This window comes from Thermobia domestica, chromosome 1, assembly GCF_964235325.1.
Source record: "Thermobia domestica chromosome 1, izTheDome1.hap1.1, whole genome shotgun sequence".
NCBI classification, from domain to species: domain Eukaryota; kingdom Metazoa; phylum Arthropoda; class Insecta; order Zygentoma; family Lepismatidae; genus Thermobia; species Thermobia domestica.
This window is the reverse complement of record NC_137454.1, coordinates 13,870,436-13,942,524: the sequence shown is the minus strand read 5'-3', so window position 1 is coordinate 13,942,524 and position 72,089 is coordinate 13,870,436.

The window sequence follows — 72,089 nt, the reverse complement described above, 5'->3', positions numbered from 1 at the left end:
TCTTTATAAACATTTATCGCTGTTCACGTCATTACGTCCGCCTATCACAGATATCGTGCGCGTTAATAACTTAGTAATCGTAATCTCGCCGCATAAGGGCCTAGTTACATAATCAATCCTTTGAAAATATTAGTGTTGTTTTATATCATATGTGATTCATGTAGTGAAAGTGAATATCAATACAATGTTTTCCTATGATTCTTGTTATTTTCCTCGAAAGTGAAAATAATGATGTTAAGATGCGTTTCATAAGTTATGTTTTCTTTTAGTGATTAAAGCATATGTGACATAAAGTGCACGTCATAAGGTGAGGTATCTATAAGCAGTAAGCCTCAAACGTTTACTTTCATCTCCCACTACTCATCTGGTGTTAACTACGCATGTCTGTCCCACCTTGTATTCTTTTGCAGGCAGTGAGCAGCATATCTTTAAGCTGACGTAACAGCGACGGTGGGTATACGGCAAATGCCTCTAGTTTGTTATAACGCCCGAATCCTAGGGCCGTGGAAGTGGTATTATTTGTTTGGTTGCCAGTTCCTTATTGAATTTATTAGTCTTTTATAAATGAATGATGTTTTAAAGAAGACTCCTAAAGAGATCCAAGGTTCGGATCCCGATGACATTATAAGTTTGTCTTCTCAAACTGGAATAAGCAAATATACAACCCAATACTCTTATATCTGTCGCTCTAAACAGGAACAGTACTCTTATAAAATGGCGCCCGAACAGGGACAGGTAACGAACGAACCCAACTTCCATTATATCTGGCGCTTCGAACACGAACATCCGAAACTCGAACCAAACTTCCATTAAAAATGACGCACCGAACTAAAACAGATGTTTTAGTGGAGAGAAAGTGGATTTTTGAACTTCACTGCTTCGTATTCAATGCCATTTTAGTAGTTTGCATGTTGTATTTTCTCGCATAATATTCTATAATGTCAACTACTAGTGAAATGGAAACACTGCTTGAAGCGGTGAAAAGTTGTCCGCAGACTTGGCTGCAATTAACCAAATATTAAAATCAAATCAAAAAGAGTTGACCAAACAATTTGAGAATTTAAGAGCATATATGGTTGAATTACGCGAAAAGTATGAAATGCACAAAAAGGTTGAAATTAATTCTCAGGAGCTGTTAAACCAGCCAAACACTGCTGTACAAAGGCAGGTAGGTCCTAGTTTATGCATACAAGGATGCGAAACAATGACTCGAAACGCGAATGCGAAACAATTGCGAAATAATTCATAAATCCACGTACAAATTGTTAGCATTAAATTTAATGAATGTAAGAGCACAGATAGAGTTAGACTACGCTAACATCATAAATAAATATAAATATAGTACTGTTCCATTTTGCCTAGAAGAGTTTAAAAATGCTTTAGGTCTCAATGTAGAAACTCATAGTTTCAATAGAGTAGCGAAACTTGCAATTTGTGAATCTGTGTTCAATTTTAACTGTGAATATAGGAGAAACATCCAGAAAGAAATTAATCTCCGTGTACGTGGTATTAGGAAATCAATTCAGTACGAGAAACTGAAAGAGAAGTGTGCTCGCGGGAAAAATATAGATTTTAGCTATGTAGCCAGAAAGTTGAAACTTCAGTGCGATGACGTTAATGTCAAGAATAAAGTCATTGAAATAATAGTTGAGCGGTTACAGAAAAAGTATTGTAATGATGTTATTTCTTTTAGCGATCATGATAGTACCTTAAATGGAGAGGAGAAAGAATTATTTTCAAGTAATGTTGAAAATTCTCCTGAAATTGTTGTTAGTGGTATCAAATCTATCCTCAAAAAACGTAGCAAGGATGTCAGTTTACATACTATGTCAGGTAATGTGGGTCAAACCGAAAAGGAAAATAAAATTCCGAAAAAGGTTAAATTTGCAGATTAATTTAATGTGGACCCGTTAGCATATGTTCGTCATAGTTGTCCTTCTGAGGTTAGAACTAAAAGTTGTAAGAGGAAATTGGAAAATGTTGCCGATGATACTGATTTTTATCCAAATCCTGTTAAAAAAGGTAGGTTATCTGAAGTCCAGGAATCGCATTTTGTTCAAATTAATGAAAGTGAAAATGTTAGGTGGAATGAGTTGTTTCAGTTGTTGGATAATAATACTGTACAATTACAAAGCATTAAAACCCAACTGGAAAACGTATCTGTTCTACAGAGTAATGATATATTTTCTCAGGGGAATGAAATAAGTAATAAATCAGCCAGTGTAGATACAAACACCGTGCAGGTTGACTTCATGGGGGCTACCTCCAATAGTAGTACGAGTATGGTTAGCATAACCAACACTAGGGAGATAAAAAGTGATACTGTTGTAGTATTTTTAGACGAAATTAAAGTCTGCACTTGTCCCTTATGTGAAAGGAAGTGGGTGGATCAGCTTTTCCCCCTTCCGGCTCAATACTACTTGTTCATAAGAAATGTTTGTCTATAAGTTCTGTATTTTTGTGGTGTATACACGGCATGTTCAAAGTCACCCTAGAGTAAAATTCATTAGGCAATCGGTTCAAATTGATGAGTTGCGTTATTTTTCCATTGGTAATGTATCTTTAGTGTTGCTAGAAGGTACAGTATGTACACTTGTAATTGTTTGTTTTAGTAGAAATGAAACCATTCCATGTTCGACTGGCATACATCGTGCAACTTGTAAATCCATGAAATTTAAATTCAAGAAAGGTAAGGAAAAGTATATTGAACCAAATCAGAATGTTCAGATTGACTATCCACCAACCAATACTTTGTACTCAATTCGAAATGTTATTGAGAAATTTAGAAACAGAAATTTTTGTTTGGAAAGCAAAAAAGGAAAGCAAAGGTTTTTCCACCGTGCGAAAATGAAAAATAACCTGAAACTCTGGAAAGAAATGCGTAAATTAGGTAAGGTATTACGCTTACGCAGAAAGCATAAATTCTTCGCTGCCAATATTTGCAATGACATTCAATTGGTAAATATTCTGAGCGTACAAACCAATTACGAGGTATCAACTGGTTTTCATGGTAAGGTAGTACAAAAATCTGGTGCTTACAGAACATTACGTTCTTATACTAAGAAAAACCAATGGAGGCCTAGTATGGAAGTTAAAATTAAAGTCTTTGAATGCATGAGACTTTTACTCTACGATGTTGTACTAAATCCAATACGAAAAGGAATCGGGTAAACGACATTAACACATAGCCGGATTTCCCATTTTCCATAATGTTGACCTTGCAATGAACACGAATCTTGGATACATTGCAGAAATTTTTGTACAAAATTCCTTTTGTTGTTAGTAATTATTTTTCATGCTATGAATATTTTTCAACACTGTTAGTATTTTACAAAATTTTGAATGTTACAATAAAATTAATAATATTTTATTGCGTGTATCACGTTAATGGTTATAGCCGATAGATTCAGGAAAATTGTGAATATTAATTTTTTTGCTTCATATATTGTTGCATCTCATAAGATATTGAAAATGTTGGATGAGAGATACTATTTTTAAAATTTTGACATTTCGAATATACGTGATACGAAAGTATTTTTAATAACATATTTTTTCGTTAATGTATTCACAACGAAATTTAATTTTTCGAATCATGGAAAATATAGTGTTCCTTTTCGAAGTGCAAGAGTGAATCTGCGCAGTGAAAATTTTTAAATATAGTGAAATGAAATAAATTTAAAATGTGAAGATGTGGAAAATTTATATGGAATATTCCATCACAGTGTTTTAATTTTACAAAATTAAAAATGTTTTGAATCACAAATTTAAACATGTTGGTGAGAAACCGTTCGGTAATAAACCCGAATAATCATATTTTAAATTAATGAATTAAATTTCTCAATTTATAAATAACAACTATGCATCAAGTAATAGTAGTAGTAATAGTAATAGTAATCAAGTATACTTACGATGTGTTTCGTCAAGTTATTAGTTTTACTCAAGAAGTATGCCTCTGGGGTTATTAATGAGCTGAGGATACTTGAATTTTGGTATGGTAAGTTATTGTAGTATTGTTTTACATCTGTACCCACCTTCATGGCGCGTTGTTTAGTTGAAAAGAAAATACAATGAGATGTCCTACCATACATAAGTACTAAGTAAGTTGCGTATCTGCTATTTATTAGGAATTGTTATTGTACTTACCTTGAGTTAATCTTTTCGTTGAATACGAAAATATTTCAAGTAGAACTTGAAGACATTGAAGCAAAGGTCCCTCTAATTTTATGGGTTATTCATATTATGTAATGCCCGGAGTAGGCAATTTTCTTATTAATCCCCCCAACATTATTTTTAAATTTTTCCCAAATATCCTATTTCTTCACTTTGCTTCGGGGATGGAAACATATTAATAAATAATTGGGGTAGGGTCTTGCAAATTTACTGCAGGCAGTATATTTTTATATATTTCGAGCGTGACGAGCTCGCATACGCCCAGTTTATTTCATTTTATATAAATGAAATATTTTTAGTGTTATATTTACATATGTGTTTTTAATATGCCATTTTGATAAAAATGAATCAATTGTGTGCATTATATCGTATGTTTTAGTTGTGTTGAATTATTTCGAATATTCTTGATAAATGTCTTGTGTTGATATGTCAATGAACATACATTTTTGAACTTTATGAATAATGTTGATGTTTCAAATATAATAAATTTATGCATTTAGCAGTAAGGAATATTTTATTTTCATGAAAAATAGAATCATGATTAGTTGAATTACTTAGCGATATATGCTATTCTTGAGTGATATTGTGTGTTTTATTTTAGAAATTAAGAAGCATTACTGCAAAATATTAAATCGCTTTTACTATTTTAAATTTTTTGGTATATAGTTAGTTTGTACTATTCATAATTTGTTGTGTATTCTTAAATATGGCATTGAATACAATATCTCATTGAATACGATACCTTACCAAATATAATATTTTATTGAATACATTATTGCAATGATTATATTGATATGTTTGTATAATTTGGTTTGAATTTTGAAAGACATTATGAAATACGATGTTGAATAGTATTTTGAGTTACTAGTAACTATTGATTTATATTCAAACATTGAAATTATTTTTGTGTTTATATTCCAAAGGATGATTAAAATAAAAGGAAAGTATAAACCAATAATTAAAATAAAAGGACTTAAAAGACATTTACGAAATGGCCCTCGTGTTATCGTAAATGGCTCTCGCGTTCGTTATCGTTCGAATTTCGCGATTATAGGTGTCCGAGTGAACTTACGAATTGTTCTTCTTCAGTGTGAACGAACTTAAAATGACATTAACCCTCTATGGACAAATCGAGTGCTGTGATTGCGGTTGTGTTGCAGTGTGGTCATGAAGATTTGGATTCCAGGGTTCTTGCAAACTTCTGCGTTACCATTAGTGGACAGTCCGTTCGCCGCCATTTGTAACAAGATGGATTAGCATTAATTTTTAAATCAAACCTCGTATTTCCTCAGCGTCAATTCTTAGAAACATAACGCAATCAGCTAACAGTTGGAGGAGAACAATGCTCAGGAATTTGTTACCCAAAAGGTGCCTCACTTTTCCAGACAGTCTCGCTTCCTCCCACTAGCCTATATTAGGAAGAGGAATTTAGCTACACTCGTGCTGAAGGCCCACGCAGCGAACTCTCATGACGATGACAGATTTTTACGTGACAATGTAAAATCTATCAATAATCGTCAATCATACGACTTATTGGAACTATCAGTGTTTTAATGTGATTTCTATTAACCTATGGATCATCTATTATATATTATTAGCAATAGAATAAAGCAAAAACTTAATGTTTTCTATGAACTATATTTTAGTCTGCTAGTGTATTCTTACGCCGTTTAACTGGCAACTAAGTGACGCGGGAAGAGACGCGTCAGAGCATATCCAGAACTCCGTAAAGCAAAAGGTTGAGGAGTCTTGCTCTCATATGAATTTAGTCAATTCAATGGAATACTCTTTCTAACAGTGCTACACCAAATTCGTATATTTAACAGTTGTGATATTGTGAAATCAATAATGTCTTTTATCGTATCATTGTAATGAACATCTTTACATTTGAAATGAATGAAGAAACTCCTCATTGAGGTTTCGTGCATTCCAGAAATGAAACCATCTAACAAAGTCATCTTCAGTCAGCAGTGGAAATGAAATCTTCTTTATAAACATTTATCGCTGTTCACGTCATTACGTCCGCCTATCACAGATATCGTGCGCGTTAATAACTTAGTAATCGTAATCTCGCCGCATAAGGGCCTAGTTACATAATCAATCCTTTGAAAATATTAGTGTTGTTTTATATCATATGTGATTCATGTAGTGAAAGTGAATATCAATACAATGTTTTCCTATGATTCTTGTTATTTTCCTCGAAAGTGAAAATAATGATGTTAAGATGCGTTTCATAAGTTATGTTTTCTTTTAGTGATTAAAGCATATGTGACATAAAGTGCACGTCATAAGGTGAGGTATCTATAAGCAGTAAGCCTCAAACGTTTACTTTCATCTCCCACTACTCATCTGGTGTTAACTACGCATGTCTGTCCCACCTTGTATTCTTTTGCAGGCAGTGAGCAGCATATCTTTAAGCTGACGTAACAGCGACGGTGGGTATACGGCAAATGCCTCTAGTTTGTTATAACGCCCGAATCCTAGGGCCGTGGAAGTGGTATTATTTGTTTGGTTGCCAGTTCCTTATTGAATTTATTAGTCTTTTATAAATGAATGATGTTTTAAAGAAGACTCCTAAAGAGATCCAAGGTTCGGATCCCGATGACATTATAAGTTTGTCTTCTCAAACTGGAATAAGCAAATATACAACCTAATACTCTTATATCTGTCGCTCTAAACAGGAACAGTACTCTTATACATTACAATATCATACAATTAATCTACGCAATATGGCACTTCGTTCTGTTCTTTACATCTTTTTTTACATTGCCATAGCAACGACATCAAAAAGATAATTAAGTCGTCATAGCAACCAAATTAACAAAATATTTTTTAATAAGATACCAACATTTAAATTATTTCTTTATATCTGTCTTCTTCTTCTTCTTAAGTGCTTGTACCTTATAAACAATACTTAGAAAGTATTTGCAAAGATAGACAATATCGTATAATGGCTCCTGAACTATGGGACTCCTTTAAATTGATCACAATTAAAGGAAGAATCCTGGACTGTTAGACATTTTATATACAACAGTTGCTGTACTTTTTGAATAGCCTTCGTATATACAAAATTACAAATCATAAAAAAATATATATATTATTTTCATTTCATCTGAACTTCATTCTTACATTTATTCAATAATCAATTTTATTTTAATTCAATAAAATTACCGACGAGAAGGAGGACATATTCAAAATGTGGTAAATTTATTGGTTATTTTTAGGTCCTAATTAGATTCTTTAACTCAATACCATTTATACATATTAACAATAAAGTTGGTATAAGCTGAAACACAACATAATCTATTTTATTTACTCGGGCATAGTTAACATAAATTTGATAGACAATATTTGTATTGATGCACAGATGTAATTGCATAGAATGTGAACGAAGTAAAAATTACAATGAAATCATAAAAAATATTCAAAGTGAAACAAAGCAAAAACTAATTAATATCACAGAGCTAATAATCACACTATATTATTTATTGCTATCATTTGAAGGATTTGAAGCATTGTCATTTAAGTTCAAATCACTGTTTTTATATTCTTATGAATAAATTGCTAACGTGGCTTTAACCCATTCCACGTCGTCAACCACATTTAAGTTAAGTTGACATTTCAAAAGATTCGATTAGGTTGCATTGAACGGCACAATCTTGAGTACAGCCCGGTATGTTATTTACTCCACCATCTCTTTGGTTTCTATTTAGAAAATTTCTGCCACCTATGTAATTATTACGAAATCTGGCATTTCGTGAGAGATAGGAGAAATTAGCTTGATTATTTACATTATTCCTGAAAACGATATGATTATTATTTAAGTTTCTTCTGAAATTAGCTTCGGTCGTATTGCCATTACGAGAAAATCTAACTTTACCTCTCGTTTTATGATTACAGTCTTCTCTAACATTGATATTTTGGAACAGGAACATACTTAGCTTGATTTTTGTTATTATTACCTTGCAATTTAGTGTGAGCTTCATAATTTTGAACTATCATTATTAAATGATTGAAATTAATACAATGCGAAGAGATCAACACTTGCTGTAGCCTCAACGGTAATAATATTCTTATTGATACGATAATGCGTGATTCCTGCTGAAATGGATTGATCGGTTTCAAGTTATTATACGTAGAGGTTACATAATCTGTAAGGCTTTTGTCTACTTCAGGATCAAAACATCGGTTTCTAATTTGGGCATCTCGATCTGCTAACAAAAAATCGTTCTCGAAATTTGCTAACAACGCATTTTTAAAATCAGAATAATTACTCAGGCTACCTCTTATTGCTTTGTACCATACCGAACAAGGTGGTAGCAAAATATGCGGTAAGATTAGCTTTATCTATTCCAATTAATTCACACTCTTCCTCAAATTTCTCTAAAAATGTACTCGCTTGGAAGTCCTCAGATCTGCTGCTGAATTTAGTTAATGATCTTATATTACTGAATATCACACGACTGTTATTATTATTAAAATACCTTAGATGTCGAGGTTTTTCATGTGTTCGGTTCCTGCGACGTGGTCTCCTTTCTTCGTCGTCAGTATTTGAGATGGTATCTCCGCTTTCAGAGTAGACTTCTGATGAGTTGTTGTCTTCATCACGAGGTCTTGACTCATTTCTCCTATGTTCTTCATACACAACGTTGAGGGCTGGATACAAACCCGCAGTAGCGTAGCCAGGATGTGTGTTTGGGGGGGGGGCCAAGTGCTGTTATAGGTACATATAGAAAAATTACAAACAAAAAATATATAAACATAAAAATACATAAAAATTACAAACATCAAAGTACCAAAGTACATTGTTGGACCGCTTTGGGGAGGGCCCGGCCCCTCTGCCCCCCCTTCCCTACGCCACTGCAAACCCGCAACCAGCCACAGAGGTTTGGGGGTCCATGAATATGTTTGGGGGGCCAAGTCATTAAAAATTCTCTTACATATAGCTAAATTGTTTTTTTTTGTATTAATAATAGCATTTTGTGTTAAGGTCTGGAGGAGCCACGAAAAGTTTAGGGGAAGCCAGGCCCCCTAACCCCCCTCTAGTTGCGGGCCTGGCTGGATCAGGATTACACTGGGCCGTACTGATTTTCTCTTTGATGGAATGAATCTCTTTTTATAGTGTTCGAATTGGGTTTGTATGTTTGTTTACTTGCGTTTCAACTACATCAACAGTACTTTTCACTACTGCAAAGTTATGAATAATTTGTTCCATGCTATTGTCAGTTATTTCCAATTTAGTATTTATCTGCTGTGTTACATGTTTCAATCTTGAATCCATTTGTTGTCCTATTTGTTGTGTCATTTGTTCCAATCTGGTATCCAACTTGGAATCCATTTGCTGTGTCATGGAATTCATCTGTTGCCCTAGCTGACGTAAAAGATTAATGATGTCTGTTGAAGTCTCAATTGCTGGAATATGGACATCTTCAACTCTTGTATTGGTATCCATTTTAGTTTTTCTATAAATCTTTCTTTCATTACGCAGTAGAATGACGACCCGCTCGGGAGAGTAACGCTCCCGGAAGTACGTTTTTTCGCGCGCTACTCTAGCCAGCCGTTTTACGCGCTATCCTAGCCAGTTGTTTTAAGTTGGTTACAAAATTTATATCATGAAGTACAAGGGGAACAAAAGGAGCCCTGCGGTGCTTCTAACCCGTTCCTACTACTACTACTACTTATCCGCACAAAAGTAAGTAAATCAATTTTTTGAATATTATTTTCATATTATTTTAATGTAAAATGTAAAAAAATGTAAAAAATTTCCTCGGCCCTGGTTTGAACTCACGAAAAAAGAAATTTTTGTTGCTAGCATATAGCGCTAGCCCACTCGGCTACTCGTTTGATTTCTGCTACTTGAATGCTACGTGGCAAGAAATGGATAACGCCAACCAATCAGAACTGTGTTTTTCGTTCCTACTTCCGGGAGCATTACTCTTCTGAGCTAGTCCTGTAGAATGTAATCCGTGATGAGATAGTTTACTAAATTTTGACTAATCTGAAAGTTCCAAGGTTCCGGCACCATAAAAATATGTAACGTTAATTATTTTTGCTTACGTTACTTTCCCTGATTCTAATATATATTTATACGGATTAGGAAATTATTCTGGATTGCATGACACAATTATTCACTTCAGAACATATACATTTTCAAAATGTATCGTATGGTTACATTACAATATCATACAATCAATCTATACAATATGACATTTCGTTCTGTTCTTTATATTTTTTTACATTACCATAGCAACGACATCAAAAAGATAAACAAGTCGTCATAGCAAACAAATTAACACCAACCAAGGATCTTATAAAATAGAGGATCTGCCCTTACTACAAAATCTTGAAGCCATACGTCACAGTTTCGCCACCCCTACTCTGCCCACTCCGCCCAATAGGATCGCAATGTTTTGAGCCAACAATAATTGCGGAAACGAAAGTAGCCCATCAGACGATGGCAGAAACGAGAGTAGCCAATCAAACGTGCCGATGTTTTTTGGCCAATCAAACGTTGCTTTTTGGCTTCACCGATTTAATAGGATGAAGACACATATGGGCAGATCCTCTATTTATAAATCCTTGATACCAACATTTAAATTATTTCTTTATATCTGTCTTCTTCTTCTTCTTCTTCTTAAGTACTTGTGCCTTCAAAATAACACTTTTGACCGTAACTATAAACAATACTCAGAAAGTATTTATAAGGATAGACAATATCGTTGTATACAAATCACTTACTATTATAGTGACATACGTCAGCAGTTGAAAGCAGCAATTACTTGCTGACCGTTGTCTGACGGTGTGAGCACATCGTCCTACAAAGCCGAACTCTAGTGTTGGGATGATGTCCCCACCAGAAAACTGGTTATCCAAGAATTCTGTATAACCCTGATTTTTTTTCTCGATGAACACACTCTATAAACCAACGCTAAAGTTCCTAGGAGAATTATCTGCGAATTTTAGAAGAAATTAAGAAATGATAACTTCTACGATATAAGTTAGTTCTTAAAATGCCTCTCAGAGTTGGAATTTTTCATCGTAGTAATTTTTCAGGATTTTCATCGAGAGATGTTTACTACTCTGGCAAACAGCTGCAATTTCGCATGTTTCAATACTCCATGTATCACTTAATTGACTGCAAGGGCGCCGATCCTGGGGGGCCCAAAGCTCATGTGGGCCCCCCTATTGTATTTACGAATTTACTATATTTGGCATAATTTGAATGCAATTTGTCTTAAAATCTTCATATGTAAACCTTCTGCATCTGAATGGGTACCCCCAAATTTACAGAGAAATCGGCGCTCTTGGTTGACTGTTTAAATTGTCAATAGATTTCTGAAGTTGTAGCATGTGCACATTTTTGAAGTCTTATTACTACATATAATATTAACTTTCTGTTTTGTTTTCAGAATGAAAATATGAATTGCTCATTTTAAATAGAAGTCTGAGAGTGGTTTCACACAGAACAATGAATGTCATTGACAGCTTCGTGAAAAGTACAAGTTTACATGGCTTGCACCATGCAGCCAAAAAAGGTTCAGGTTTAGTAGAAAGGTAAGAATGTCATTTCTTTTTTTTCCGTTTTTTTTCAATACTTAAGATCATGAAGGTAAATTGTCCATATAAATACTTCATACTCCTCAGATTGTGTAGGATTGACCTTCCGTTTGGTTACTGTGGTGATGATAATAATAAACACCCTTTACTGAAGTATGTGTATATAGACTCCTTGATTGCAAATATACAATAAAATATATACATCGTTATAATGCAATAAAACAGTATTGACCACTAAGATATCTAGAATTGAAATAGCGGTTTTATTTCCAGATTGTTTGTTAAATGTAACTCCTTCAGCATCAGGGACCATCTATTAAAGGACCAGGGCCCAGCTGTAAAAGGACACAATTAGGACCCAGGATGGGATGGAAATACACTTGAGTACCAACCTAGTAAAAGTATCTCACTGATAATGGACATTAAGAGTGTATTAACTGTTCCCTTGTGGGTATGCGGATAGCGTATGCGCCTTTGGTGTGGGGGATCGGGTTCGACTCCGTGCAAGAGAGCATAAGCTTCGGATTCCACCTGAAGTTCTTACGTGTTAGTCCACGTCTATTTCTAGCCTTGCTCCTGAACGGGACGCTACAACTTAAATCCAACCTAATCCAAGAATGTTTTTACATAATAAAGGTAGTCACACATTTCTGATTCTTACCTGGAAAAGCGTTCAATTCACTTTTCTCAGCTAAAAATCTATACTATTTAGGGCCGTAACTTGTGGGGAGCAGGAAGGGCAACTGCCCCTAAACAAAGCTCCTGGCCGTTCGATGGGGGGCCAGCTTTACGACAAAATTTTCTTATTCCATATACGATACAAACATAAATTATAAATGAAGCATCAAACAGGTTCACTACATTACATAAACAAAACAGCACACAAAACGTAAATAAAACAAAAATGAGTCGTAGAGCCATTTCAGTACAAATGTCTGTTATTAGGGGCCCTAGAAATAATACTTATTCGTATGTCTTTGAACTTTGTCAATATTGTCCTCTTAATTAATTTGTCATGTATAGAATGGGCCCAGGGATGTAACTAACGGGCCCGCAGACCTTGCCGTGCAGGAGGGCCCACAGGCTCCGGGGGTCTATAAAGAGTAAGAGAAAGATGGAAAGAGAGGCCGAAGAATTAGAAAACACATTTTTCTAGGGGACCAAAAACGCATATTAATGCTTGGGCCCCAGAAAAAATCTAATTTACGGCAGATACTATTTAAAACTTATTATGTTCCCCTCCGTTTTATTTCTTCTTGTAGCTTTATTCTTTAACCTAGTTTTGTAGGCAGCAACACTAAATTTGTGATAACCTATTTTCCGTATTTACCCTAATAAGTGCTGAAGAAAGGTGTGCCACAATGAAATCTTACTTAGCTTTCTATATCGAAATTCGAGATAACAGAACGCACGATAATTTCAGAGAATTCCTTAGCGTAACACTATGGTGATGAGTCACAAACCCACATGCAGTATAACATTTTCTAATATATTTGAGCATGCGCTGAATTGTGTCGCAGAGTAGTTGACTGAGTTTTCACAGAATACCTGAGGAAAGATGGCGAAGATACAGTAACTGTTGTTCAACAATAGAATAGGTGGTTTACAGAAAGGACAAGAAGGTATACACGATGACAAAGAAGTAGACAGGAAAACGCGGATAAAAATTAGGATAAAGCTAAAACCTCAGAAGATTTAGATCGAAGATTGAGTATAAAAATGTGTAAAGAGGATCGAATAAAAACGCCATTCGGGATCGAATCTCGTCGTGGCATTTATTATGGGCCGCGGTGGCTCAGTGGTAGAGCGTTCATCTCTGGGGTCCCGGGTTCAAAACCTGCTCCCGCCAAGTGAACTATGTGGTGGATAAACATCATGTGGGTGGGTTTCCACGGCGTTATCCCGTTTCCTACCACTTTCTTCATTCCACCATTTCATTCATTCCTCATCACCACCGTCTCCTTTAGCCTAGCCGGCATAATCGTGGGACGTAAAACTCAAAAATTTCATTTCATTTTTCGAATAAGAACACTGATAAAGCGTGGTATATTGTAACAAAGGACATGGGGAAGATGCTCTTGTATCTTTTCCTCCAATAGTGAAAGGAAATCTTAACGTCGTTGACCAGAAATATTTTCCAAAACTTGATCAACCACATTATCTTGATATAGAAGCACTCAACTTTTGGCTGTTTTCAATATTAAAAGCTTCCTTCCAAGGGCAGATTTGATAATATTTTATACATCTAGTGACCGCAGACAAACATATTGACAACAAAATGGTTCCCACCAATGTCAATCAGTACTGTATAGGAAGAAATATTTATTTCAACAGAAGATTCTGGGAATTTTTTGGTGTAGCAGTTTCTAGCTACAATTTCACCTGTAACACCAATTTCTTTTACTGTAATTCATTCACATAGACATTCTCATTTACATGATGTGATATAATAATCCTACTCAATAAAAAGTATTTTAGAATTATTTTATATTTGTCTTCTTACTTTATGTTTACCTACTCCATATTTTCCTAAATTCTAGTGCATAATAACACACATTTTAAGGCCTTTTTAATGAATATGGATTCGAAGTAGTGGACATATAATTTAAAAAAAAAAAAAGTTGTAGCTTTGTAAAATGAAATGAAATCTTTGAGTTTTACGTCCCACGGTTATGCCGGTTAGACTAAAGGAGACGGTGATGATGAGTAATGAATAAAATGGTGGAATGAAGAAAGTGGGAGGAAACGGGAGAACCCCGAGAAAACCCACGCACACGGTGTTTGTCCACCACAAAGTTCACTTGGCGGGAGCCGGGATGTAGCTTTGTAGATCATTTGATCTTGCACATCATAACTCCATATATCTCAATGATAGGATGCGTCGAAATCATGCAACAACATTGTGTGAAGTACGTAAAACAATCATTAATGAAGCAAACAACATAGTTGTCGACACATTTCAAGAAACTTCGCAAAATATGGTGTGAAAGAGTTAAGTTGTATTTACAAGAGGAAAGGCACTGCTATATTTGATGCATCAAATGACTCTCTCACATCTGTTGAATATTTTACAACTAATGGTGGTTATCTGTTGTGATTTGTTTGAAAATTATCAGGTAACTCACGTTGCACAACATGCCCATTAGACGCATTTCGACAGATATCACACTAGCCCCGAGACATTCAGGTTTGAGGCAGAATCCTTAATGGAAATACCCATGGGACTTACATTTGATTTCAATAGATTTTAACTGTTAAGGGAAAAAAATTGGATGTCCAAGACCCGTTCATTGATTATCTCGTATAAAGAATACAAAACGATTCCACAGGAAACCTGCTGAAAGTCGAGTTTGCAGGACATAAGCACGCATCTGGGTCTCCATCGTGTTACAATACATAATACTCGTATTGTTTGACGCAAAATTATACCAAATAATGTCGTTAATCCGATTCCGGATCAAATAAAAATCTTGAGGATCAAATATGATATCTTCGGATCACATTCAATACTGGAAATATTTAAAGAAACCCTTGTAGTTAATTGATTAAGAACGGGATGGAACTCAGCAAAGAAGATTGTAACTTGTGAAACAGATAAAGCGAATATAGCCTGTATTTTATAACATTAAGTCCTGCCCTCCTGATACCGCAAGCCACTACATTGACAAAATAGTAAGTCCTTTGATACCGTAAGCCATTATATTGGTGTATGCAGAAGGCCCGATGTGACATGCGACTGACCGGTTGGGAAACAGAGTTTTGGTTCGTTTGGGTGTCGAATATCTCTTCACATATAGTAGATAATAAAAATTTATACTAATAATACTAATAGCATTAGTATTAGTATTATTACTTAGTATTAGTAAAATACTAATACTAATATTAATTAAAATTATAGTAATAATACTATTTCGTCCTAACACCTAAACCAAACACATTTCGCATTGGAAAGGTTGTAGCTATATTTCGAATAAAATTATTTACAAACCAAATTGAAAACGCGGGTGTTTTGGGGATGGTTTCCCAAAAAACTTATCCTTTTTTTTAAAGAATTTTCGGTTTTTGCCCCAGTGGTCCCCCTGAATTTGAAAAAAATATCATGAATGCCACAAAGAATTAAACTAGAGACCCTAGACAACAAAATAGTTTTTACTTCATGTCTCTATGCACAATAGAAGTGATGCTATACGCTTTTGTTTCATACACTATAGACTATTAAAAATCATTTAAATGGCCCGCGGAATCGCGAAGCATACTGGGTGTTGGCGACGGTATCAAGAGGGTTAAACGCAAATATGGCTTTGCATGAAAGTGCTGGGAACAAAATAAAAAGTTGAGAAATGGAAAAAAGAATCGTAAGGGCAAAGATGCGATTTGTGGTGTTCACTGTCGGTACTATGCTTTCATAGCGAAGTATGTGTTGAAATATCCATATATTATTCTCCGAAGTCCAAGAGAGAATAAACGATATTCTTCCGATTTATCGGTGATCTACTTATCACTTTCATTTTCGATTCCTTTCTGCCCATCATTTTTGATAACTCGGTCGTTCGGTCTACCATGTTCCTCTCCAACAACAATCAAATACTATATTAGGAAAATCCCTCCACCTCAGAAGAGTCTTTCCTCAACGGTGTCGGATGATTCATGACGTCAGATGTAGTGTCTGTTGAGTTCTTTTGAGTCTGTTTGATTGTCTTCCAAATTGTAACTTTGGTCTTCTTCCGTGATCGATACTCTTAGGAATTTCTGTTCTCAACTTGACAAGTGTTGGGTCGTGCCCGAGAGGAGACATGAGAAACAAAGCTGCTTGGTCAACATGAGAAACATTTCCGTGTTTCGTCCATGAGGGTAAATGTTTGGAGTCACTAATTCCCTTCTGTATTTATAAACACAGCTAAAGACGTTGGCCTTAAGTTGGAATTTGCCTATGCTGACATACAATCAAGTAGTGATGGGTAAATTCCAGGGAAAAAATATTTTTGGGGGAAGTACTATTTTATGCTATTTAGAGAGTGCGCATAAATGTATGTTTACTTACAATAGGCCTTATGCAGAGTCGTTCTGAGGCGTGATTAGTGACATACTAAAGAGTTCGACTAACATATGTTTCCTGCAGTAGTCAAACCTTTAGTATGACACTAATCATTCGTCAAAACGTCTCTGCTCAAGGCGGAAGAAGTTCTATGCGAGTAATATGTAGGAAAAACATTTGATATATAAAGCCCACACAAATTTACACCGCTAAACAGTTTAAATTTGTATATAAATGGATTTTTCTAAACGTGACCCTACTACTAATATTAAAATCATATTAAATTTTTAAATGTTATAAACAAATTAGGTTGGTAACTGCCAGCAAAACATACATAAGCTCTCGAAAAATTCGTAGTAAGGTTGCCAGTGTATGAGATGGCATATATACAGAATGTTAATTTGAGGTACACTGTGCTTTGTTACTGTGTTCTTACTGTGTACTATTAGATCTCTAATTTAAGAAGATAGGCTATCTACATGATGTTACAAAATATTGCCAACAAAGCTTGCTACGTGAATACACACGTAAAAGGAAGCAAATAAATTCTAATTAACACAAGTCCGGAAACACAAGTACTAATGAAATATCCTGAGAACCAGTCCTAATCGTGATATGTAAAGATTACATTTTAAGAGCATGTATTTAGGACTACAGAGATTTCTTTATTCAATACCTGATTCTTTCTCAGAGAGCGAAACTCGAATCAGAGATAGCAGACAGTTTAGCATCTATTACTGGCGGTTGTTCGGGGTGTATTGATAGTACTTCACCTTTAACTCTACAGAATTTCTAGATTACTTTAGAAACTGGTTCCTTTTGATCATTTATAAATTAGTACAAATGAAATGGGAATTTTAAAAAATCATATTATTAATTAGTTATATAAAGTACAGTCAACGAATTTCAATTTTTTAACCTCCAAATTATTTAAAACCTAGAAGTAAATGATAATAAATGAAAATAAATTAATTATTCACATGGTTCTTATAATTTGGAAAATAAAGTAAAAAATGGAAATAAATTCCTTCCCGCAATTTATATATCAGGGAAGAAAACCGAGAACATTCCCATTTTTTATTACACTTCCCACTGGGAATATTACCACTGCCCATCACTACAATCAAGTATTGTTTACTCACTCCGTTTAGATTCATAGATACTAGAAAATTAGCAATCGCAGATGTAAAGAAAGTAAAGGTGACAAGTTGAGTTTATGAAAGATTGCTGGTTAGAAAGATACTTCCTATGAACAGAAAAAAAAACAAACTAAGATATTTACAAAACGCTTCAGAGAGAAACTGGTTACTACGTCAATGGATTATTAAAAACTATCACCGAAAACTCACCCGTTCTTCGCATAATTTCATTTTGGATATAAAGGTCTTAATTTGGATTTACACGGCACCGGAAGTGTCACTGTTCGTCTCAGCGATCCCGAAAACTATGGAATTGGCTCTAATATCGCTCATTTTCGATAATTTTTAAATATTTTCCCCTCCCGTTCCCTAAGTTGCACAGTCAAAGTGAAATGATTAAAACCATTCTAGGCCCGAACCTCAAATACGTTGAAAATTTGATCGATATTGGTTGGGTAGAACAAGAGCTATGAATCCACAACCATAGTCATTTATATATATATATATATATATATATATATATATATATATATATATATATATATATATATATATATATATATATATATCAGATAGATATGAAAATTAAATTATCGTTGTCTCCTGGAATGATGGCGCTAAATAAATCCGTAATTGTGTGCTTTTGCCTGGATTCAAACCCTGTGGGTCGGGAACGTCTGGCCTTCCTACACAATAGAATGCTCACAAAACAGTTATTAGGAAATGTCCTGTAAGGATCCTGATATTATGGTATTGAAGATCCTTGAGCGTTCAAGGAACGTATCTGTGTTACGTGGGAATAAAAAATCTAAAGGTTTACATGAATTACCCAGTACATATCAACCGAAAAATGCTCCTTTGCCTCCGGTGTAAAAGTGGGTTTCATAAAATATTCTTGCAGCATTAAAACAATATTGTATTTTCGTTCCAGGTTGCTATGGGTGTGTGCCTTTGTTACCTGTGTTTCAATAACAATTATGATTATCATTCGATCATGGACGAAATTCCAGAACAATCCAACTGCATTAGTGATAGACAGAAACAGGAATGACTGGTCTTTCAGATTACCAGCTGTCATCTTTTGTGCAGACCCAATCACAAAAAACAGAGCGTTAAAAAAGTTTATGAAAAGGTAAAATCCTTGTTTCTTCTAATCTGTTTCTAGCCTTATCTACGTAGAATTTGTAAAGATGTGTAAATTCATAGTGACTATGGAATTATATATTTTAGTATGATATTAGTATATTTTCAACTTATATGGATACGTATACTATAACGTTTTAATGCAAAATATATTGGATTAATGCGATTTAAATTTTCGTTTTACGTCGTGTTGGAAAGCATTCTTTGTAAGGCAACAAATAGATGGACCGAAGTCACGCATAAGATGTAATACACAATTTCATAAAACCACCTAGATTGCGCAGTAAGTCAAAAGACAATGTGTTGTTGAATAGAATGATGTGAGAGAGAAGCCTAGAGGCTACAGAATTCTTAGTGATTTTCTTGTGATTTGACAGCAAACCGCGAGAAGTATCAACAGCATATTCAGACCAGAAATAGTGACTAACAGTACCATACCCTATAATTTTGGAAATCTCATAGCGGTAATACTACATTGAAAAATGTGACCAGTGAGTACGACGGACAGCATATTCTGATTAACTTCTCAGGAAGACCGTAGAAACGGACTCTTAGAAAAGGAGTTCGTGTAATTGCAGACGACATAGCCATACCACTGTCGTTTGGTGGTTAATGTTTCTTCGATCGATTCCCACTTCTTCCGGTATCTAGATCAGTTCCTGTGAGGAAATAACTTTTTGATCACCGAGCAGATTCCAGACTTTTATCGTCATGCAACCCAATTGTTAACTTAACAATGGCAGAAATGTGTAGTTGCAGTCAGCTATTACTTTAACTGACCAGATACTGTCTTCATTAGTTTGTCCTCAGAAATTAAATCACGTCAGCCGATCATTTAAGATGCAGCAACCTTGAAGCAGTAAAGCATTGTTCACTAAGTAGTAAAGCATTGCATAAGGAGTAAAGCCTTGTTCATTGTCACGATACTTGTATGCTAGTGAGCAAGACATCGACACCTTTTACTGCTGAACCATGAAAAACAAAGTGCTCACCAGCCATATCCCACACACGCTCGATTAGGAACATGTCAAGCCACCCTATATAACAAGGAAGGAACGGTTTTCCACGTACCTCGAAGAAGGTCTTCCGGGATACATATCACTGAGCATTTTCCTGCCAAAATATGGCATCCGAATGAGTATGAGTTCCCCCTCAACAACCTTTCTTACGTACTATTCATTTGTGGTTTCCCTCATTGCATTGCATAGTAATATGGTGTTTTATGCTCAATGGCGTTTCAAGCCATCATTTGACAGTTTAGACGCTTGGAGACTGCTCTCACCATGATAGCATCTAACGTGATGTAACCTTCACTGTGAGAGTTCTCAAAACACGACTACCTGCTACTTATCATGTTAGTAATGAACTACACATGAGGCATTTCCAGGTTTAAGACAATGAAAGTCAATGGAAAAGCATGTGTGACGCTAGTCCAGCTTTTGGCAATCGCCATTGAACCGTCAAAGCAAGTAAGCCCACATCCGTTACCGTGATATAGTGCTGAGTTGACATTGAACAGTACTGTACGGTTCATTACAGCAAGCGAACATGATCCTGTTATCTCCTGTTGTGGTCCCATTGCTCTCTCCACTGTCCCATCATCGCTACGTACTGTTCTCTTCTGTCTTACCTTCAAATATGTGTAACTATTATGATGAATGCTCCATACAGAGAAAAATTATACGAAGTTCTCTTCCTCGTGGGTCGGCGGTCAGTCGTCTGTTTACATTACTCACTTTGATATCTAGGAGAAATCTTGATGCTTGTCCATATATTTCCTTTTCGCTTGTTCTCACTTTGCAATCCAAATGCTGAGTAAACTACCCTCCCGAGGTTATACTCTGGACCAAACCAAGGGTAATTCTGAGTCCATGCAAATCACTATCCCAGTGAAATTATAATCGTTCGCACGTCATATCGTAGCTTACAAATACTGAGAGTTTAGGAAGAATTTTTTTTTCATTAGAAATAACAGTATATTTTGGGACACTAAAAATCTACCTCCGGAATGATCAAGAATTTTGAATGTTCGTATGGGTAAGGCGTTCTAGTCTTGCTGCAAGAAATAAAGATATAAACTCCTAGGCATTATCGCAATCAAACAATAATAGAACAGCACCATTGCCACAATTACTACAACTCTTCTCTGATGTGGTGCACAGTGAGGCAGTACGGTTAGATCATATCCAAATTAACGCTGTTTTAGATATATAGATAAAAGTTGTTGAAAATAATAGTAGTTTGGAGGAGATTGCCTATCTTAGTAATATATCTTAGTATTATATATCTTAGTAATTTGTGAAACATATAATAAACTCTGCTTGCTTCAAATTGTAGAATCGCAATCAACATTTTTAATTTTTTTTGTCCGACACCAACCTACTTAAGGTACACCACACAGAGAAAAAGTAACGCTTGGATTGAATCCAGCCCTGACCATAGTATTTGGAGATTAAGATGATCGCGGCAACACGTAGTATGCTTCATTTCATGTGCTACTTCTTATCTCATCCTTCATAGCAACACTTATTTTAGTCACCTCAATCTTCCACCGGAAACAACAGTAATAAAATATTTCACTTTTACGTATTAGAATTATACGTAGGATAATAGTGACGGATGATCAATGAAAGTGAACTATAATCTAAACGTTGGTGGAATGAAAACAAATCTGAAATACAAAACATGCAATGTTGAGGGATTGAAATAAGGACTCCTTGCGCCATACCTGAGAGTAGTGCCATTTTTTAAAAATAAACGTCATTCAACTCTTTATTGCACTGATGAGTTACTAGCGGACTGAACAGTGACACGGATCTAGAACACAGTCCCGTTCTTTAGAGGGTTTGCAACCGCCGATGAATTTTGCTCCTCAATCGTCAGTGTGACGTCTCCTCAGACTGCGTGACAAGCACACCCGCAATCAGTGGTTCACCTCTTTTAAGAAGAAAACCTTTTTCGGTGCAGAGTGACACCTATCATAATGTTCCTTTATTCAAATGTTCGTACAATTATGTGTCTTGGATATACATATATTCACTATTAAAACCTCTTTGAAAATTTTAAAATCAAAGGGAAACTTCTTTGAAGTACGGTAATAACAGAAACATGTCAAGGAAACTATCATTTCAAGTTGTTAACCCTTTCCACTCGAAGGGCGCCACTCGGCCGACATGCCGGTTTTCCGCAAAAAATCGAAAGGCGCCGGTACGGCGACACTAGAATTTTGAGGCTTTTTCCACTCGAATGTCGCTGCCAGGGCGCCTACTTTCAAAAGGCAATCATCTTGCCATCTGTTGGGATTTCAGTGAGCTTGGTGTTGTTTCCATAGACGCTCTACATTTGAAAGAAGGTAATGCTTTGTGTATGTTTGTGTACCACAATGGAAGCTTCGGGAAGTGGTGTATCTTCACAGAAGAAGCGGAAGTGTTCTACAGAGGGAAATTGAAACAATTCTGAATTAAGATGATTCTGAAAGTGACTTGTCTGATATATCGGATTGTGACAGTGATTTTGAAGTTCCCAATGATGATGAAAGTGATTTTTCGGATCAAAGTGTGTCGTGTGACGAAAGTGATCTTTCGGATAGTGAATGTAGTGGAAGTGGCGTCCCAGGTGTGCCTGAAAGTTGGGTGAATGTAAAGGATGATGATGATGATGAGGTACGTAAATATAATTTTACAATAACTGAGGGAATAAGAAACTGCAACTTACAATGTTCTGCTACTCCCCTGGAATATTTTCGTTTGTTTTTTACAACTGTCGTTTTCCAGGGCGTTGTAAAAGAAACAAACAAACACGCTGTAGGGCGTCTAGAAAAAATGAAACAGAATATGGGCAAGCGATCAATTTGGGCTACTTGGAAGGATGTTACTGTAGCAGAACTTGAAAGATTCATAGGCCTCATTATAAATATGGGCCTGGTTGTCTTGCCTAATATTCAAGAATATATTTCGGGTCAGTGGGTTACCTCAGTTCCATTTTTCAGGGACATTTTTATCAGAGATCGTTTCATGCAAATTTTCTGGATGCTGCATGTTGGTCCAAATGTCGCATCTCACGAAACAAGGCAAACAAGGACAAATAAAATAAGATTTACTAAAATATTTAGAAGCGTAGTTTCAGATATATTTTGTACCAGGACAAGCTGTGAAATATGTAGTGAACGGTGGGCAAAAGGTAACCACTGAGAAGCCATGTGCGGTTTTGGACTACACAAAATATATGGGAGGTATTGACAGAGGTGATCATTATTGCGCAACTTACTGTTTTTGTAGAAAGAGCTTGAAGTGGTGGAGAAAGATGTTTTTCTGGGCTTTGAAGGTGTCATTGGTAAATGCCTACATATTGTATAAGTGCAATATGGTGAATAATGGGCTGCGTACAATATCTCAACTGAAGTTTCGAAGACAAATCATAGAGGAACTTGTTGGTGACTACCGCAGGCCTACAAAACGGACTCATTCTGCTGCTATTGGAAGAACAATGGACACGGTTGAGAGACTGAATAAACAACCACACTTTGTTGGACAATGGGAAGGTAACAAGAAAAGAAATTGTGCAGTGTGTAGCAACAGAAGTGTGAAAGGAGGTAGAAAAGAGACACATTTTCACTGCGAAACTTGTACAAATAAACCTGCATTACATCCTGTAGGGTGCTTCAAATTGTACCATACACAGGAAAATTACAAGAAAAAGTAAACAGAGGACAATACTATATATATTATAAATAGGTAAGTTCAATAAATTGAGATTTTTGATGTATAATGTGCTATATTTTCTGATATGGTTCTTTTCCAGGTTATCGGTCAAAACGTTCACGAGCTGCTAGAGGGAATTTTTCCAGACGCTTTCAATTTTAAAGGGTTAAGAAAATCTTTACAACATATCCAAGAAAATATCTTCTTGATAATTTTCTACAAAATTCAAGGGTTAGCTGTGCAGTAATGAACAACATATTTGATATATATACAAAACATGTAAGTAGTACATCCATTTTACAGACTGTATATGTATATTTCAGAGAAACACCGAAGATTTCGGCTGCCGATAAAAGACGATACATCGAATACTTTGAAGCTGTTGGAAATTTGAATACAACTAACATCAAGTACTTTTCAAAATTCAAAAATAATACCATTTTGCCGAACATGTCCTTAAGTAATATTCAAGAGCAGGTGCGTATACCGTACTTCTCCATTAGTATTAGAATTACACTTTCGTAGATAATTTCTATAGACGCTTTACAGAACTATGCTAAATTACTTACAGACATGTTTATCACATTATAGTATTGATAATCCTTTTATCGTATTTACCATACAAATATAACAAGTAAAAAGTATTTTGGCATTATATTTAGGGCACCGACACTCAGATTCAGTCGAGCCAATTTCAGAGCGTACGGTAATATCGTAGAGAAACGTTACACAGGTTTTGTCTCATTTTTTTATAATATTATAAAAGTTTCTGTACAGTTTTGTACACTGAGATAAAATAACAAAAGTTTCTAATAATTTAAGTCTCTGTGAGTTAGGCCTTCTTCCCAGAGCAGCGCGGAGGTCTTGTGGTTTTTCGTTAGGACCCTTTTGCTCGAAACAGCATAAAGGTGAGATAGTATCTCCTGCCAAGTGCAACGCTGAAGTTGTAAGGAACATCTTGCATGAAGTAGCGCAGAAGTGGAATAGTATCTGTTATCCGGTGCAGCACGGAGATAAGTAAGGAACCTCTAATCCGAAGCAGCACAGAGGCAAGGTTACGGAGTCTCTTCCGCCATAAATACCGGAAGCCCAGAAACCTAATTCCTAATCCTAATCATAACTCGGTTTTGGGAGGTGCGAGAGTAGGCTTTGACACAGGCAAATATAAAGAGAATATCTTACACTAAAGTTATTCTGGTTGTTGATGAACGTTCCAGAAGAAATAAGTTGTTTGTCCTCTTTGGCCTTATTACCGCCGAAAAATACTTCTAAAGACAAAGGGCGGTTTTCTCCTACATTAATAACTAGTTACATTGTTGACAATTACACGTATCTCTAAATATGTGATGAATTGAAATATATAGTTTGAATCGAAATCACGGGAACAATGAAGTGAAAGTGTTAAATAGCATTACCACTTCTTCGATTCGCTTCCATGTCAGACTTTTGCGTTCATCTAAACCCTAATGATTGTATTCAGAGCCATTTGAGTCCTAAGGTAAGTTTGTAAGTTACAAAATTGTTTGGTTACCAACCAGCAAATATCAAATTATAAATTACTACGAGTATACTCGCATGACTTGATATCAGAAGAGCATATTTAAAAATAGTATAACTTATTTTGAAATCTTATAATTGGTATACTTTTCGGCATCTTAATGAACTAGTGGCAGTAAGTCCAACTCATACCGGTATAATTCGATCACTACCACACTAGAAATAATAATATATCTTATACCTATACGACTTAAATTTTAAAATGACGAAATGGAGAAAAAAGGCAAAATGGTGAAAATTGAAAAACTAAAATACGCTGTATTGCAAAACGAAAATAGGACTGATTAGGGAACTGGAATAGTTTTTACATTAAGTTTTGGCTCTAGTGAAGTTTTACCTCCTTGTATATGCGTCTCCGAATGTGCATTCCCACCTGCATTTCTTTCTTCTCTACAATAGTTGGCAACGCAAACAGCAGGGCCGTTCGGTTGGTTGAGAATTAGAAAGACATTGGACCAAACGTCAATTTTGTTACAAATATATCAGCGTGGCAAACAACAAGTTTTTATTAATAATAATAATAATTATTATTGTTATTATTATTAACAATTGAGTTTACATCTAGAGTCCAATCTCTGTATCTCGCATGGAAGGCCCGCATGCCTGCTACGCCACTGGTGTCCCTTATTCTGTGTTTGTCTCTCTTTCCGTTTCGTGTGGATGCTTGTATTTGTGCTGTTAGGCTTTTATATTAAAACTTTACATTATGTAACCCTTTTCTTTTTTATGTTTTTTTTTGGAAAAAGGAGAAAAAGTGCTTTCCTTTGATATCTATTTCTTACCATTCATCTTGTTTGAATTGCTTAAATAAGATTATTTTGTAACTTTTTGTCATCAATTGCCTTCACGATAAAATCGTCTTTCTTAACAATTTATTTTATTCTATTATTTGCAGTTTGCCACATTGACGTATTAGTAACAAAATTGAGGTTATTCTCAACCATTCCAACGACCCTGTTGTTAAAGTTGCCTACTATTGCAGGAAAGGGAGAATTGCAAGTGGGAATGCACTTTTGTAGTCGGCCGTACATAAAATATGGATGGATGCCGGTCAAACAAAATAGAAAGAGAGTTACTTTCTAAATATAAAGAATGTTAATGATTTATGACATGGATATGATTCTGCAACTGCCGAATATAGAAACTTGAAATAGTGTTTTTTATTGTCTTATTCAAATTAAACTAATAAAAGTGAAGGTGAAATGAAGTCTCTTATCCTAGATAATGTTCTTTCCAGATCAGAGACATTCCAAAAGGAACCGTTCTTAACTTCCAGACAAACGAGGCATTTGAAAAGGATAGTCTACGAACGGAGTATGGAGTATGCTTTTCTAGTAATTCAGCACTTAATGAAATCAACAGGTAATCAGCAATATACAAGGTGTATCAAAAGCTAAGAACAATACAATACGTTCGTCATGAGTAAAGGTACGAAAGAAATGTAAAAGAGTGGAAAGCTGGTGGAAATATATGGTTTTCAATCTGAAGTGATGGATATTTTCCCATCACATTAACCGCTTGGGCTTCACACTGTAAGGGTCTTATGTTAAATAGAAAGTAAGGGGCCATTGCAGCAATTGTAGTTTACCACTGTGCTCTCCTATCAATTGACAGTTAGTCTTGTGACAAGGAGCCTTAATTGTACCAGTATTTGTGCCCTATACTGTTTTAGCAACGCCGACACTATATGGTGTCAGACATCTTTAATGGGGTTGGACCGCTCCATGCCTAGTCGTTTGTTGTTCGTTCCCAGCTTTCTTACCATCACAATCTAGCCCTTATCAAACTCTGATATATCACTAGTCTTTTCTTTCTACACATAAGCGTCACAATGTCACCGTCTGGCGGGCGGTACTGTTGCTTCTCGTAACTTTTACGTCAGCACGACTTCGTTAAAAAAAAGTAGCGGGTGGTCATAATGTTCTTGCTGGTTAGAGTATACAATACACGTTATAACCTCGTTGAACATTATGTAGCATATGGCATGTGTGATCACAACTTCATTCATATTTTAATGCGAGTTTCGTTACCACAATTTCTCTGAATATTGCTATCTATCACCATTAGCAATACGTCTCTCCGGATCTGGATTAGTAAGTAAGAATTATTTATGTGAACAGAAATTGATTGATGTGCCAGTTAATATCTGTGCTTTGAACTCTTGATTACTTGGTTGGTGATTGGTTGGACTAGATTTAAATACCCTATTTAGCACCAAGGCTGTATGAAACTTGGACCAACAGTGTAAAGTCCAATGGGGTCCAACCGTCAGATGGAGTCCAAATTTCAATATTTTCCCACAAGGAGTGAAAGCCAGAACATAGTACACCAAAGATGCACACGCTGCACAGGGAAGGTAATTCAGTTCTTGTATATGTAGTGTATTGTCTTTCATGCATAACTTTATTTGTATAGTAAAAATGCCCTAGATAGAGGATGCCAGGGTATTATCTCCTGCATTTGTCTGAACCCCTGTGAAGTTGTTTCTTTAGGTAAATGTTTGTTTTAAAACAATAAGGAGTAAAGACATTTTTGTCGCACAGGTTATTTCGTTGAAAGCAAGTAGTTCCGATCAGTTTGTACGGCCAAGTAGAGAGGACAGTTTAAATTGTTATGTTGACTCTGCCCGCTTTGCTATAATTAGTTTTTGCGTCTTTGGTGCACGAGGTCCCCGGCAGAGAATTGATCGCATTACCATGGTTCAGGTTTCACCTGAAAGTGTAGGTTGACGTGTCATTATAGCCTCGGCGCTGTAACGCGTGTCAAAGTAACAAAATTTTTAACAAATTCAGTACATCTAAACTGTCAGTAGAGTGGGGGCACTTGGCAGCGTTTTTGACCTACTGCGCATGCGCAAACTGTCAGCAGGGCATAACTAAATAGCACACCCGCACATTTATTTCCATTTAAGAAGATTGATTCCATAAGTAATAATAAGTTTGAATATTGATCGATACTAAACAAATATACCTCTATTTCTAAAAAATAGCTACCAAAATGTAAATATTTTCAAAGACTTACAGATACTAGCAATGTTACTGTAATTGAACTTTATTTGATTAATTCTTCCAAGCATCAAATGAGGAAAATGATGACGTTCTATTAAATTCTTTCAAAACTTATATATTATTATGAAATATATATCTGGCATATATATATATATATATATATATATATATATATATATATATATATATATATATATATATATATATACATTGAATTTAGAAATAAACCACAGTTTTCTAATCCCAACACTGAACTAAATAGGTGAATATTAAAGTCAAATAGTAAATGCAAAAAATTCAGCTTACCAAGTCACAGATGACTTTCTACATACCACATTCAACTAGTAGTGACAGACTTCCATTTAAGATTGTTCAATAACCATATAACCGGAATAAATCATAACTCACTAACTTTACAAAATTATTAGTATATAACACACAATGAAATTTACTTTTGTTCGACACCGTATACAAATTGTTCACTCAAAATAATCAGAATTTGATATAGCCGGGTAGATGACCATTCTAAAAGTGGAGCTGGTCATTCCCTTTTGATACAGATAGCTAACTAGTTCTTATTATTGCCACACCTGGTGCTACAGTCAGTACACCGTTACAATAAGTTAACCTTTTTCACTCATTACAGCGCTGAATAGACTGAAATAGTGATGACGTCGTTTCCGTTACCATGGTAATCGCCATTTTGTTTTTTATACAAACGTGAGTGTGAAGTAAATGAGCTGTTGTGTAGTTTCATGTACATACGAATAAAGACTGTGAAATTATTTAGAATTTTTAAATACATTAAGGACGGAGTAAAGTTGCTCGGAAAAGGCCCAAAATCCTCTTGAATGAAATCACGTGTCTTAAGTTATATGTGATGGTGATTTTAAATATTTAAGAGGCAGAGTGGAGACAAGCATAAAGAATAAAACATATGAAGTAGAAGAAAGTTTGTATCCGTTATTTCTTAATATAAGTGTTTCTATATATTGCACAGAAATGAATAATCTTATATGAACATCATGCTGATTTCTCTGTATCATGTAATATTACAAGTGTGTGTTCTGATCGAATCATACTTGTTCATTTATTTTACCTTAGTAATTTTACTTTTACAATTAAGAATTTTATGTTGCTCATAGATTATCGAAAATCTTTAGCAAAGAATTCTAGAATATTGCTTGTTCCATTTCTCCTTAATTGCAGTATTTTTAGTACATATGTCAGGTATGCAAATTAAAAACATGGAAACCACTTGGAATAAATTTTAACATCACTATGAACAAAATATTACTTACCTAATTGTTTTTTCCAGCTCTTTTTATCTGTTTCATTCATGGGAAATCAAAAAATAATATGCAAGTATCCCTTTCGCTATAATGTTTACAATCAGGTACATAACACATCAACATTTTTGCGTTATTTCTCAGCCTTCACTCGCGTTTGTATAGAAAATAAAATGGCGATCGCCATGGCAACGAAAAGGATGTGACGTCACACTATTTCAGTCTATTGAGATTAAATAATTAAGCTACTTGTAGCAACATCAACAACGAGTGGCAGACTTGGGATTGATTACCTGCAGGAGCCCATGTGGGTCGGATCCCAAGATCAGATTTATTATTAAAATAGCTTGGCAAGCTTTTCAGAGGAGAGGAATATAGCATTTGACACTAGTTATGCGCCTCATCCTTGAATAGTTAGTTATTTTAATAGAAATTATTATAAAGAGTACGTTCATAGTTCTTTCACTGTGTACCACCATGTAGTATGCAAAACAATGTTAGGAGTATATTAAGAGAGGGAGTATATTAATACATACACATGTTTAACAGTACGTTTATTTACATACAGTATATAGTACATAAATAACCAATACATTGCATCAAATGAAAAATTAAAAAAAAACTATTGTTTATTATTTTTAAGAAACAAGATAACTACTTTAGCACCATAAACATTTGTTTTTATTAATTAATCCAGTGGTTTTCAAGAGAGATGTTTGCGTTTCCAAAAGAGGCGCTGGAGCAATAAGGGGTGATTTGGGAAGGGATAGACTATATTGAGAACATTTGAGATTTTATGATACGTTAAAAACATTTTTTCTTATTATTGGACGAGTTGGACGACAGCCAGAATACATTTTACAAATTATTAGAAGTTATTATCTTTTTACAAATTTATTGTCATGCATCTTTACCTTTCTTTAAAAAAATCGATGAAAAAATCCTTTCTTTTGATAAGTGAAAGATGCAAGCATATGTTTAAAAAAATAAATTTATAAAATGCATTTTTCCGGGAAATTTTCCTTCTACTTTATACCTATCTCTCTCTCTCTCTCTCTATATATATATATATATATATATATATATATATAGTGGCGGATCCAAGGGGGGGCTATAGGGACTATAGCCTTCCCCCTTGACGCTCAGGTATACACTGGATAAAATGGGGTTTAATCCTGCTTTACACTGGATAAAACGGCAAAATATGGTATAGCCCCTCCCTTGATGATATCTTGGATCCGCCCTTGTATATATATATATCCTTCAAGGGTAATTTTAAGTATTCAATCCTTTCTTACGGTCTTTACACTGCTTCGTTGAAGTAGTTGCGGCAGCGGGGGAAATTGTGATCTTCTTCTGGCAAAACCTGAAATTACGTTGCTGGTTCACGTAAGTGCGTGGTTGGATTTTGTTAGGATTACAAGGGACACTGAGGACAATCACATTCACCCAAGAGTTCGCAAGGCTCGAAAAGGTTGAGAAGAATTAGGTTAACGAAAGCTATGCATAACAATTTACTCTGAAGCATATCATTTTTATCAATTCGCTGTCATCTCTCGGTTGAATATCTCAACTGTGCACATTATTATAATTTTCGACCATATCTCATTATCCATACTTAATGTACAGTATGATCAGTATGGCTGCTACAGTTATAATGAAAACCTTGATGAAGAAATACTTCAAGAATTGGGTCATCTTACTATGCAGAGTGGTTATCGTGCGTTATCTTGACTGATGAAATAAGACGAAATCTTTCAGTTTAACGTCCAGCGATTTTGCCCTCTAGACTATGGGAGACTATGATTAAAGCAAGTGGATGATAATGGAAAAATTGGTGGAATGATGAAGTGGGAGGAAACACAGTGGGAAGCACAATGAGAATACCCCACTGACACGATGTTGTCCTTCGCAAACTTAGTTGCCCGCGGCTCGAACCACGGACCCCACGCACCAGAGGCAAGTGCTTTACCGCTGAGGCAACGTACACCTTCATCGTGTAGTAACAATTCTTATATTTAGAAAATAATCGTTTTCTCAAAGAGTATGCATTGAGATTTACACCAATCTGTATCATGCTCTTTAGCTTAATGAGATCTATATATTGGCATGTGAACGGTCCCGAGTGCGATTCTCGGGGATCACTCAGTCGAAAAAGTGTAAAAAGCTTTTTCATGCCAGCCATCCTGAATAATGTCTTCCTGTTTTTTTCTTCATTCACACTAGCCAAATGTTGCGGTGGTACCTAACTTATAGGTCCCAGGCCGTTTCCTTCCTTCCCCAATCCTTTCTTCTTTCCCTTTCCTAGGATATTCTTCTCACCGATTGACGTCACCCTTCCTACGTGACGGGCTAAATGGCTTTAGATGCCGAAAGCACAGAAATCTAATTACTAAATCCTAAATACTGGCGTGTCTTATTTCTTGGACATTTTTCGTTTAACGGTAATAATAATGCAGTTTGGAAAAACAAAGTGAAAGAACATAATTTTACTTAACAGCGTAACTCAGTATCACATTATTTGATAGTTAAAAGGTTTTTGAATTTAAGGAACAAATTAACTGACAACTTCAAAGCATTTGTCATACAATTTTCTCCCCTTTAGATATTTTTCAAAGCATTTGTCAGACAATTTTCTCCCGTTTAGATATTTTTCAAAGCATTTGTCATACAATTTTCTTCCGTTTAGATATTTTTCAAAGCATTTGTCATACAATTTTCTCCCGTTTAGATATTTTTCAAAGCATTTGTCTTACAATTTTCTCCCGTTTAGATATTTTTCAAAGCATTTGTCTTACAATTTTCTCCCGTTTAGATATTTTTCAAAGCATTTGTCAGACAATTTTCTCCCGTTTAGATATTTTGGAAAGCATTTGTCATACAATTTTCTCCAGTTTAGATATTTTTCAAAGCATTTGTCGTACAATTTTCTCCCGTTTAGACATTTTTCAAAGCATTTGTCATACAATTTTCTCCCGTTTAGATATTTTTCAAAGCATTGTCATACAATTTTGTCCAGTTTAGATATTTTTCAAAGCATTTGTCATACAATTTTCTCCCGTTTAGACATTTTTCAAAGCATTTGTCATACAATTTTGTCCCGTTTAGATATTTTTCAAAGCATTTGTCATATAATTTTCTTCCGTTTAGATATTTAAGATAATTTAAAATCCTCTATTCAATTTTTCGTAGCTCAAGCATCACCCAGGAGCAACTAAGAGCGAAGCTGTTTGATATGAGTGATCGCATTCTGGGAATTGGTATCCCATATGCACAAAAGAATTTGAAAGTAAGTGGAATGATAGTGATGTTACTATTTCAGTATACTATTCCTAGTCTATCAAACGTAACAGTGGCGTAGACAAATAGGGCCCGACTCAAGCTCTCCTTTTTGCACAAAATAATTGCATATTGAAAATATATGAGGAGCGTTCTTTCAAAACTCGATAGAGCAGAAAACATTTTTTTACAAAAATTGCATCTTTGTTCTTATTGTACATAACTTGTATCGAGTTCTGACAAAACATTCGTGATTTAGTACTCTATACACATGGCACATTTCGAGATTTATCAATTTTGATTTCACAGCTCGATTGGTACCATAAAAAGCATACAAGAAGAAAACATATCTCCGTTTCTCAAAATTTGCTCTATCGAGATTTGAAAAAATGGTCCTCATATCATGCTCACATGGCGTGTGCTTCATTTGTTTTGACTGATGTTACGATGATTTTTTTAACTTATTATAAAACAAACGATTTCACATCCACTTCTCAAAAGTTCTTTCTTTAACTCAACTAAAATTTTGAGAAAATTAGTTGTATAATGTATTTTCCATCTTTCTGAGATTTGATTTCACACTTCGTCAGTTAACTAAAGCAAACTATCTACAGGGTGGGCCATAAGTCCCTTACTACTCCTTGTAATATCCGTGTTCGTGGAAAATAGTGGACAACAACCATGTAGTAACATAGTAGACCGCGGGAGAAGTCGGATCCTGATAGTGACCAAGATAGCGGCCATCTTGAAAGCCGCCATCTTGAATTCACGTCAAAAATTTTAAATGGGAACATGGTCATATCAGTTTAGGCTAGAATTTAAGGACAAACACAATCGTGAAATCGGTCAAAGTAATTTGAGTTTTTGCCAGTCTGAAGTATTTTTTCAGTTCTCCCTTACAAAGTCACAGAATCGTCACTACTTGGAGTACAGAGGTAAGTAATATAGCATTAGTTAGATCTGAACTTTGTTTTTATGGATATTCAAACAATAAAACGAAAATGCCAAACAATTACTGAGTAATTACGACTTTGTTGCATAACATGGGCTTGGGGTTAATTGGCGTATAGCATTTGGGGTTGGTTGGCAAGTGTGCCAAACAACCTCGTGAGAAATTTTATTTCATTTTAGTTTTATTGTTACATTGTTTGTTTTATTGTTATTTAGTTTACAGTTCTACCAATCTTTTACTTCAATGTTATAGAATAGCATGCACGTATTGGATTACTGTCAAAATTTAGAAATAGAGATAAGACTGTATGTCGGACTCTGAATTTTCTGAATAGACCTAATTCTCAGGATCAAGAATATTTTGTATGTGCTCTTTTGTTACGAAAATAGAGGCCTAGCTATTGCTTTTTCTTTCTTTGTGGAAGAAAGGAAATAAACTGCATTTCTCGATAATTCAGCTGAAACAAATCTTAGTTTCTCTTAGCTACTTTATGAACAGCGGGAAATAAATTACCTTTATTGATAGTTCAGTTATTTTAATTACATTTTGAAATAATATGAAGAATTAACCTACACCAAATCATATTAAAACTGATGTGGTTTGATAATCTCGTAGCTTTCAATGTTATGACAACCAAGCTAGAATGAAAGAAAGAAGTTTTCATATTTCATAATGCTGATTCTTTTAAATGTTGTGAATAAAAGTCATTTCGAACTTCAAATAGCCTACTTCATTGCAATATATATAATAGAATTTAGGAAAATAACGCTTATTTAAAGTAAATCCAATTTTTGTTTATGTTTTGCTGTATTTAAAAAGTATGCCAACTAGCCCCACAATATCAGCCAACCAGCTCCTTACTAGGGGTCGGTTGGCATACTCCGTTTTAAAAGAAAGAAAAATTTATTTCTCAAAAACTGTAAGCAACAAAACAAAAACAAAAATTGAATTTATTAGAGGAAATATTGGTCTATCCGTACACATCCATTACATTGCAATACAGTGCACCATCTGCTCATAAAAAATAAAGAATGAAAAGTTTGCCAACCAGCCCCGGTCTCCCCTATTGGTGCAGCTAAAAAGTACCGCTCAAGTGCTGCAAGATTCTGTGTAATACCTACAAATCCGCCCGTTACTTTTAGAGCTCTGTTTTGATGTTCCAAAGCTTCTCCAGCAACAAGAGCACTGAATTGTTTACTAGTTTTTCGTACAACCAAATTACCTTTGTTAAACTCTCTCCATAATAGAGGATCTGAGATTTCCAAACTCCTTAATTGAGCAAGGTAAAGAGCCAACATGGCTGAATAGTTATAAAAATCCAACGCAAAGAAGTAAGGGAGCATTGCTTCCACTGTTGCAATGTGTTTTATCCAATCACCGCAGCGTATTGAACGTATAAAGTTCAGCAAAGATTCCACCATCCTCATATATTCACGGAGCATTTAAAATGCAGGGTTGGATTTCTTAGCAAAATCAAATTCTTCTATTTTGACATCCAACTTGCACGCTTCAATAATATGGAGAAGTTCATCAATGTTTTCTTTTGTGATTGATTTTCTTCTCATATCATTCACCTTTTCTATTAACGCTGGAAGTACGTTTTTGTAGAAAACTTCTTCAAAATAGCAGTAGTACAGAGCAACAAGTGTGCGTTTATGAGCTTCAATTGCACGTCTAACGTGTTTACCTGTTACGATTTGTTGCACAACACTGTAATCATATAGCACTTTCCACAATTCAGAAATACCATTTCCATCACAAAATTTTCTAAGAGCTCGAAGAAATGCCATTATTATGTGCAGTTCACCTGGTCTTAATACAAATCGATTTTTTTTAAAGTTTCGTCGAGACACTACAAGTTGCTGAACATGCCTGTACAAACCCAGATCTAAAATTAAAACATATTTTGCATCTCCGTTCAAATTTTTCGTGAGATCTTCTAATTGCTGGAGGAGGTATTGAACGGTCAGTTGGAGATGTTGGTATTAGTGGTAAAACACACACTCGAGTTAATGTTTTAGGACCCCCAAGCAATTGTGCATTAAAAGAGTTCTACGTTAGGTCGCATTCGGTGGTTGAATTTACATTATTTTGGGAATCAAAATTGTCATTATCTTCTCGGTCATGTTGGTCACGGTCAAGATCAAAAGAACATGACCTTGAATACACAGATGGAGCATTTAGTATCATTCTGGCCTTGAATAAGCAACAAAGTGATATTGTGTGTTAGTCTGAGATGTACACCTTTCTGGTTGACGTCACATTCAGGATAAACTGTACTTTTTGGTGTAAGTCTGCTTGGTCCATCATACGGAATAATATTTTTTGTATAATGTAGGACTGTTGTTGTGAACGACTCTGCTCCTTTCTCTCTTCATTCAGTGCAATAACTTGAGATTCGTCATTTTCATGCATTTCTTGGTAACAAACCGTAATTCTTGCAGCCTCCCTTTTCCATCTGGAGTGTTCTCTAAGAAGTCCAAATTATCTGCAGCACAGTAAATAAATCTTCCCTTCATAAGTTCTGGTGGAACATAGAAACCTCCATTCTGTTAGGTGCCATGCAGAACTTTGTTTACTAAAGGTGTTTCCAATCTCAGTAGTCTGTTGTAATCTACAGAAACACCCAAACCAAGCATGAGTTGCACGAAATATTTACTCGTGTCTTTGAATGAATAGTCAAAGCAACACCAACTTGGAGTGGAAATTCGAGAGAATGCCTTGACTTCTCTGAACCGTATGCAATTTGTCCTTCTGAAAGGTAGTGGTACATTATAGTTTGTGATAGACTATCCACTTTCATATCCAATTTTTTGTGGTTAACATTTTCAGAGTCAAACATTTTTCTTACACCAATAACCAACTTAACAAATGACTTTAATTCCTGTGGTATGCCTTTTCTACTTCATCCTCCTCTACGGAACCTGAAAAGGACCACTTCTCTCTTTGCATAATTGCTTTCCTGAGTATATTTACAGCTTGATATAGAGCTCCCATCTTTCCCTTCATACTTAAGCTACCTCCTGTGTGTGATATAGCCTCACTTACTGATTTTAACATAATACGCTCTGAATGGTTCTTTCTGGAGGGTTTACTAAATGTTAGGTCTATGTCGAAAAGTTCATTTTCAATAAATGTTTTCAGAGATTTTCTCGACATTACATCTTTCGCTTTCACACCTTTAGAATAACATATTTCCTGATAAAATTTCTCTGCGTCTGCCATTGTAATAACTTTGCTATTCGAATGGGTCTCTAAAAGGCAATTCACGAATTCTATTTGACTGACTAAGACAACTGCTGCATCTGATTTTTCTGAACTTCGAAGTGGGTTTCTTACATGTTTATTGAGACATTCTTTATGATACACATGATACTTGCGACTATCTTCAGGGTCAATAAACTCGCTAAATTTTATCTTCCATTCTTGATTTGTTCCCACTTCCACTGCATCATGTAACTTTTCCCCAACATTTTCCGTACATACTGTGTGCAACGGATGATTTCTTGTTCCCGGTTGGTCATAAAGGAAACACTCAGTATTGCTTAACTGTGAATGAGGTGTCGTCGATCTTGTTCGAATAGGTTCGTTACTAGACGTTGAAACGTCACCACTATCACCATGTTCATTTGCATTTTTTCCATTGCCCTTTTATACTTCACCTGCAGTCTTTCAACCATGTCTTTATGTTTACACTTTATGTAACAAGAAAAGTGCACTTTACATTACACTGAGTAAGATCTTCTGAAGTAGTACATTCTAAACACTTTACAAGTGTTTGATAGTCACTATCCTCACAATTACCCCGAAGTCTTATGCAAGCCAAAAGTTTTTGAGTTGATCTTGGAATTCCTCACTAAAGTTTCCTATGTATGCCACTGACAGTAAACACTAATTGAAGTTTATCCCACTAGGACGAGGTCGTTTTGCAGATGACAGCTCAATATTCGCGGACATTGCTTCCATATTTCTTAACACACTGTTTTTGGACACTCCTAGCTTCCTTTCATTCAGATCTTCTTCCTGAAACAAATTAAAATGAATATCATGAATACACATGTTATTAACATATTGTTACTGTTTTGGAGTAAATACATATATGCAACTATAAAAATGGCGTCAAAATATATTTCGTCATTTATCTCGAAAACTATTGGTTTTACGTGAAAAGCCTACATAACCATTTCTACTTGCCAGCAAGACCTTTCATATCAGCCATGTTTCATCAAAATCGGACAAAAGGTAAGGGAGCTACAGTTTTTAATGGCGGCCATCTTGATGACGTCACCAATGCTGCCTGCATCAGAATATGAAGTGCCACCATAGAAATTATCCATGTAGGCGATGTTTATGACAAAATAAAACTATCGCCAATATTTCTGCACTAAACCTGCCACGAGATTACATATGTCGCCCTACTAAAATTGATAAATAGAAATGTAGACATCACGACACAAGTATGCGAAGTAATGGTAATTCTATATAAGAAAATGTTGCGTAGAAGTTTCATATGTAAGGCTCAAGTAAGAACTGCGTAGCAACAACGAAGTCCGCTAAGACTCCTGGGAAAGGAGGTAATTTTGTAATAATAGAAAAGTTAGCTCTGAAAGTCGAGATTGAGAGTGAGGTCAACGCAGTTGGACAAACAACATAGAATTGACGCCGCAGAAAAATTTTGAGTACCTTACATTATCTTTGCCATATTAGAATAGTTGATAGTTAAACCTGGAGACATTTCGATTAGGAAGGTCAATCCCGTCAAAGTAATTTGAGTTATATATTGCAGTGCAGTGATATCTAAAGTTTCTTAATTCATTCGTTGGTGAAGGGGCGAAGTGGCGTAACTTGAGAACGCGATTTTGAGTTACGGTTAGTACCTATCTTACTTAACATGCTCTCTATCACCTACAAATAGTTTCATACTGGAATTCCTTACATTAACTGAGGTATAAACCTTCTGAAAATAACGTATCTAGAGATGTGTTGAACGATGGAACATTGAACGAGACATTTTAAATCGCTCTCTGGTAAAATTATCGAAATCAATATGTCACTTCGCTCCTTCACCGACGAATTATGCTTAGAATAATTATTTTTATTTAAAAACTCCAATCTGCATTTTAATGATATCGTTCAAGTTGTCATATTTCTTTCTATTACAAAATTCGGCGTGCTATACTAATGAGTCAAAGTTTAGACGTGGTTCGGCTTTAAGCGAATTTAACTTAAATTTGTATTTCATGTTATTATTGCATTGGAAATAAATTACAAATATATTTATTACTAACATGAAGCAATCATAATATTCACAGATCTTTCTGAACTCTCCATATGACTTCCCTAAAAAATCGAAAAATTACCTACATTATGTAGTAGAAGGTTCGATGAGCGTGTTCGCTCACAATTTGGATTTGAAGGCAACGGTAAGCACGCCCTCTATACGAGAGCTCTCCCTCCACCAAAGGAAGTGCTTATTTCGAGACGAAGGAAAGTTGCATCTCAGTCCTATATATACTCCAACAGCATGTGAAAACCAACGGAGATATAAGAAGTACATGGAAGCGTGCAAGTGTCTGCCACATATATTCTATTCTTCCGGTAAGTACAGCTTAATATTTTATAGGTAAAATGGCCAAATTTTTTTCAAAATGGCTTAAATGGGACCTTCATGTTACGTTGACACTCTTCACATTCGCAACACTATGTTGCTATAAATTTATTGACATGGGGAAAATATACGGTCTTAATAACAACAAATACGTGTTGGAAAAAGCAGAATCTCACAGAAGAACTAGGTGCTGAAGGGTAGCTGGAATAACAACAAGAAGTTGAGGAACTGATGGATGCCGATACTTGCAATATAGTATCCCACTATGGATCTCGCAACGTAGAGCTTGAAGTTCCGTAGTGTAATCTTGCGTAATTTTTTCCTTCAAAATAAAATAGTCCTTGAAGTAGATTCGGTTCGTCGTTCTTCTTATAAGGTCTCAATTTCGACGTTAAACATTCGTGCATCTTGGAGATTCTTGCGCTCATCATGCATGTCTGTGAAGCAAAAACAGTCCTTGATAAACTATTTACTAAGGTATTCAACTTTCCATGCATATGAGAAATATATAGTTTACTGTTCCAATTCAGCAAGAATGCTTGGAAATTTAGCCAGATTTTCTTCCTGGTGGAGGTAGGCCAAAGCACGACAATTTGTATTTAGATAAAAGTGTCGACCTAGTTAAAAGTAATGAAAGAGTCTAAGAGTAAAAATAAATGCAGCCAATTCTAATTCAAAAGGATATTTTTCCATGAGGTCCCGCAGTAGACTACAAAAAACAATAGAAACCAATTGAGCGTCCTTTTAATGAGTTTCGTGTTGTAAAATGCATCCCTAGAGTCCGTGGGTACTAGCATCCGTGTAAATAAAGACGCCTCTATGCGAGTGAAATTACATAAGCGTGGGAGCCGAGCAAATTGTTTCTTTAAGGTGCTTCAAAGCTTGCTGTTGGACAGCAGTCCACCTAATGGATCATAATTCTGAAGTGTTTTTTGTAAAGGTTCAGCCAAAGTAGAAAATTTATTAATATAAGTAGGCACAAAAGAACAAAGTGCTATCAAACTCTTTAACTGCTTCTGCGTTTTCGATCTCTTATAATTTGGAATGGAATTAGTTATATGATCAGATATCAATACACTATGGCATGAGATTTTAAGCCGAAGAACTTCCAAGGAAAAATGTCCTAACTTAGTTTTTCTCCGGAGAAAGTTTTAGTTCTTTATTCCTCAATTTTTCAAGTAATTTACGGTTACGGGTAAGAATTTCACTTACCTCATTCATCGTATCTGCTCCTTGTACGATATCATCAAGACAATAGTAAATAGGATATGCTTCCAAGCCTGCAAGCGTCAGCTTCGTATTTATATTGTATCATATGCGACCTTTAATGCAAAACCTTTAGGATCACACCGAAGATTCACTTGATTGAATGTACTTAGAAAAACCCGGTGGTTGAAAAACCGCGGCCTCAACCGCTTGGATAAAAAGTACCCAAATGTTACTTTCATTAAAAAAATAAAGGCACTAAGTCATGTTTTTTCTTTAAAGTGTAAGGTTTATTCATCTTCTTGGTGTTGATATTTGTGAATGGCAAGGGGTGATTCCATTGCCCCTCCTTCTTCAACTTAAAAATATCTTTCTCTTTCTATCCCAGAGACTCTGTTGGTCACAGTACTTACTGTCAGGAGAATACATAATAATTTATTAATTTAATTTAATTTAATAACATATTTAAAGTGCTAATAACAGTGTTAGCCAAATATAGCACTGTACAATGTAATTGAATGTTGTGCATAATACAATTTAAAGATTTAAAATTCAAATTTATATAACAATAAAATCATAATTTCGTAGTTTAAATTTGAGTCATATAAAGTAAAATATAACAAGGTAAAACCACTAAAATAGCCCTAAACTTAATGATTAGATTGTCTAATAATAAAATATAACTATTTATAAAAGAGAACCATGTCTGAATTATTAAAACAGGATAAAACATTATAAAACTAATTGAAACTTAATACAAGAATGATGTCTAAAAGCCCAGCCTTCAGTTATTATATAAAGTAAGTAAGGTACTTAATGTAAAATTGTTTGTATCATCCTTATACAATAAATTTGTTTTCCTTACTCTGTGGGTTGGTACTCTGTATAAGATATTATTTACAAGGTACTCACTGTATAATTTATTTTCTAGAATGGACTCTAAAAATCTTAACGCCTGTTGTTCTTTTCTTTGCGATAAAAAGTTTAGATTAAAAACATCTAATATTATTTCATACAATAATATTGATACAAATGTAAGTGAAAACATATGTATTTTATAAACCTCTTTTGGACTCTTTCTATTTTATCATTATATTTTCCGCTAACGTTTAATCAAATCGCACTTGCGAATTCAAGTGAATAATAATAATAATAATAATAATAATAATAATAATAATAATAATAATAATATGTCATAATACAACTTTTGCTTAGGTTTCTCATGCCTATATGGTTAGTGCATCGAGTGTATAGTATAGACCCGGGTTCGGTTTCCAGTGGGAGCTCATATGGTTTGGATCCCACGTTATGCTATTGGTTCACGTCTTATTTAGCCTTACTGGTGACAAGGACACTAAACTCCAATCTAGTAGTTTAAATTTGACTTTCCGTAGTGTAATTATTATGACTAAATTCCTTAATAAGTTAAATGATTTCAAGGTAATTTATCCATTAATTAGATGCATTTTTTATCTTTTTAAGGAAAATATGAAGAGTGCAACTCAACTGGCTTGGCATGCTACGCTACTTTGATGGGTAATTATGTACTAATAATTTCAAAATAGCTCTAAAGAAAAATGGTCAGTACGGAAGTCAAAAAATGTTTATTTTCCTAGACCAAATTTTAGTAGCCTAGGCCTATGCATATTTTTATTTTATAGAAATACCAGTTAGTCAATTGTTTGAAATAAGTTATTAGTGAGAAAATGGGGTATTTATTAAGAACCTCTGCAGGAACACTAAACACATTGTGTTATTGAATACTCCTATGCAAGCTGCTTGCCTTTAGATCACTGGCAGAGTTATGGGAAAGGAAGTGGTGACACCCTCCACCAAAGGCTTAATATTTATAAGTTTATACACTCTAATTTAATCTGATTTGATGTATTTAAACGTATTATAATCATCGAGGAGGTAATCTGCCGTTCCATATAGGTCCTTAGTGCTTCTCACGCATTTTAGTATTGGGTTCTAAATGTCTATAACATCTGACGTTTCATTTTCCACTCCCTGTAGTAGGGTTTAACGCTTCACTAGTGAATGATGTATCATCAAGTCTTAACTTGAATATATCACTTCGATTCTCGACACTTCAGGAATGAAGTAAGTGCAGTAAACAGCAGTAACCATCTTTTCATCTTGTACTTTTCTTTAACAATTTTAAAAGTATTTACATTTATTTCTGTGATACGTTTATCTAGTGAAAATCGCCAGATCCGAAATTCATGATAAAACTTATATCAATCGCGTTAGTGCTACGTTAATTTTGGCTAGTGCTACAAGTACAACATTAGTACTCCTACGTACGTAAAGTTACTAACAAATTAAAGTGATGATTCCTGCTTGACGTCAAGCTAAAATCGCCACTTTTTTAAATAAGCTATGCAGAAAAAGAAAAAGGTGTTAATTATTATTGTCACATTAATGCTATAAGCAGAATGTTAATGCTCTTGCACACGCCAAGTTATTCTTACATTAAAATGGAGATAAAGCCAGAATCGGCACATTTACAAATAAGCTTTGCGGGAAAAGAAAAAGCTGTCAGTTTCTAGATATTTTTGATACATTGCAAAGATAATGGCCTTCGCATTGAGATAATATCCTGAGAGCCGTAGACAAAATGAGTTGTTTTAATACCACAAATTTTTGTTTTGTACGAATAAGTTATTTACTCATATGGTAATGTATACATAACATTTAGGATAGCGAACATGGTATTAATAATATTAAGAATATTTTTTCTAATTCCGTTGAATATAAAATATCTATCCAATGATATATTAGTATTCGCTCCATGTTTATATCAACTCTAAAGACCAACTAGGAAAACATGAACAACTAAGTGAATTTCTTCTTCATTCCTTAATCTTTCCTTTATCCACACAATCTGTATTTTAATTTATTTTTAGAGAATCGTTCTCAGAAGCCCAACGATTCCATCGTATGTTTACCAACCTGTGATGAAGAAAATTTTGAATCGACTTTCGTGCTAAAGGGAGAGTAAGTCTGAAAAATTTTATTTCTAATTCGTTTTAAGTTTTATTTCAATTTAACATTATTAATTAAGTTAGAAAATTTAGATGATGTAGATGTCCAAAGCACGTACTAAAAAATATGGCTTAATCACATTGTTGGAGTGATAAAGTGAAGTCAAGTACAACATTAGTCTAAATAACTTTCTGTGGCAACTAATTTTGCCTATTAGGCAAGTTTTGAATCATTATCGTCTTAAGAAAGATAGTCCGAAAGTGCATTCTTGCCTGAAAATGCAAAACAATTAGACACCTTTATAAAGAATACTTGAGTACACACCTAGTATTTTCCACTAAACCTCAGATTTACATAAACCTTTATCAGGTGACATTATGTCGGCGGATAAGAATTATTTTAAAATATTATATAATAATTAAATACCCAAAAAGATATTTTTTCAGTGGAGGCTAATTATAATTTCGATTCTTTAACAGGCCATCCGAGGAAGTTCCGAATGGTGTATTTTATATCATGGCAATGTTTCCAACTGTAAGATATAAAAGAGATGTTGTATTTGGAAAACTTGAAATATTAGGTAGGTAACAATGTAGATTTACATGAAATGAATTCAATTAAAATCCTTCAACTATAGATATAATGGTTTAAGGTAACATCTATGAAGCTGAAGTCGGAGATGCAATAGACAAAATGAAAAATTAAATGACCTTTGGTCCTGATAGCATGCTGTGTTATATTTTTAAGGGTTGTAAAGAACTTCTAGTTAAGCCTATTCACTTAAGAGGCTTCGTCCCGGCGAAATTAAAATACCGCTATTTTTACAGTAATTATATGATACCTTCCAATAGATAAAATATAATCGAAATGTGGAACAAGAGCGCCCTAGATTTACAATACCATTTTACATTAGATACCGTTATCACGACTCACTTATCTGCTTTCGATTTCGAGTCATTTATTTTCTCGTTTCTAAACGGCTGAAAACGGAAAACCACTAGTTGACTTGTGATAACGTTAGCTCATGCAAAATAATATTGTCTAGGGCGCTCTTGTTCCACATTTCCATTATCTTTTATCTATTGGAAGGTATCACATAATTACTATAAAATTAGCGGTATTTTAATTTCACCAGGATGAGGCCTCTTAATTTTTTAACTGTCTTTGAATCAAGACATTTTTAACAAAACTTAAAATATCAGCGGTATGCCAAGGTCATGAAGTTAATCCAGTAATATTAAAACAAGATCATACACCAATTAATCTGATACCTTCTCCTGCTAAAATATTTGAAGCAGCTATTCATAAGCATCTGTTTAATCATATTTCTGCATGTTTATCGAATTCTCAATATGGCTTTAATCGCAATAGATAAATTCTTTTGCAATTTGCTGATTATAAATCAAGAAATTAATGATTGTTTCGATAAAAGTTCTCAACTAGATGTAGTGTATATATTAAGGAATAAAAATAATTGATAATTACTTTGGCAGACAAGTGAATTAGATTTAGAATCTAATAATGGATGTAGTAACTCCTGGTAATAATGTATTATGACTATATTATAGGTGTTATTTCTTATTTAATTTTGATTATTTGTGTCTTAATTGGGGTTGAATTTTTAACTCTATTAGAGCGAAAGGTTCTAGGATATATTCAGATCCGGCGGAGGCCTAATAAGGTACGGATTGGTGGCTTGCCACAGCCTTTCGCGGATGCAATTAAGTTATTTACTAAGGAGCAAGTTTTTCCTACTATATCTAATTATTATCCTTATTATTTAGCTCCCGTTTTTAGTTTATTTTTATCTTTATTATTGTAATTAAGTATCCCCTACTTAAGTATTATGTTGACCTTTTCTTTAGGGTTATTGTTTTTTTGTGTGTGTGTGTGTGTTGTACTACAATGAGTGTATATACTGTAATGATTGCTGCCTGATCTAATTCTTCATATATACTTTAAACCAGGTTTTGATCTGGTTGGTTATGGTACGTGTTGATCTTATTAGGAAGCTGAGAGTATTTGGTATGTCGTAGGAACTAATCAAATGATTTCATTCATATTTAACTCAAACAACTCAATATGTTGTTTTTAATAATATTACACCTAAGCAATATGTAGTACATTCGGAGGTACGTCAAGGATCGAATTCGACACCTTTGCTTTTCCTTATAATGATAAATGATCTATTTGAATCTTCAAAATATATTTTGTACTTAATATTTGCGAATGATACCAAATTATAGAGAGAAATCTCCAAAAGAAATTATTGTAGTGTTAGAATCGGCGAGTAGTAATGAATGGTGTAGCAGAACTTAATATTTCTAAATATTATGTAATAATTTTTACTCTTAATGAAAACTGTAATATACTGTATGAAATCATACGTTAAAGAGAATTATAAAGATCAAGGAGTTTGGTTTATGAATTCGAAATTTAAACATCATATAAATATAATAAATAGTAAAGCTTTTAAAATGGTGGATCTTATTAAGAGATCAAGCCATTATATTAAATACGGAGACACCTATATTATCGTTATATAATACTCTTGTTTGATCAAAACTCGAACATGCATGTGTAGTTTGGGAGTTTCTATCAATATCGAGTTGAGTTGATTTTGAGTTTATCGTTCCGTTCAGCAGTGAGGCTATATGAGATGTGGACCTACTGATTAACGTGGAATCCGAACCACATGAGCTCCTGCGGGGAATTCAACCCGGGTCTCTCACGCCAAAGGGCGCGTACGCTAACCGCTTAGCCACGAAGGACCTCTCAATCAATATCGAAATCAATAAATGGGGAAATTTTAAATTAAGTTATGAAAATATATTGCTTTTAAAATATAGGTATCCAACTAAGGAATGTTTCTTTTGATATACTTTTGAAAAGATTTAATTAGTTTTCACTTGAAAATGTGAGGTTTCTATAGCATTATAATTGAAAAACTAATTTATAACAAAGACGATAACGTCATTATTAAGAATATTACTTATTGTCCTCGGAGAAACCTGAACGACGAAACGTGTTTTTATTTGCCTAATAATAGAATATAGATAAATATGCACTGTATGAATTATATGATGCGAGTAATAGAATTGAACGTATAGGCTTATATATATATTTCAGTTTGGGTTTAAGATTCTTAAGTGTGTTTTGAGTTGTTAATGGACAAATTGTACAATATGTTTGTGAAAGGGGAAGACTTTGTTTTCAGTTTCATGATAAGAATAATAGTTATATATTTAGTGTTGCGCATTTTTATTTACAGATGATTATATATACATTTTTCTACTTTGGAATTGCCTTTGCCGGATCAAAGAATAACTTCATAACGAGCAACTACATAATTTATACTGTTTGTAACGCCCCTTCCACCTAGTATTCACAGAAAGCTTCCAGTCCGACAACTATTACCATTCAAAGTAATAATAATAATAACGAAAAGAATAATAATAATCGTCAGTCCGAATGCAATCCGATAACACCTAGTCGATGGGACTTGGGCCGGAAGATTTAGTTCTCCATCGTACAATTTGTCAGTGTGAAATTTTAATTATTATTCCAATATTTCCAAATATCACAGAAAAATCTAACATATATAGAACAAATATTATATATCAAATAAATAACCACAAAAGAAATTCAATTTTATATAACAATTTTATTAACAAAACTAGGATTGTGTATTTACACCATTGCGTTAGAATAATGTAGATACACTAACGAAATAACATAACAAGAAAAATATTTAAAAAATAATACTAATGGAAAATCTGAATGATTATAATATGCAAAAAATTTCTTTAATATTCTTGAATTCTAAACAGAATAATAATTTCAAAATTTATTCCTCAAAAGAAGATTCTATTTCTTAAGAAAGTATAACCGAAATGATTTAAGTTAATTTCCTCTTAATTTCAAAGATTATTTTCAATGTAATTCTATCAACGTTACTTCAAATCTGTCTTCATAAAGTAAAGTGATAATTTAACAATCTACTAGCGCGCTTCTAAATTCTTCACTTTACGAAAACTAACAAGATCCAAGTTAATGACAATTTAATTTCAACCAAATAAGTATATATCGAATCTCTTATGCTGTAATAAATAATTCTTCTTTCATTTAAACTCTCAGTCTTAAATCTAGAAGAGTAGAATGAAAATGTTGAAAACTTCAATTCTCAATTAAATATATATAATTGATTAACATTTCAGTCAACTCTCAGTCAATAATATATTCATATCACTCATTAACTTTTCGATAAATGTGGGATCAGAAGGCGAGAGGAAAATAATTTGCAGTCTGTTTTTTCGGCAAAAATACTCTGCAAACTCAATATGTACCCAATATTAACTGTAAACTGAAAAAGGAACCAATTTAATCTGGAAACATTGGAATTATAGCGATTTTACCAAAAAAGGTGATGTTTGTTCCCCCTTACTACTTAGCACTCCGCGAAAAATCAAAATTGCAGAAAAATCTGGGAATTAACGAAAGGGTGAAAAACGTTGGATTTGCATTAGCAATACGACCTGGAGTGAGTCACAAGTCAGACAACCGGACAAACAAAAAATTAAACAAGCCACAGCGAATATTTGGAATAAGTCAGAAATTTCACTCACCTTGACTTGTTTCGAATACGGATACACCTTCAATGTGTTAACCTCTCTCTCTTTAAGTAATATGGCTTCAGTCTGAGCTTTTCTGGTATTTGAATAAAATCAAATTGGTGGAAAAACGTCAGTTTTCTTATGTAACGTAATTCCTCACAAAAATCTTTCCGTGCCTTAGTTTCCTCACAAAAATGTAAAGCATGAAAGATTTATTACTGATTTTTGAGACAACTAAACCAGCTAATGTCCAATAGGAATTACTATTAACGTGATCTAATCGGGATTTTACTTGGCACAATAGGCCCCGCACAACACTGCCCTTTAAATGCACTATTTCTCTGCACAGAATTAAAAGAAATTGAGAACATAAGCTTATAAAGCAAATATCTATCTGTGCTATCAATTCACAAGCATTTAACACACTTTCAAAGAAAGCTTTTACACTCCGATTCACTTTCATAACTTAGTAGCCATAAAAGAGGAAAGAAAATGAGCCCGTTTGACTTGCCACTAAGTTAGCTTGCATGAATTGAAAAATCAAGGAATAAAACATTCCTTTTTCCACTGATTACTTTGTAATATATAACTGACATTTCACCAATATGATTTTATCGATAGACGTCGATAATACACACATCACAGTAACAAGAAGAACAACAGTGAACTATTCTCAATAAAGAGAAACCCAGTCGAAACGAAACTACAATCCTTCGGCTGAACAATCTTCCGGCTATACAATACGAATTTAAGTAAAGTAGAAGCGGAACCTACTTTAGCTTGTAGAGTCGGATACGTTGACCACGCCCCCTATCGCGACTGTAATCTTTTCCTCTAACAGTCTTTCCAACTGTTGTTACCTCAAAATTCCACATATTTATATGATTTTTTCTTTCTACTTTTAAACTTTTTTACTTTTTCTTTTCTTTAAAAAGAAGAACATAATAAACCAAACCAATGATTCTCACATATTCTATAGTGACTCTTACAACATTTTATGATTTACTCAATCTATTTTCCAGTGCTTTTATCCTTTATTAGTATGATTACTCTTGTGACGCGTCCATATTCGTCGGCCTCATTCCGCACGAAGACGACACGGCACATCCACCAACCCTTTACAAAAAAATTCTTATCCAGAATTTTTTAATAATAATGGAATCTATAAATACAGAAAAATATCATTAACATACAAAATACAATTAAATATTTCATGAATCTACAAAAAATATAAGTCAAACTACTACATTATATAATATACAAAGATAAAATTAATTATTATATACAATACACTATTTACAAGATTTTCTGATAATCACGGCCGTGATTAAAATACATGGATCAATATTTACAATTGAGTAGTAGCACTTATATAAAATTTCATTATATACAAATAAGTAATATTTACAAGTTTTCTTTACCATTGTTTCCAATTTTCGCTTCCAGCATTTCATTTGACTTTTTAATTCCTTTGGACCCGCTAAATCTTAATCTCGGAGACGTGACTCCGCTTGTAGGAATCAGGAGTATCATTCTCTTCCGAAATTAGAACAGTATTTGGTGTCAAGAATCTTCTGACTATAAATGGTCCATTCCATTTATCACTGAGTGATTTAGCAACCTTGTCTTTCAAAGAAGATTTCACATGCGATCGAATTAATACTTTGTCGCCTATCTGCAACGCTACTTCTCTTCTTCTTTGCAACATAATTCGTTTTCTTCTAATCCAGCTTTTTTCCATATTCTTCATCGCATCCGACCATAAAGCTTTTGTTGACTTTCCAGCAATATCTGCTTCCGAGTTGTCCCATCGATTTTCTAATGGGGTGTAAGAAGGACGTCCTAGAAATATTTCGATAGGGCGCATCTTAAGACCGGAATGCTCGCTAATATTGAGCGTATACTGAAGATCTGGTATTAGAGACGACCAAAGATGTTACTTGTCAGCAAAGTAAGGTCGAATGGAGGATTTTAGCGTTTTGATAAAACGCTCCGCAGCGTTCGCTTCAGGGTGGTATGGACTTAAAGTAATATACTTTATCCCCAACAAGAATTTCTTAAAGAATTCTGATATAAACTCAGAAGCGTTATCGGTGGAAATAGTTTCTGGATATCCTATACGACTGAAAATATCAGACATTTTGTCCACTATCGAGGTTGACGATAACGATCTCAATTTCTCTAGCACTACAAAACTGCTAGCATTATCAACCCCAATTAATATGTACTTAAATCCCTTTGAATTAGGCAATACACCAATAATGTCAAAGTACCAGTGTGATCCGATCCTCTTGTTATATTCTGATATCAGTAACCCCATTTTCCTTTTATTCTCTTCCTTTGAAATCTGGCACCTATGGTAACATCTCACAAATTCAGCCACTTCCTCTTTCATATTCCCCACGTGAATCTTTTCATTAGTTTCTTTAGAGTCCGATATGTACCAGCATGACCTCCTACAAGCTTATCCTCATGGCAGTACTCTATCAGAACTCTTCTTAAACCTTAGGGATAAAGATCTTAAAAGGGTTATGGACTGAATTAGTTTTCTTCATAAGAATCTTTCTATTTAAAACAAAACCAGAAATGATGTCGCCATTTTCTAATCTATTATTGCTTTCAATTCTGGATCTTCTCTTTGAAGATCTTCGATTGGTTCCTGTATCAGAGGCAACTTCCATCTATGAACTAATCTCAACTTGTTATCAAAGGCCGCTAATCCCAAAGGTCCGTCTATTAAGCTAAACTCAAAAGGGTCGTAAACTCTTGTGAGAGTGTCAGCTATAACGTTAGCTGCAGATCTAACGTGTTTAATCTTAAATGAAAACTGACATAAGGTCTCAACAAGAGGGCCATACTTTAATAGACGCTTTGAGTTGCTTAATATCCAAGTCAGGGCCTTGTTATCCGTCAGGACATCACATTCTTTAACGAAATAGTGTTTAAATCGGGACATACCTTTTACTAGGCTTATAAACTCTATTTCGTATATGCTTCTATGTTTGTCTGCTTCTGATAATTTTTTACTAAAGAAACAAACAGGTTGAAGTTCCCCGTTACTGTTCTCTTGAGGCAAACAAGCAGCTATGCTTTTTCCTGATCCATCCACATTTAATATAAATCGTTTATTTAGATCTGGGGTCTTTAATACAATATTTTCCACCAATATGTCTTTTAATTTGTAAGGAATCCTTTGGTGTTAAGGACTCCAGACAAATTTATTCTGAGGAGATTTTAATTCACTGAGAGGTCCCATCAGTTCCTGGAGCTCAGGAGCGAATTTCGCGTAATAACTGAAAAGCCCCAAGATCTTCATAAGATCTCTCCTCTTCCGTATGGTATGTTTCTAATTGCTGAAACCCTAGCAGGGTCGATTTCCATCTGATCTCCGTTAATAATATAACCTAGATAGTTAATCTTTGTCTGAAAGAACAAACATTTATCCGGAGATATGGTAACGTTAAATTCTCGAAATATTTCTAACACTCTTATTATAGTATTTTTATGCTCTTATATAGTATCTGAAAATATGAGAACATTATCAAAATATGATCGTACTCCTTCCCTTTCCAAATCTCCAAGTATTTTATGCATCACTCGGTTAAGAATGTTACTACCAGTTTTAATACCTACTGGGACTCTCGTAAACTGAAAAAGACCCTTTGGCGTAACAATTGTAGTGATGTCACGTGAGCTAGAATCTAGTACAATTTGAAAATATGCTTTCTTTAGATCTATCTTTGAATAGAATTGCTTGCCTGATAAGCCAGCTAAACATTCCTCTATGTTCGGAGACGGGAAAGGATCATTTACAATCAGTTCATTAGCTTTAACAAAGTTCCCTACAATTCGATAACTATTATCCTTATTCTTAACCAAAAAACAACTACTAGCGTAGTTCGAATGGTCAACTTCAACTAAAATACCCTGCCTAACTAATTCTGAAATTTAAGCATCAAATTCTTTCTCTTTATTCTTAGGAACAGGGAACGGATTTTGCTTAAAAGGTTTGTTTTCAGCTAGATATAATTTGCCTATACTACCCTTAATACATCCGATTCTATTGGTAATTACATCAGAGTTCTGATCCTTTACCGAACCCATGAAAGAATCTATATCAGGATTCCGAAAACTCCACGATTCTCGATTAGTTTTTCACCTGTATCTTTTCTGGATTTTTCACCTGCGGGAATCGAGCATAATTGTTAACTGAATCTCGATTAATTTCCTCCCCAATATACTTCTTATTCTTCTTTAAGAAGGCGTGGAATTTCTCTGACTGCTCGACGTCCACGTCAGAAGCTTCCGAAGAACTAGATGGATCATTGTTCTTAACTTTAGAAGTTGCTATAGGAACTGAAACAACGTTCTTCTTTTCTTTTTCAATCACAACACTATGTTCGCTCTTAATCTGTTGTTCATTTGCACCATCTACAATGTTTTTCTTCGCCTTCTTTTTCTTTCGCTTCTTCTTCTTCTTCGATGGTTTCTGTTTCTTAACATTGGAATCCTCCTCTGAACGGTTTAAATCTGGAACAGTCTGATAACCAGTGTCACACTTTATATCGTCTTTGGAAATGTTCTTATCTTCTATGTCACCAACATTTGTCGAAATCATCGCTAAGTCCACTGAAGATCTACGATGTAAGCAATCCTGGTCATTGTCCACTGACTTATGGAAAATGGAAGATGTTTCTGGACAACCCTGATCAGTATCCAACCTCCGAATTTGCTGGTCAACACTAATGCTGTCTCTCGATAACTTTCCCTCAATTAAATTTCGTAGCCCAAGAAGCTGCGAAACATCAGGAGCATTTACAGTTACTAAATATTTTTCCAGATGTTGAAGATCGAGGTCACACTGCACACCCTTTTCGTTATGACGGATTGAATACGAATCTGCCCTAATAAACATAGAAGATATTCCAGTTGATTTAGTTGCTAAGTTCTTCTTTCGAAACTTTCCACCAGACCATTCTTGTTGATTAACCTGTTCACCAGATCTAAATCCCTTTCGAAGTGATTCAACAAAATCCCTGCGATAATTAAGTCGCACACGCTTCTTTCCATTACACAGAACCAACAAATGTTTATCGTAACCTACTAACGCCGACGTTGAATGCAGATATGGAATTCCCAATAAACAGTCGCAAGGAAGATTATCAGTTACTCTAAATATCACAAATTGAAAAAATTCGGATAAATTTATCACCAAAGTCACCTCTTCATCCGTAACAAAGTTAAGACCAGAAGGCGCATTGATGGTTCTTTCTCCCACCTTACGAACATGTTCTTCCACATTGCTTCTTTTCATTAAGTCTCGATTAACTAAATTGAAGCTAGAGCCCCCATCAACACAAATATTTGTTAATATATTATTTATTTTCCAATGACGAATGTTGCCACAAATCCGTCCATTTCTGATGGGACACTATTATTCATTTTAACTGGAGGAACATATCGATTCCTATTAAAGTTTCCATGAAATCTTGAAGCATCCGAAACCCTAAAACCATTCTTCATGAGATTCGATTGTACATTAGGTAAAGTAGAATTCGGATTACTATTAAAATTTTTTTCTTATTTATTGAAGAACCTATATTAGAACAGGACATTTTCTACTTGCTTTTCTTACTCCCCAGCAATTTAATGTACTCTATTTGTTCTCTATTTTGCGAAACATATTGTTCGGATATCTCTAGCAATTCCTGTCTATTAGCTGGACAATAATAGTTTAACATCCGAAATCGTTGATTCGGATTCATGCCATTTAATATGATACCTACTAGTTGACCTTCATTTAAACCGAGTTGTAAAATATCCATAGATATTACGGATTTAACATAATCGTTAATTAATTCTGTCAATCCCTGTTTTCTATAGACCTTTTCATTTATTAGTGAATGCAAAACTGTGGGTGTAATATATCTAGACATAATATTATTCCTAAAATAAACCCAATCAAAGTTATTATTCAAGGCTGATGTAACTTCCTTTAATATTATACCATCACATTTAGAAAGAAGTACTCATAGAATCATATTAAATGAATAGCTAGTATCCATTAATATTTCTTCGATTTTAAATAACATATCAAAAGTTTGAATGCTATTATTTCCACTAATGTTCTTAAATTCTGACAGTTTATTCTCTAAATATGTTAAAGATTTATGATAGGTTTATTTAGCCATCAGCTTATGTTCTAAATTAAGATCTGAATACATATGATCTTGTCTATTGATAGGTAAGTTATTAACCCTATCACCTTCGGAAATATTCTGGTTCCTATAATTCGGATTACGACCATGCATTCCAAGACTAGAATTATTTAAACCCACTTTCGGAGTAGAACTCAAAACATTAGAAACTCTTTTGTAATAGTTTCCTAGATTAAGATATCTATTCTGTATACCAACTCGTTCTCCTGAGTTACTACTAGAAGAAATATTCTGAATGTTTCTACTCAAAGGCGGTTCCGAAAAAGTCACTCTAGGATCGTTTCTCGCAATATGACTATTGGATGGATTAGCCATACGACTGGCTCTATCTAGATCAACTGAGTTCATCAATGATTGATTATCCATATTATTAATAGGAACGCTAAACGATCTTACATTAAAACTATTAGCTAATGGAGGAGTAAGTTCCATGGTAATATGACCAAAACTTCGATCTAAACTAGGGTAACCAGTAGCATCTACTGTTAAGAAATCTGCATTCGACATGTCAATACTAACATAGTCTTGTCGAGACTCCATAATTTGATCTAGATTTAAATAATGAATGTTATAAGGAACAACAAAACAATATAAGAATAGTATACTATAACTAAACATATACAAATACTACTTTTATCTACTCTACAATAATACTAAGATGGAAATCTACTCGACCAAAGCAACAACGCTGGAAGGAAAATCGAAATTGTTCAAATATTCCAATAATTATAATAATATATACAAAATTTTTCAAAGGCTGGAAGAATATTTCTGTCATAAATTCTTAAACTCAGTGAAAAATAATTATATTCTCAATTTCATTAAATTGATTAAGTCACTATAATTTCTCAAAAAGTATTCTATATTTAATTCTGTATTCCAAATTTCAAAAAAAAAAATTGGTGGAATTATAATGTTGGAGGATTTTTAAAATCTCAATTTCAAAATATTTGAAGTAGTACAAAAATTTTTTTAAAGTATAATTCAATACTCAAAGAAATTATTAGAGACTGAGATCTATTCTAAATATTGACAATAACAACAATATTCTTAAATAAATATAAAAACTACTTGACTTGTATTCGTATCTTGTAACGCCCCTTCCACCTAGTATTCACAGAAAGCTTCCAGTCCGACAACTATTACCATTCAAAGTAATAATAATAATAATAATAATAATAATAATAATAATAATAAGGAAAAGAATAATAATAATCGTCAGTCCGAATGCAATCCGATAACACGTAGTCGATAGGACTTGGGCCGGAAGATTTAGTTCTCCATCGTACAATTCGTCAGTGTGAAATTTAAATTATTATACCAATATTTCCATATATCACAGAAAAATCTAACATATATAGGAATAAATATTATACATCAAATAAATAACCACAAAAGAAATTCAATTTTATATAACAATTTTATTAACAAATCTAGGATTGTGTATTTACACTATTGCGTTAGAATAATGTAGATACACTAACGAAATAACATAACAAGAAAAAATATTTAAAAAATAATACTAATGGAAAATCTGAATGATTATAATATGCAAAAAAATTTCTTTAATATTCTTGAATTCTAAATAGAATAATAATTTCAAAATTTATTCCTCAAAAGAAGATTCTATTTCTTAAGAAAGTATAACCGAAACGATTTAAGTTAATTTCCTCTTAATTTCAAAGATTATTTTCAATGTAATTCTATCAACGTTACTTCAAATCTGTCTTCATAAAGTAAAGTGATAATTTAACAATCTACTAGCGCGCTTCTAAATTCTTCACTTTACGAAAACTAACAAGATCCAAGTTAATGACAATTTAATTTCAACCAAATAAGTATATTTCGAATCTCTTATGCTGTAATAAATAATTCTTCTTTCATTTAAACTCTCAGTCTTAAATCTAGAAGAGTAGAATGAAAATGTTGAAAACTTCAATTCTCAATTAAATATATATAATTGATTAACATTTCAGTCAACTCTCAGTCAATAATATATTCATATCACTCATTAACTTTTCGATAAATGTGGAATGAGAAGGCGAGAGGAAAATAATTTGCAGTCTGTTTTTTTACGGCAAAAATACTCTGCAAACTCAATATGTACCCAATATTAACTGTAAACTGAAAAAGGAACCAATTTAATCTGGAAACATTGGAATTATAGCGATTTTACCAAAAAAGGTGATGTTTGTTCCCCCTTACTACTTAGCACTCCGCGAAAAATCAAAATTGCAGAAAAATCTGGGAATTAACGAAAGGGTGAAAAAACGTTGGAATTGCATTAGCAATACGACCTGGAGTGAGTCACAAGTCAGACAACCGGACAAACAAAAAATTAAACAAGCCACAGCGAATACTTGGAATAAGTCAGAAATTTCTCTCACCTTGACTTGTTTCGAATACGGATACACCTTCAATGTGTTAACCTCTCTCTCTCTTTAAGTAATATGGCTTCAGTCTGAGGTTTTCTGGTATTCAAATAAAATCAAATTAGTGAAAAAACGTCAGTTTTCTTATGTAACGTAATTCCTTACAAAAATCTTTCCGTGAATTAGTTTCCTCACAAAAATATAAAGCCTGAAAGATTTATTACTGATTTTTAAGACAACTAAACCAGCTAATGCCCAATAGGAATTACTATTAACGTGATCTAATCGGGATTTCACTTGGCACAATAGGCCCCGCACAACACTGCCCTTTAAATGCACTATTTCTCTGCACAGAATTAAAAGAAATTGAGAACATAAGCTTATAAAGCAAATATCTATCTGTGCTATCAATTCACAAGCATTTAACACACTTTCAAAGAAAGCTTTCACACTCCGATTCACTTTCATAACTTAATAGCCACAAAAAGAGGAAAGAAAATGAGCCCGTTTGACTTGCCACTAAGTTAGCTTGCATGAATTGAAAAATCAAGGAATAAAACATTCCTTTTTCCACTGATCACTTTGTAATATATAACTGACATATCACCAATATGATTTTATCGATAGACGTCGATAATACACACATCACAGTAACAAGAAGAACAACAGTGAACTATTCTCATTAAAGAGAAACCTAGTCGAAACGAAACTACAATCCTTCGGCTGAACAATCTTCCGGTTGGACAATCTTCCGGCTATACAATACGAATATAAGTAAAGTAGAAGCGGAACCTACTTTAGCTTGTAGAGTCGGATGCGTTGACCACGCCCCCTATCGCGACTGTAATCTTTTCCTCTAACAGTCTTTCCAACTGTTGTTACCTCAAAATTCCACATATTTATATGATTTTTTCTTCCTACTTTTTAAACTTTTTTTACTTTTTCTTTTCTTTAAAACGAAGAACATAATAAACCAAACCAATGATTCTCACATATTCTATAGTGACTCTTACAACATTTTATGATTTACTCAATCTATTTTCCAGTGCTTTTATCCTTTATTAGTTTGATTACTCTTGTGACGCGTCCATATTGGTCGGCCTCATTCCGCACGAAGACGACACGGCACATGTTTAACATTGTTAGGATTATCAAGTCTATGAGTCTGAGGTGGGCAGGCCATTTATTCAGAATGGAATAAGGGAGGACAATATTAAGATGAATCTCGCAGAAATAGGAATACAAAGTAAAAAAACTTGATCCAGTTGACTAAGGACAGAAGTCAATAAAGAGATTTCGTGAAAGAGGCATTGAACTTCAGGATATCATGGGCCATAGAGTTATAGTTAGTTTGTATTTTCCTCGGGACACTAGACAAACTTGGTGAAGAAAAATGACAATTAGGTTAAACCCGGGAGGTCTTGTCACCCTATTCTACTATTATAAGTTTCAAAGTAACCGGATATACAATTCTAATCTCGAGGGCCTCCAAATTTTGTGTGGAATGTCGCAGAGTTACGTTTAAAAATAAAATTTTTAACGGTCATATTTGTTGTTCCACATATCAGATATGGTTTTCAAATTGTAAGTTTACGAGTAGTATAATAAAATTAGCTTGTTCGTGTAGAGGTAGAACAATTACACAAGGGATTTGGTTTTCTACCATAACCAATTTTATTATAAAAGCTTTTGTTATAAAGCAATATAACACAATTACTGTATGTGTGGTTTTAAGACCAATAGGATTTACTAAGTAGTTAAGGTAATAGATGTTATTGGTCGTAAGCAGCCAAGGGAAGGATTTCTACAAAGTTCCAGCAAACTAGGTGATCGTGGCTAGGAACTTTTAGAATTCTAGGCAAGCTAAGACAGTAGATGGGCTTCCATAAAGCTTTAGGAAAGTTGAGAGGGCAGGAGTATTTATATCTTCAGGCAAATTTTTAGAGGTCTTGGCAAACTAAGACAGGAGTTGGACTGCCATAAAGCTTTAGGCAAGTTGAATGGGCAGGAGGTCTTATATCTTCAGGCAAGTTTTAGAGGTCTAGGTAAGCTAAGACAGGAGTTGGGTTCCCATAAAGCTTTAGGCAAGTTGAGTGGGCAGGAGGCCTTATATCTTCAGGCAAACTAGGAGACTTGGGACGATGCGTGGAGAAGTTTTATACCCTTTTCTTGAACAATGATGGTTCTGGTGTTCATTTCTTATTACATAATGAAATAGTAAGAACGACTTTTGTTGTTTGCTTTGTGTAGTAACTTGTAGTAAAAGAGCACGTGCTGTTGTTTATAAATATAGACAACATCTAGGACATTATATATAGAAAGTGTGTTTCAAAACAACACCGACAACATTTGGGAGGTGATTCCTGACACCAACATAAGACAAAAAGTATAGACCAACCTGGGTGCACAAATGCTTCCTTTCGGACTTGTAGACTGCCGAAAACATATAAAGAAAACAACTTTAAAGGTCCAAAGCTCCAAAACTATATGACCTATCGTAGTCGGGTGAAACTTCACTTAGGAACTAATATGTTTCCTATCCAAAAATACATGTTTCAGTATTCTAAGGTACTCATGCAACAATTTTTATAGAGGCAGTTTGACTACGGGCAAATAATTTCAACTACCTCCATAAAAAATTGTTGCGGAAGTATCGCAGGATTCTGAAACATGAATAAGGGCACGTACTAGTTCCTAAATAAAGTCTTGACCCGACTATGTTAGGTTCCATAGTATTGGAGCTATGGACCTTTAAGGCGATGTTATACCTTTTGCCACTGGTTTCTCAGTCCCCATAAGATAACATGTAAACTTTATTTCATGAATATCTAACGAAATATGGTACGTAACAACTTAAAATTTTTCATATGTATACAGAAAAGCAATAGAAATGAAATGATTGTTTCAATTTCACGCTTAATGACGTAGATCAAGAGTAATGAACTTTTTAAAGTAACATTGTAATGGACTATATATTGAAGGTTGTGTGTTCCAATGTGATCTTCGCGAACAGATGTTCTGCTGACAGGCAGGTATTTCCCTCCCCCTCTTAAGTCCTTTTCCAATTGGTGTGGTAGAACGCTGCGGGGTGCCACCCTCATCCCATTTCTTTCCTCCGTTTCTGCAGAGCGGATAGATTTTCTGTAAATGTTACAAAGAAAGAATATTTGCTTCCAAGACAATTTGAAATATTTGCTTCTTGCGATTTCATGCTGTATGATGTATACTGCGAAAACAAAGATCAGGTAGAGAACGCCAATTTCTTCATTACTAGTAACTCTAGTTAGATAATTATTGCTAACCACTAATTTCATATTAGTACGTTCCAACTCTTTGTAATAACACTGCCTCAACAGTAGAAAATAGGGGAGAGTATATACTTTGAAGAGGAGGATCAACAATTTGGTACAGATCATGGTTGAAATTTAGCTTTCCTTTGCAGCACTAAGTTTGTATGAGACGTTTGCATGGATACAAACTACAGAATTCCCTCTAGTAACTGGGATTTGAAATTCGTGACAGGTAGTTACTTCTACTTTCTGGCAACATTAGCTATTCAACACATATTTTTCTGGATGTAATAAAAAAAAATCAACTTTACTTCAAGCTAAATTCTACAGATTGAAACGATGGATTGAACCCGATGAACCAACTTTCCCGTGAATAAACATACATAGGTAACATTCTAAAAAATACAATAACCCTTCCCGTTTGTCTGTTTAGTGGCTAGCTCGCGCACCTTTGGATCACAGATCTCGGGTTCGATACCCGGCGGAAGAGCCTTGAAATATCAACAGATCACTAAGGACTCGGATTCCACTGAAGGCTCACGTCTCTTATAACATCGGTACAGAAAGGGAAACTAAACTCTAAACCCACCAAACCAACCAAGCTAATGAAGAACGGACATAGTAATGTCACTATAATTTAGACTACGTGAACGATTTTTTAAAGTTTTCATTATGGTAATAAATATAAGTGGAACTAGGGCCTCGAACATTTCTAGATCTTGTTACTCGAAAATAAGCAAATATAATATATACACATGCTGTCAGGAAGTAACTTCGGGATGTGAATCCTCGGATGAAAACATGAAAAAGCCTATAGACCAACCTTGGTGCACAGCTGCGTTATTTCAGATATATTGTCCACAGAAAATTGGTCGTAACGGTACAAGAAAGCAACAACTCGAGCAATATTTTGGAGTTTTCCGAAAACGCCTTAAAGTTTTGTTGTATTTGACAGCAACATAATATGATTTAACCTAAGAAATTTAACCGAAAATGTTTTTAGTACGGTGACCCGTAACTTTCATTTTATGTTCTCGTGTAAGGATTAATTTCCTTAAGTAATTTGATGTCGTTTTCGAACACCCTGTGAACATACATAGCGAGACCTCGGGTCTCGAACTTTATACCTATTCCACTGTAGGGATGGATACGAGTGAGTTTTCTTTGAAACTCGACTCGACTCGAAGCAGACATTTTTGAGCTCGGCTCGAAAAATTTCCTCCAACTCGACTCGAATTCAGGTCGAGTTTCGAGTCGAGTCGAGTCGTGTGTAGTTTCAATTACTATTTTTAAGTATCCAACATAGATAATAGGTCAATGATACTACTACTACTTATATTATTATTATTTTATTATTATTATTATTATTATTATTATTATTATTATTATTATTATAACATCATGTATAACCAAGAAAGTAGGCAGGGGTGTACCTGTATACTAAAAACTAGTTGACTTCCGATCTCGGTCGCCGAGAAGTCTTCAAGAGGCAAGGACATTGTTCACGAGGATCTGGGTTTGAGTTCCGGAGAAGCAAGTATTCAGGCCCGAGCCAAAAATTGTTAAACGTTATAGGGCGCCGGTCAAACATGTTCAAAACTGCTCGGCTCGGGTCTAGGGTTGTCAGTGGCTCGAGCGGCTTGGTTCATAGCTCATTCATTATCGAGCCGAACCGAGAAGTGAGCCAAGCCAACAGCTCACCCAACCGAGCCAACTCGAGCAATCGGCTCAGTTGAGCCGAGTCGAACTCCACTCGAGAAAATTACCTTTGACTCTACTCTAAACTTGACTCGAGTTTCGAGTCGATTCGAGTTTTAGCTCGACTGGTGCTAAAATTATCCAAAATTATCGAAAGATCCAAAATTATTTTCCTATTGAAGTTCATAGAATTTGTATGTGTATGTTAAACAAACAATTGATTTAAACCAATAAAATAATATACATGGTTCAGAACCAGAGTGAACTCAATTGATTCATATCTTTATTCACTTCTTATATTTATATGCAAATTAAATTAGGTCGCTAAATTATTGACTCTGTGAACTAACTTGGAGGAATAAAGTATATCTTCTGTACTTTGTACTGATTTCACTTGTGCAATTTTTTTTCTCTTCTTGTAAAGTGATTCTTAAAATATTCACAAGTACAGTACATGCAAGATCAGTACAATATATCTTTATCAGGTGTTCTCCGTGGATGAGTCTGTAGAATTGTCACTTTTGTAATCAGGCAAGGGTCCCAGGTTTGAGCCCAGCTAGAGGACAATTTCTCTCCGTTTCAAACCGAGTAATGGTTTGTAACCCACTTTAAACTGTAGGTCCCATCCTTCATAACCCCCCTGTTACATAAGAACGGGCTAGAAAAAATTTATTTCTATCCATATGTAATCTAAATAAATTAAAAGTTTTGTAGCCATGGCCCCTTAAAAAAAAAATGAATAACTGCAACTTGAGGGTGCTAATTTGACTGATCTCGGTCTCAATCTTAAGAAGTGACCGCAAACCGGTCTAACTCGAGGTCAAAGGTCAACTAGCTGTTTTCGCTCAGAATCAAGACTTTCATTACAAAAATGTGTTTTATACTTCCCGTTTTATCCCAACTTAGGCTCTAGCCGAATCTATCTTATTCCCTTAGCAATTTCTTAACTGTAATTGTGTGAACCAAATAACCTCTCAGATGTTTAAGGTGGATCACTAGTGTTCCCAGTGCTGTGCTTAACGCTGCTTACATACTGTGGCGTTGTCAGATAGTATCGAGTGTTTATTGATGCCAGATAATAAAGGAAGTAATCATGGAATTTTGCTTGGATACTTACTAGAGAAATTAGTTTTTGACCCTTATCACAATTCCACTTCTAAAACTCCAACGCTAGAATCCAGGAATTTTCCTATTGTGACTACCAAAGTAAACGTACAAATTTGGCAACAACGCATTATGGCGTTCTGCGCAAGTTTCGTCTCAAAATCTATTTCCTTAAGTGTAAATTAATATTTAAATAAAAAATGAAACATAACACGGAAAACGGTCAAATAATACATCTATTTCGTAATAAGATCGTTACGTTAAAACACTTTACACATACAAATAAACATTTCGTAAAACTGAGCACTTCTAGTAAGATCTTACAGCAAGTGCCATCTTGTGTGCTCATTGTAAAACGAATAAAATATTTTCTTTTATTTGTTACATTTTTCGATATCAGGAGAGACAACCAAATGAATCAGTGTCAGGTGTTGTAGCTGAAACATTACTCTATCTTATAGTACAATATTTATAATATGTAACGTTTCATTGCGCAGTAGTTAAGGCAATGAACTAAAATAGTACTGACTTCCGGGTGGTGATCCACCTTAAAATTTCTTATCCCTTATTACAAATCTAAAGTAGGTTTTATTCATGCAAATAATCTTATGTATTAGCTTCCCTAACTCACTCCTTTGTTCAGACACGCTACTCGGTTTGGCTTATTCAATCTTGAACAGTAATGAATGGGCAGACTAGTAAATAATTTGTGCTCTACTGGTAAATCATTTGTAAAACTAGTTTACATATGACCTCGAGTTTGACTTATTTTATTATTTAAAAAATAGAGGCCAGGATTATCCACAAGGTAAAGAAAATGGTTCAAAAAGAAGTAGCAGTGCCACGTGTACATCACGCAAAATAGTTTGGTTTCTGCAGTACGATATTTTCATAATTAATATTGAAACTGGAAATTGTAGTAGATTTCTACCACTTCCGGTTTCAGTAGAGAGATTAGACTAGAGACGAAATATATTCTTGGAACGCCTAATTAATTGCAGAAAACCGCTTCTTATCTATTACAGTTTTTATTCTATAGCCATTAAAGTTAAAATCGGAAGTAGTTGATTTCCACATCTTTTGGAAGACAGAATATAGTAGTTATTTTTAGAAAGCTGAATAGAAAGCAAAAACCCGCTTCATTTCTGTTCTATGGAGATCACTATTGAAACCGAGCTTTCAATTAAAGATCACAAGAGGAGATGAAAGGTACACCTGAGATGCTTGAGAGCTGCTCGATTGGAAGAAACCGTTTTCATCTATTTTTTACCGTTTTTGCTGTATATAGATCAATATTTATTGAAAACAGAAATTATAGTTGATTTGAACCATTGTAGGTTGTAGTAGAGTTAATAATAGAGATTAAATATATTCTTACGAAGGAGAAAACCGGATCTCACTACATATTGCCGTTTTCGATCTATGGTGATCAAAGTTCAAACCAGAAATGGTTTATTTAAATCACTTCCGGTTTGGGTAGGTGGTTTTAATGACAAATAAAATTCCTTATTCTTGACTATATTTTGACCAAATTTGGTGATGATCCATCAAGCAGTTCTTTAGTTGTTTCTTTTACTTTTTCTTTCTTTTTTTTCACACACGTGCACACACGGATATGGTAAATATATAAAGGAGTAGGTAAACCAAATTGTAGTTATTCAAAAACCAAACAAGGAAAACTTGGTTTTTGCCACCCCTGCATACAATTAATCCATTCTAACCACAGAAACGACGCACTGTCTGTTTTCTATGATAAATAATATAAAATGAAATGAAACCTATCCTTCCAGAAAACAAAACATAGGTAAATAAGAAACATTTAGACTTTTCTTCGTTGTATAGTTTTGAGTGGCAGAGAGGTGAAAGCTACTGCTTGGAAGAAGAATCCATCCGTTTCAAGAAAAAAAAAAAAGATGTAGAAAAGCAATTGGAAACATATGTTCGATACTGAGGTTTCAAAGATCATTATCTTTGTTCTACCAAGTATTTTGTTGACACTTGAGTCACTCCAGTTTCCATCAAAAAGGCAAATTCAGGTAGTTGCCGTCTGGGGCGGGGAGTGGTAAGGAAAACTGCTCAAGGCGTAAATGATTATGAAAATGGAGGGATAGACATGAGTTTCGCTGTTCAAATTGCCACAATGCATCCTTCCCCAGCATGTGTTCTTCAAAGAATTTTACCTGTAGTAATTTGTAAAGTATGAAAGTGGTCTTTTGATCCTTTACCTGCAATAGTGATTACCTAATTACGGAAGTAATTATTACAATTAATCTAAGTCATTAAGTTTAAAATTGAGATAATCACCTCCTTTGTATTGCTCTTTGGTATTCGTATAGAAAATTGCAAGTTTCTAAGTGCAGTATTTTGTAAGATATTTACGAATTAAATTTTACATGTTACCTTATGGAGATTCTGAAGCCTCTGATGATGGGTAGACACCCCCTTAAAGTTCATTTTTTCATGTTTTCTGCAGCTTATAACTCCGAAAGGAAGCATTTGTGCACCTAGGTTGGTCTATATTTTTCGTCTTGTCTTGGGGCCAGAATTATCTCCCAAACGTTTTCAATGTTTTGAAACAGTCTCTCTCTATATATAATTACTGTATTACTGTATTCCAATATAATAGTTACTGTATTACTTGTGCTGTTTATCTGCTTCCTAATTTCAGTTTCATTTGGAGGTATAGCTGGTTTCTTTTTTGGTTGGAGCATTATATCAATAGTGGAAATTCTGTACTTTACTCTCCAACAATGTTTTCTTTTTCTTCATGGACGATGCGGCTACCGTAAATTGAAAAAGAGACATGATACAGAGACAGTAAAGATACAAAGTAAAAAACTTCTGAAAAGTTATAAATACTTGTATCAACAAAAAAATAATAAAGTTGTGATTTTAGAGCGCAGTAATGTCACAATAACAGCATTTGCTGAAACAAGGTAAGTTTTGTTTTACTTTCTTTCAATCTCCAGAGTCTTCTTGTGTGTCAGAATTGTTTTATAAGTTAATCTAAAAACTATTGAGCTTTTGCGTAAGTGATGGGGTTAATGTCCTAAATCTCAGTATATGAATCGCAGCAGACCAGGCTTAACGTCATTTGACATCCGACTCTTGAAGCTAGTAGGCTCAATATTAATTGGAACTCTTATAATCACATGTAAAGTATTGTGTCGTGAAGATGTGTAAGCATTCCGTAAAACTGCGTTACATTTTAAAATTTCATTTCGATAAAAACGTAAATGCTACGCAGGCCCGTAAAGAGTTTTGTGTTCTTTTGGCAAAGATACGTTAATGGTTGAGCCGCTTTTGTTATGGAAATCCCGATGTATAAAATGCTCCTGGCAGTGAGTCATACAGTGGATCATATTCTGGTAAGTGTCGAGCAAGACTGCTGTGTAGGAAGTCTTAACCTAGCTAATGACCTAAATAGCAATCACAAAAGAGTGTTAAATTATTAAGATAAAGCTAACTAGAAAATGAACCTCAACGTTTGAGTGCCACATGATCTGACTCAAAAAAAAAAAAAAAAAAACTTGATGAATTTCTATCTACGAATCTCCACTAGTAGTGTAGTATTACAATTTCTTGGCCGATTGCTTGGACCTACACAGTCGACAATAAGAACAAGTGCACTTCAAGTCAAAAGAAGCGGCAGTATCTGGTCAACGGAATGGGTGTCGTAGCCATCCCATGTTGACAATACCAGACAGCATACATCTTTACCGATCCGCTAGAAAGTGGTAGAACTTTTGTGGGAACTATTAATGCATACAATGTTATAATTGGCACTTTATGCACGCTCGGATTTGGCACTATTATGCTATAGTAACAAGATTGGTTAACTAGAACACTGATTTCGTTTTCTACAGGTATAAAAGTGCAGCAGATGAGGTTAGGTATGAAGGCGAAAGTAAATATTGTGGTTTGGCGTTGTCACTAAATGTTTCAAAGTTTTCACTTCACCTTCTTCAACAGTCGTAGCTCCATTGTCACCACTAACTAGACCTAGTTGCTAGTCCAAGAATGCTAATCATGGTCTCTTGAAATTCCACAAGCATTTAGTTTTGTTCTCTCGACAGAGACACAAAATCACACTTCATGTCCTCCTAGTTTCCATATATGGTTAACCCGTCATACTCCGCCCTCCTCTTCCCAACGTGTACGTGATGTCAGAGAATCACAGATCGTTTCGTGAGTCGTAGATTTTAAAAGCTGGGGAAATTATTTGATTCTCATGCGTTGTAGCTTTCTGAGGTAATCGAAGTTCGAAGCCAAACCTCATCAAATAGGAATAAACAACAAATTTCAGCTTTTAAAATAAATGCAAACATAGTAATTTGACAATTTCTTATAACTGTTGAAATCGATGAAGGAAGCTTGAAGAGTGCCAACTGGACTCTCCAAGTATTCATAAATAAGCTCAATATATGAGCATTGTCCTCAAGTACAGTTTAGTGATTCGGCAAAGTCATGAAACGTAGCCAGACACAAGTAGAAAATAACACATTACACAAAGGTAAAAGTAATGAGCAAGGTTGGTGAAACATTATTATGGGTGAAAGGAATCTGATAATTCAGTAAGTTTAATAAACAAAAAGGTTTATAAAGTATTTTGAGGAAGCCTTAATCTACAAAATCCAAGTCTTGGAAATTGAAAAATAATTAAATAATTCGACGTAATAGATGAAGTAAATTTAAGTGTTTGTCCGTGGAATCGACCCAGAAGTCTCAAATGTAGAATATCTTACACTAGCATTTGTTTCGACCTCTATAGAACTCGCTGAATGATTTTAGTTTCAAAATACGCCTATCAAAACCACATGTCACATTTTTTGGACAAGATACCACAGATTTTCTGTAGCGATGAGATTATGATGTCGGCCATTGGCAGAAGGTCATCGTATAAAGTGTTATTTTGAACTAACAATAAATTTATTCTCAATTTTGACTACTAAAGGCTCAATATTTTTTAGACAACCTGATATTTTCTTATTTAATTGTATTAACACTGTTCTGTAAATGCTGATACTTCGTCGTTACGTTGTGATTTTTCATTGTAAAGATATTCGTTAGTAATGAAATTAAAATGCGTGCCATTTACAGATTAGTGTCATCAATGACAAAAATGTACCAAACACCCATTTCAGCACAAAAGTATAGTTTTCTTCATATTAATATAATGAAATATGTTGTTCATTGAGACAACGTTTTAGAGCTGATATTGCTTTCGTTTCATAATCGGAAGATCTCGGGTTCGAATCACGCTGCCGGCTATCAATACTGAGAGTTTTATACTTAAGAGTTACACTAATCAAATTCTGTGAAATTATCTTTAAACGTAGCAATCGGCTTCCAATGATGCTCCCTCCCGTTGTTTCTAATGTTAAATTGTTTATTGGAAATTACGTTAGCATGTAATTAAATTAATGATCAATTTGGATTCGCATTGAACTCATATTTCGTTAGTTCTGTTCAATATTGCAAAGACCGTATAACCACACGTACTGCAAGCCACATGTTTTCACTACAAATACGTGTTTTTACAATTGTAAACAAACTGTAGCAGACGACAGAAGGACGTTGCATCTCCAGGAAGAAACGAAAAGGATTCGGAAAACTACGAAGAAAGCCGACTACCCCTCCATGTGTCCTCCCTCCAAGAAGATGTCTATAAAAGAGGACGACGGAACCAAGAAGTTAACAGTACCAGTACTGATTGATAACCTACAATTCCTTTCTCCCGAGACCGCCATGAGTTACAGACATATCCTTTAATACCTACTGCCTATGAGCTACGGAGTATAACCAATCTACTCTGAGGCTGCTCTGGGCAAAGATAAATATCCTTTATTTCCCGAGGTCATATCGTGTGCCAAGTTACTTCACTCTTACTATACACTGTATTCATTTAAAGAGACTTAGAAATTTAGAAACACTTCGTAAACTTTTATAAGACATTTTATAATAAAAGGGTAAAGGATTAAATTCCTACAATATACATAAATATGTCAAAGAAATTATCTTTGAATATACCATGAGAAAGGTATAATGATTAAACAGAAACTTCATTAGTAAAACATGATTGGTAGATGACATCCCATTTGGTAGCAGATAAAGAGATTTGAAAGAAGCACTACTTAGTCTGAATGATAATCTACAGGAGAGGCGTAATATGAAAATTAAGTAGTCATGTAAATTTCATCAGGCTATGATTATAGTCTTCGGATCTAGACTATGACACTCCTTAACTTCATGTTAGTTTAGTAGTTGATTGAAACTACACTTAGTAATTGAAAACATTACGTGAATACTTTGCCTTCTTTATTTACTAGTAGGAAACGTAAAAACCTACTCTTACGAAGTTACGAGACGGCAGAGAAGGCAATACCTAAATAAGATTAGATTTGCTACCTGGTCGGGATACTTCAAGTATTGTATAAAGTAAACTGGGTATAAAAAGTTTTCAAATGGTTATCTACAATAGTCGGATAAAATTTTCTGCATTATTTTTTTTTCAATAGAGTTTTATTCATTTTCACATATCATATAGCATTTGCATGTAAAGTTACGTTGATTAGTTAATGAGTCAAGTTTTTAACTCTGATCGTTTGTACTGCAACACCCGAGACTACAATCCACCGGCCGCCATTGCACGTAAGTATCCATTGTCGTTATGTTATTAAAAATAAAATAGTACCTCTACTTAAATAAAACGTTGGTTGGCTGGTAGCATGAAGTTTTTTGTAGCCTCGAGGTTGGACTTAATGTTTAACGTGGAATTCAAACCACATGAGCTCCAACCGGGAATTAAAACCGGGTCTCCTTCTTCAAAGAAGCGTCCGCTAACCGTACAGTCAGAAGAGAGGTCTGAAATGAGACGGGAACGATTACTTTGGAATATGTATGTTTACTACCAACAATAGTGACATCATACGGCCGAGCTGTCATGTTTCTTTTCCACCCAAATTGTTGGTGACATCGTCGTTGGTAAATCGTTAAGTAGATATATAAAAATTCTTTTTGGTATATCTGTATTTCATTGGAAGTAAAAGAGTTAAGAATTATTTTTCAAATTTACTTTTTTTTTTCCTTTATAGACATCCAGTAATAGAGAGAGTGGCATCAGAAATACAGAAAGTTTTCCAAGTGGTGCAAACAGCTTGTGCAGAATACATAAAGTATTCCTCAATACATGGTGCACAATACATCCGAAACCCTTCATTACATTGGTTTATTAGGCAAGTATATTTAAAAAAAAATCTACAAAATGTTTATTTACAACGACAGATCAATAAGTAACCCATAACTATTTATATAGAAGAAAATGTAATAGGTAACACGTCAGCAGTGGCGTATTTACGATTTTGTTTCGGGAGGGGCTTTGCTAACTTTCGGGGGGGGGGCTTTGCCTGGAAATGTGAAAATTCTGCAAGATATTTTATTTACTTTACTATATTAAGTAAGATTTCGGGGGGCTTAAGCCCGGAAGCCACCCCCCTAAATACGCCACTGCACGTCAGGAATATTTACAAAGTAAATGCTCATATCTAAGGTACTTCCCAACATGTCTCCCTCTTTCAACTCATTTCTTCCATCATGGCACAAATTTTAATATAACCTATTCATAAAAATCCGAATTTCGCGATAATAGCTATCTGCTCACAACCGATTTGATTTCATCATCGGAACTGAGACGTTGACCGACCGTGAATTTCTTCATCTGTACAAAAAGTTGACAAACTGGAAATGTCAGTTTACGATTGTATAATGCGTCCTTGAACACTTTCCGCAGCAACTTCTGGGGTCTCTTATGAACTGAAGCAGAGGGATTACACTGCCATGACATTTCCAGTAAAATACATTTATTGGAAGTTTGACATTTCTAGTCTTAGTGTGAGGGTGTTTTTTCTTTAAACGTACAACGTAACATTCCCAATGTCGATTCATACGATGAAGTATTCCCAGTGGCCTTGAGTGTTAGAAAATCCACTAGGAGAACCCCTTGAGTATCTCAGAACACAATCACTTTTTCGCAGATTCAATCACCTTGACTTTTTTCTTGAACATTTATGTTTTCATCCATGCATTACCGAACAGGCCGCCGTGGCTCGGTGGTAGAACGTTCACCTCTGCTGTTTGGTGTCTTTGGTTCGATTCAAGCTCGCGCCAAGCGAGCTTCGAGGTGGATAAGCACAATTTCTGATGGTTTTCTCCCGTTGTCTCCTACTAAATTCATTCTTTCGTGTAATTTATTCAAATCATCGCCGTTTCCTTTATCCTACACGTCATAACCGTGAGACATAAAACTGAAATATTTCATTTCACTTGCATGGATGTCCGCTTCATTTCATGCTGTAGTGGTACGCACAAGACTCGCCACCTTTAGCGATACCTTCAAGGGAAGCATGTCCTTTTCAGCATACTGTACCAGATGACCTAGGCATACGCTATATCTTATGGACGTCTGTGAGATTCGTTTACACCTATCGAACATTCATTTACGAAATTTCAGTTTGCCATGCTACGAATGTTATCAGTTTACCATGTTATCATACACTACGAATTGCCTCTTCACGGCTGGGACATTCTGTTTGTTTGATACTGTTACTGGACGCCCAGGATGGGACAAATGTGTAAGGTTAACATGGTCCCCTTAAAAGAATGTACAGCATCTGGGTATTTTGCTACTTTCCTGTAAATTTCACTCGAGTATACTCCTGTTGCCTACAGAAAATCCATACAATCATCCGCGTACACGTACACTCATGTCCAAAATTATTGTCGCATGTCTCTAAATATGTTGCAGGAATATAATTTGATATCGAATTCACCCGGTATTTCTTATAATGTTAGTATGTGTATAATCGGCAAAGACACGTATGTGGAAAATTTCATGTCAAAAGAGCAGTAAATAAGAACAATAAAACGAAAATAAAACTTTCTTCTCCATTTAGCAACATTTTGTTTTACTCATTCCAATTTTCGTATTTATAATTCTTTTCCTATGAAATTTACCACAAATATACATTTCTCAATTATTCACATAGTATCAGAATTAAAAATGCCCTGCACAATCATTATCAAATTCTATTCTTACAAGAAGACAGTTATAGGTATGCGACAATTATTTTGGACATGAGCGTACATAATTTTTCTGTAAATGTCA